This window comes from Aristolochia californica, unplaced genomic scaffold (assembly GCF_029961685.1).
Source record: "Aristolochia californica isolate CCGP_79_NKW_82.1479 unplaced genomic scaffold, dmAriCali1.0.hap1 SCAF_12, whole genome shotgun sequence".
Lineage (NCBI taxonomy): Eukaryota > Viridiplantae > Streptophyta > Magnoliopsida > Piperales > Aristolochiaceae > Aristolochia > Aristolochia californica.
The window spans coordinates 426,334-487,281 of NW_027181793.1; the positions used below are offsets into that span (position 1 = coordinate 426,334).

The window sequence follows — 60,948 nt, forward strand, 5'->3', positions numbered from 1 at the left end:
CAGGTGCGTTGGTTAGGCCAAAGGGCATAACCATGAACTCGTAAGCCCCATATCTCATTACACAAGTAGTCTTCCTCTCGTCTCCTTCAGCAATCCGAACTTGGTAGTAACCATTTCGCAAATCCAGTTTGGAGAAAACTCTAGCCTCTTTCAATTGATCAAAGAGATCAGCAATAAGGGGAATAGGGTACTTGTTCTTTATGGTTGCCTTGTTGAGCGCCCTATAATTGATGCACAGTCTCATACTTCCATCCTTCTTAGTCTGAAATAGTATAGGGGCCCCATAAGGTGCTTTGCTTGGCTTTATGAACCCAATGTCCAGCAGCTCGCTGAATTGTCTTCGCAATTCGTCCAACTCCTTGGGCGCCATTCAATATGGTGCTTGTGCTGGCTTTCTTGCTCCGGGCTCAAGCTCTATGCGATGGTCCACCCCTCTCCTAGGTGGTAACCTCATTGGGAATTGTTCATGCATGACGTCTCTATACTCATGAAAAACGGTTTGTATCTCCTTAGGGGTAGGCATGGCCTCATCCTGCTCCATAGCACAAATAGAAGCAATGTAAGTAGAACAACCCTGCTTAAGACCTTTCTTAAGGTGGAAGGCTGATAGCATTAAGTCCTTTTTTGTTACATCTTTGTTCTCAACTTCAGAAACAGTACAAGGACTTTGCTCATCCATAATCTCCACTACCCCAACATGTGGCATTACAAAAACCTTACAAACCGTGAAAAACTCCGTTCCCAAAATTACCTTGAAATCATCCATGCCAACAATGGTAAAATTCAGAAATCTTACCCACATGCCTATCACCATCGGGTCATTCCTGGCAATGCCTTGGACTTCATGAGTAGCAGAATTTATAGCTTTCATTTTGCTCCCATCTTTCTCTCCTCGTATCCTTAGGTGCCTAGCCTCCTCCTCCAAAAAGAAGTTGTGGGTGGTGGTGCCAGTGTCCACCATTGCTTTAACAATATGTCCAGCAAGTGTTAGAGAGATAAAAAGAAGTTCTCTTGAGGGTCTTACCGGAAGTGGAGCAACTTCTCCTCCTTGGAACGGACAACAACATTGAGAAGGATTAGAGAGCCCATCCTAGGCTCAATTCCTCCATTTTCCGTTTCTGTTTGAGCATCATTGAAGAGTCTCTTTTTAGGACAATTCCTCGCATATGAAACAATGGACCTTCTTCCTCTGCTTGTCCCCTCTCTTCTTCTCTTCTAGCCTAGCCTAGCCTTGGTGTCCTTTACCCATGACTTCTTCTCCCCTTTCTTCTTCAAATTTGTTTTACCATTGTTATTTTCCTTAGACATTTTGTTAGCCGAATCATTCCTTATCTCGTATTCGATTAACTTTTCAGCCGTAGATAAAGTTGAAACTAGTGTCTTTACCTCCCGTCTTCTCAATTCTTGCTCAGCCCACGGACGTAAGCCAACAAGAAAGGAAAAGAGACGATCCTCATCCATCATGTTGGAGATACAAAGCATAAGGGAAGTGAAGGATTGCACATACTCTCTAATAGTAGCTTTCTGCGTCAATGCACGAAGTTCCTTCCTTGATTGTTACTCGACATCTTCCGGAAAGAACTGCCTCTGCAACTCCCTCTTGAAATCTTCCCACGTGTGAACGGGGTCCTCTCCCTCTTGCTCATCTCTTATGCGTCTTCTCCACCAGAGAATAACATCATCAGATAAGAACATGACAGCCGTACTAACCTTAACTTGCTCGTTGGTGAGCTTGCTAGCATGGAAGTATTGCTCCACTTGCCATAGAAAATTATCTATGACCTTCACGTCTCTCTTTCCATTGAAAGACTTTGGCTCATGCACCTTTATCTTTGCTTGTGTGTGAACAACCCCTCCATTTGCCAAGGCTTGTTCGCATAAAGAGAGTCTTGCACGCAGCTCTCCAGAGAGGTCTTTGACGTCCTTCCCCAATTGTTCCATCTCCACACTCATGACGGCCATGGCTGAATGGACGTCCTCCTCAAATCCTCTCAGCCAATTCAGAGTTGGCTGATGCTCCTCAATCGTCCTTTGAACGAACTCCTCCCAGTTCGTATAAAGGTTTTCAACATTGTCCAAACGATGCTCAAGAGTTGAAAAACGAAAGTTAACATTATTTACTTGTTCTTTGCCTCTTGAAACATCTTCTCCACTTGTAAAAGCCATTGATTGCAACGTACGCTCTGATACCAGTTGTCACGCAGTTAGATTTAGGCTAAGTCCGTCCAGCCAAGCGGAATATCTACCCCGTGTGGCCTAGTCCTTCCCATTAACTAGTCAGCCTCCTTGAGCCTCAGATCTTCCAACCAATACTTCACACTAGAAGTTGCAAGCCAAAAAGGACAACGAAAAGACCAAAAATATATAAGAGAAAAGCCAACTTTGTATTGAGAAGATAATGTTGCAAAGGGTGGCCAAACACTCTTGAAGGCCAAAGGCTAAAAACTCTCTCTATACACTCGAAGAGCAAAGAATGCTAAGGATTTTTCGACCTCTTTACAATGGGAGAGGCCCCTCTATTTATAACCTCCCCCTTGGTCTTTAGAAATCTCTAAAAACGCCCAGAAATCCACCAGATCCTAAAAATTCGAATTCTGGCATCAGAGGCGTCCTGGTCGCGTGGGGACTTGGAGTCCTGGTTGCATGGATGCCTTTGAAACCCCATTTCGCGCGCCTCAGGATGCGCCTGGGCGCAACCCCGCTTCGTGTGCGCGCTTGCGGATGCGCCTGGAGTCTTGGTCGCGCCCGCGCTTGGAGTCCTTGCTGCGCGCAACCCCATTTCGATCCATCCTTACTGCGTGCAACCCCATTTTGATCCACTTGGAGTCCTAGTCGCGCACAACCCCATTTCGATCCGCCTGCGTGCCTGCTTGCTGCAACCCCATTTTGACTCGCCTCCTTGTGTCTGTTGGCGTGCTACCTTGTGTCTGGGCTGGCTACTGGGGTTGTTGCGCGCCTTGTTGCTTGGCCATCCGTTTGGCAAGTTCAAGTGTGTCTTCTTCCACTACAGCTGATGCCGGGCCAACCATATGTGTGCGCCCATTTGGACCATGCCATTGCACTTGGCCTTGGCCGTTGCTGCTATTGTTGTGCACTGGACTTGCACAGTCTTCGGCCTTGGTATCTGGCCACACCATGACTTCATCCTCCGTCTCACAAGGTCTAAAATACCATTCACTTAGTTCTGTAACAAGTCCTCATTTAATTCAAAGTAGATGATTCTTGTAATTCAATTACTCTCAATAGAATTAGATCCATCCAAACACTTCAATACTTTCCACTAATTTTGAAAGTAAGGGACAAACCATTAATCACAATACACAATATTAACTTCACAAAATCAATTCTTCAAGAGGCAATGAACACTTTATCAATGCAAAGCATGGTTTTACATCAATATATTACTCTTGTAATAAGAGTGAAGAATTTTTCAACAATCAAAATTCAATTCCTTCGGAGTCTAGACTATCAAAAGACTCACTCGGGAGAGTGAAGTTGCTCGTTACAGAGAACCTCAAAAGAACAAAATCTAAGAGATGGAAGGGAGGGAGGGCATATCCCCATGGCCGAGGAGGTAGCTATTACCTTCCCAACGAGCTCCGTGGAGAGACATCAAAATGCGCTGTAGGTGGGCGGAGAGCAGCCCATACAAGGACTGAAGAAGAAAAAGAACGTTTTTCTGCTCGACCGGAGTCAAGTGGAAGCCAGACGGCAATGGCCGGCTTAATTCTGCGAAGAAATCTTTGGAAAAGATTTAGCGAGCAATCCTTAGTTGTATCTGCTTCGTTTTCTTCTGAGACCGATGCTTTTCAAAGCTCTCGACTCAAGATCTTCGATAGAGATCTCAAACGAACACAGGCATAACTCTTTCTCCTCTCTCTCTCTCTTCTCGAATAAGTGGTGGAAGGATTTGAAAAGGATGGTAGGAAGGTATCACGGTCCGAGAGAGACTTTTTATTTTTATTTTTTTTGGTCTTTTGCTCTGGAGTGCTAATCGCATACCCTATTTAAACTCCGCAACTTGTTTCGGGGAACACCCCGAACAGTAGGGTACTATCTTTTAAATGCATAGAACAACTATGAGAACAGAAATAATCAAAGCCTGACTCATGGATTACATACACCCAAAGGTTGCAAAGAAAGAGATACCTGGATACCTGTTTTAGAAGAAGCAGGAAATGCAGGGAGGTCTGTCGATTGAGAAATGGCCTGGTGCTCTGTTTTAAACTGTTAGGAGTCTCTTGGTGGAGAATTCCTGATTAAGCTTGTTATATGCTTCATTAAAGTATTTCATTTTCTGTGTGTGTAATCCTTTTCTCACTCTGCAGCGTGATCGCGCGGCATGGCTATGCCATGGAAAAGATACTTTCGTAGATTCTGTTGCCGAGAACCTCTTAGATCGTTTGGAGGTACAGAAGCTTTCTTCTTTCCATTGCTTTTACTTTGGTCAATATTAGTTTCATCTCTTCTCCTCTCTCTATCTACTTGTGGTTTTCTGTGATGCGGGGTTCAGAATATGTGCAAATAAGACGGCTGCATGTAAGCACTCAAGTGCTTCGTGCATAACTGCGTGTCTCACATAAGGAGAGCATAAATATCGGAGTGCAAGTTGTGCTACTGGTGGCACCTGAAGCGCCAAGCGCCACCAGCTGTATATCAAGTTTTGTAAATGGTTGCACTTGAAGTGCTGCCAGCAGCACTTAAAAAAGAATGCTGCCAGCGGCACTAGTTGCCTACATTGGTACTTGAAACACTGCCAGTGGTGAAGTGCCACCAGCAGCACTAGAAATGCTGCCAATGGCAATTGAAATGCCTTCAGCAGCACATAATTTCATGCAAACGGAGTTTTGCACTCTTTCCGTGGTTTTTCACTCACCGTCACCAGCAATATGAACTGCCACTATCATATTGGTGGCTCAGAATTTTTTTGGTCTGTCCATCTCTGGAATCCCTCCCTCTATTGCTTTATTTGTATTTTTCTATTTCTAAATGTCTAAGTAAATGCACTTGTTTTGCACTAAATGTAAATTCTAAAGTTCACTGCTCTTTGCTGAATTTTGCATTTATTATAAAAAAGTGGGGACGAAGCAACTTGCAGAATTTAGTTGGTAGTTCTGGCATTGGAGTAGGGAATTTGGTCTCCTTTGGGTGAGAAAGTATGACTAGAAAGTGTGACAGGAAATGTGTTAGTATGCATTGAAACAGTTGATCTAGTGCACTTAATTCAGGGTTTCACTTCATTCCTCTCAAGAAAGTGAAGTGAGATGAATAATATATTGTCAGGTACAGCCTTAGGATTTATTTGAAAGATCAGTCTACACTCTTAACTTTACTACCACTAATATAAAAGTATTTGATCTCATGGAATAAACCAGTTGCCCTTGAATCACATTCATTTTTCCTTTCCTAGGTGATTCAGTCTCTCCATTTACTTAGGTACCTTTAAGTTTTCTTTATGGACTTGATTGAAGTTTGGAAATTGGCTCTGTTCAGTTACTTCAGGTGGCAAGAGTTGGCTACTGATTCAATGTTGAAAAGTCAAATGATGATATTTCATTTCTCCTGTAATCGATGTCCCACTCATTGAATTCACCCTTCAATTCCTTGTTAGAAAATTATGAAAAGAATAAATTTCTCTTATTAAATAATCCAGTAACTTATTCCACCAGCTTCATGTTTAGTTTTTGCTGGTCCCTTGAAGGGCACGACAAATCCTTGGTTGCATAAACGTCTCTTGTTTTCAGTTTGTTTCTTCATGAAATGCTATTATTCTGCTACAAATAATTCAAGTGATAAAGCTCCATGATTTTTTAGTGTGAGATCTTAGTTTCAAGTCTTACTGGTGTATGAAATCCTTGGATGTTTGCATGTGTAATCAACATTGGAAAATGTGAAGCATTCCATGCAAGCAGTACCCTCTCTGTCTCCAATGGATCTCTTGATTCACAGGATCACCCTTTGTTTTTTCTCTGTTCTTTCTCTAATTTTAGCACCTCCATGAATCCACAAGAGGAAGTCCATTCTCCAAGAACGAGTTAAGCTTTTTCTGTTTTGAGCTTATTGCTATAATTTTCAAAGACTGTAATGACTTTGTTTTACAATGAGATAGTTGAAGAATTTGCCTTTATGACCTAGGCAATTGCATACCATCCGTGTGCTTTCAGTTGCTTCTCATTTTTCTTTCAAATTATTACCTCTAACCATGTTTTATTTTGAAAATGTCCACAAGTTTTCTGTATTTCAGTGCTGGCCTTGTGTCTCATGTACTTTCAAAGAAGGGGTCCCCGTGCAGTTGTTCTAAAGGGCTGGTGACATAAGACATGGCAACAGAAAATGAACATTTTCATTTGACAACAGATCAATTTCTTTTCAAAATAATGAAATGTTGTCACAGTACTTGACTTTCATGAGGGAGGGAAAAAGGTCAAGGAGGCAATGATATTTTATCAATTTTACAAAAGATCAAGAATAAAGATGATCTCATCCATATGGAAAAACAAATGAAAAGGTGAATGTAGCTTTTAGACAAAGAAATGATGAAATAGTGAATGTTGTTTTTAACCTCGGATGACCAAAATGCTATGATGAGACAAGGTGGTCATTTCATGCCACTCTTTTACCTCACATTTTCATAAAATGAAGAATTAAAACTTCTTTTTCAATTCACTTTTTGAGCACAACTACAATGGTTACAATATATACAACATAGGAGAATGAATCTGGACATATTTCAACATACAATGAATCTGGACCAATATACAATGAATCTAGACATTTATCAAAAAGATAATGAATCCGGACATAGTTCAAAACTCTCCCTCATGCTTGTTTATATTGAGCATTCCTAGCTTGCCGATTACAAAAGTCAAATTGATGTGGTTGAAGACTCTTCTTGAAGATATCTGCCATATGTTGTTTGATCGGAATAAACAGAATACACAATACTCCATCTAACTTCTCTTTGATAAAATGTCGATCAATCTCAATGTGCTTTGTTCTGTTGTGTTGTACTGGATTATGGAAAATACTAATAACTGCCTTGTTATTTGAGTGTAACTTCATAGGTCGGTTGAAGACAATTTGCAACTCACTTAGAAGTCGTTTTATCCACATAAGCTCACATATCCTTGTGCAATAACTCAAAACTCAGCTTCAGCACTGCTTCTAGCCACCACATTTTACTTTTTGCTTCTCCTAGTCATTAGATTTCCTCTTATAAAGTTGCAAATATCCAGTTGTAGACCCCCTATCATTTTTACTTCCTGCCTAGTTAGCATTAGTGAATGCTTCAACAAATACATTATCACTCTTCTTGAATGATAATCCCTTTCTTGGAGTCCGTTTAAGATCTCTGAGAATCCTATAAATTGCATTTAAGTACTCTTCACGAGGGGAGTGCTTGAATTTATTTATTCATAACACTCACTGTAAATGCAATGTCAAGTCGAGTATGGGATAAGTAAATCAATTTCCTAACTAATACCTCAACATCGAAATTTGCACTCAGCTTGTAATTTGCATCCATGGGTGTTTCAACTAGCTTGCACCCTAACATACCGATTTCATTAAGAAGACCTAAGATATATTTTTTGTGAGATTCTGAGATTCCTTACTTAGTTCTTGCCACTTCTATGCACGAGAAATACCTCAAAGATTCAAGATCTTTGATTTCAAATTCTTTGACCTAAAAGGTCTTTAGCTTTTTCTATTCAACAAAATCATCACCTGGTAGGATAATATCATCCATATAAACAATAATTATAGCAATCTTCTTGCTATTAGTGTGTTTAAAAAACAGAGTGTGATATGCTTGGCTCTGAAATTACCCAAAGTTTTTTATGGCTTTAGTGAATCAATCAAACCATGCTATAGGAGATTGTTTAAGACCATAGAGTGACCTCTTGATTTTACATACATTATTTCCAAGTCTGATTCTTCTCTAACACCTTCATATCCTCAAGAACAATCTCTTTCCACTGGGGAACAAAAAGAGCTTCCTGTATAGACCGGGGAGTTTCTATTTTGACTAGTTAGAAACATAGGCTCGAAAGCTTGAGGACAATCTATGATAGGGCACAGAGTGAGATATAGGATGATTTGTGGACGACCATATGCCTTTTTTATGAGCATTGAAGACATTAAGGTCTTGAAAATCACAAGATTCTGGACACAAGGAAGAATCTGAATTACTTGATGTGCTTGAAATTAAATCTTGATAGTCTATTTGTGGTTGTTGCTTCACACCTTTTTGGTTGTGGCTCCTCGTATAGACATGCAACTCTATGTTTTTTTCAGGTAGTATTTCTCCCCTTGCAATAGATTTTTTCAGTTTCTAGCACAATATAATTTTTGGACAAGAGGTAATGGAAGAGAAAGGCAAAAGGACTACTGTTTTCCAAAAAAAAATTTTCATCCAAATAATTCTCCCCTTAAAGAGAAGTTTGGGAGAAGAAAGATTAATCTTTAAAGAAAGTGACATCCATACTCACATATACCTGGTTGGTGGTAGGATCAAAACACTTATATCCCTTTTGAGTAGGTGATTATCCAAGAAAGACACATTTACGGGCTCTTGGGTCAAGTTTACTATGGGTATGATTGTGAATATGCACAAACACAACACAATTAAACATCTTGGGAGATAGATTATTGAAGAATTGTGCATGAAGGTAGGTCTCCAACAGAATGTTGAGATGTCTTTGAAACTAACATACCTAGGACGATATTCGATTGATGAGGTAATATGCAGTAAGAAGACTTCTTTTTAGAAGTGTTTAGAAACCCTAGTGGTAAACATAATTGCCCAAGTTACTTTTAAAAGGTGTTTGTTCTTGGGTTCAACAACACCATTTTGTTGAGGTGTGTCGATGCAAGTTGTTTGGTGTACAACACTCTTTTCCATGAGAAATTGGCTAAGAATGGAACTGAAGTACTCTTTGCCATTATCCATTCTTAGGATTTGAATTTTGGTATGGAATTAGGTTTCAATCATAGTATGAAGTTTTGAAACACCTTGGCAGCCTCAGATTTTTTTTTCAAATTATACACCCAACAAACCCGAGTATGATTATCTATGAATGTAATCAACTACCTTATCCCTATTATATTTTTCACTCTCGATAACCTCCAAATGTCACTATGTATGAGAGAAAAAGGTTGGGATTGTTTGTAAAGCGGATAATGAAAGGTGGTGCAGTGATGTTTGACAAGTTGACAAATTGCACATTGGAAAAGAGAAATATTTTTATTTTTAAAAAGTGAAGGAAACAACTTACTCAAATATAAGAAATTTGGATGCCCTAGTACATAGTGCCATAACATTATTTCATCTTTAATAGAAAAAGAAAATAAACTGCCTGAAATTTGAGCTTGTCTAACCATGGATGCACTTCTGCAAAGTTGTAGAGTTGATCAACTTCTCTAGCACTTCATCTTCCTTGAATACATATGCTGAAATTCACATTGAGATTGAGTGAACTTAGCAACACAATTGGAATATTTAGTGAATTTGCTGATGGACAAAAGATTACAAGACAAGTTAGGAACATGTAAGATAGATTGCAGTAGAGAACCTTTCCCTGCAATTGGAGGTAAAGATCCATCTGTACTACGCACTTTAAGATTACTAGGACAAGGAGTATTGGACGTGAACAAATGAGAAAGACTGGTCATATGATCACTAGCACTTGAATCAACTATCCATAGTGTGTGATCAGAAGAAGAGTTAAGGGCAACTGGAGAACTACCTTTTTGACCAAGTGAACTAGTAATTGAGGTATTGGGATTAGATTTGGATTGATTCAATAGTCCATACAGATGATCTAACTGTTCTTTATTGAATGAAGCTGTCCCGGAATTACTGGTATTGACAAATATGTCGAACTTGGTAATTGTATTGAACCGAATGAAAAACGAATTACAATGATTTATATGTACAACGAACTATCACTATATTAGGTAACTACCTAATCCTGGAAATACAAATTAGAATCAAATCAAAATCTAATCTAATCCCTACAAATCAGGAATTACAATCACTAGAGAAAGTCAAATATTCATAGTTGCATACGAATTGTATTTTTCCACATACTGCACATGCTGTATTCACAGCTGTACATGAACTATATTTTCTCACATACTATACATGCTGTATTTACAGCAGTACACGGACTGTATTTTCCCACATCTACCATATTTGTTCTTCTAGTTGGGAGGTTTGCCATGTAACTACCAGTATGATTCCATAGTTTGTCTGAGCTTATTGCAATAGTCACATTACCTTTTATCTTTCTGACTTTTCTACCCCTCAAACAAGAGTAAAAGTTTTAGTAAGATCAAGAAAGGGTTCTTTACCAAGAATACGGTCACATACCTAGCGAATTCAGGATTGAGTCCCAACAATAACTGGAACACTCTCTCTCTCTCTCTCTCCAATGTCTTTTATTTTTTTCGCCTTTGCAGCGGATTCCATTTTCACATGCTGATACATATCCGTCAATATAAAGAACCTTCACAATTTATTACTATAGTCTGTAACACTTGAGGACCTGAAACTTTCAGACATAGTTGTAGAGAAGCTTGATAGGAAAGAGAAACCTTTCGCTGCACCTTTCCACATTGATAACTCCGACGATGAAGGCTGATGAAAGCATTTTGGCAAATAGAGGTTGGTAAAGGGGTGAGAAAAATTTTCCTGTAATGAAGACCGGAAACAATGGTTATTGACGACAATGAAGGCTGGTGAAAACAAATTTAGAGCCTAGGCTTTGATACCATGAAGCTAAAAATTTCTTTTGCAATTCATTTTTTATCACATCTACAATGGCTACAATATATACAACATAGGAGAATGAATTTGGACAATAAGGGAATGAATCTGATATATTTCAACAAACAATGAATCTGGGCAATAAGAGAATGAATATAGACATATTTCAACACAAATTCAAACCCTTAGTTAAAAAACATTTCTTTTCTAGTAAGCTGTATGATAGAAGGAAATGAGAAACACAAATAGTGCTCCTTTTTTTCTCTTTGGTAAATAAGAAAATAATGTAAAAAAATGGGGAACATGAGAACTGTTTGTTTCTCAATATTGTTCCTAAAAAAGTAAACAATAGAGAGTATGCAAGTCAGGAGATCTTTTAATGTTTTAGTATCTTTTATTTCACTTTTTAAAAAAAGATTTAAAAAAGCATTTTTTTATTTTATCTCACCTAAAACAAACAGAAGAGTTTGTAATAGTTAGTTTCTGCTCTTTCTCTTACATGACCATGCACAACTCTAGGCTCCTAGATGGCACATTCCTGGGACAACTCAACACTTCAGATTAGTTTTATGTGAGTATATGTGCATTTGTATCTCATTTTGTGTCTTCTTTGGCATTGTCTCATTGACAAATTTGGTAGGTCAACTTTAACTGTGTAAATGTATTTGAGAGATTAAGTTTTGGGACTTGAGAAGTTGTTGTTTGAGAATCTGAAATAATATGTCATGCTCTTCTCTCCAAATTTTTTCTCTTGTCTCATGTTTTCTTTGTTCCAAATATTTTTTTGTTTTAATTTCTGCATCCAAAGTAAGCACTGAAAAAATTTAGTCCAAGAAGAAACAGATTAAATTCATGTGTTTGGTTTTATTCAGGACTGCAAAAAGACATTTCCTACAGCTTTATTTTTAGGAGGTTCTATGGAGGCACTTAGACGATTACTACGTGGACGTGGTAAGAAAGATGCATATATTTTTTTTACTTCACCCCTGGCTGTCAGCTTTGCCTGCCACTTTGATGTGAAAACAGTAAAAATGAGGTGGGCCATAAATATTTGTTGGACATTCTACTTAGTGAAGTTCAAATCTTTTCGTATGCAGTGGAACATTGAACAAATTGAATTATGATGTACATTGGAGCTGGTAAACAATTTTGTTGATGTTTAGTAGCTGTAAATGTTTCCTATTTTGGACCAGTTTGATGCATCTGAATACTTTTTTAAGCGTTAAATATTTTTAAGACCAACATTGTTTTCCCAGTGGATTGCTAGCAGATAAATTATCATTCATTTTTTAAGTATAGAAGTCTCTGTTAAGTAAGTGGGTTTTCGCTCTGACCTATGACTATCAAGTAATGAGGTTAAAATAATAAGGAAAAGAGAAGAGAAGAGGAGAAGGAAAAAGCCTTGATATCTAGGCTTTGAGAGAGCGATGAGAGGGAGTGTGGAAGGGAGAGCGAGAGGGAGATTGGAGGAAGATCGCATGGGAGATTGACAAAGAACTTGAGAGGAAGAGTGAATGGATTAGGAGAGATGACTGAGGGAGAATCAAGAGAGAGGGACCATGAGCCTGAACAAAGAAGCAAGAAAATCTTGCCTGACGGTCATGACAAACAAATCGAGAATGGCAGAGAATCAGAGTGACCTTGCTCAACAACCTTTAAACGACGAACCAGTATCACTAGGAATGAGAGGCTCCGACCTAGCTAGTTGGAAACCACCAGAGCAGTAGCGAAAGATGATGATTGGCAACTTATTCAAAGCAAAATGGAGAAAAGACGCCATTGCAGTGGTCTGCCGGAATGCCAGCACAAGGACCTCTCCTTCAACTATGGAGACACCACCCTATCCATTGGAAAACTTACGGACCACTTCCGATAGGTGACTCAAGTGACTACAATGATGGTGATAAAAAGATCTTTTATCACCATTCCTGACGTCGCCTGCACTTCCTTAAGCAATTTGATCAAGCCACATGGAATGGACAATCCAGAAATAGAACCAAGGAGCTCTGGACCGGTCACCTCGTCTTCCCAGTATAGACAAGCCTGAGAATGCAAGATCACCCAAAATGTCAAGGTGTCATAATGCTAAGGATCTACATCCCTGAATCAACATCCTTAGGCTTTGGATGGAGCACCTTTTGGGATTGCTTCAAAGCCTTTCTCCTCCTGATACCTCTGAAACACATCCCAACCATGAAACTTGTCGGCCTTCCTCTCTCTGGAACCCAACACCAAATCTGTTGCAACTCTTCAACCAAATCCACCCCCCTACACTCCCCAACCACTTCCAAAATCAATGACCAAGCATACCGAAGTGCTTATTAACTACCTCACCATCACCCTATCCACCCAATCCCTTACTAATGGCTGAGAACGGCTAGCTTCCTCCCTGAATGTACTACCACTAGCAAAATGGTCGATGACTCATTCATTGCTAGCTGGTTTGCTGCACAACTTCAACTTTAGTATTCCCCCATGCATTCTTACTTAGGACGCCAAGATTGGCTGGTCCGTTTCACTTCAATGGCTGATATGTTAGCAGCTGTGGCCCACACACTCAGCTTTGAATCAAATATTTGCAAAACTAGGGAGTGGACTCCAAGCTCTGCAGACCCCTCATTTGGCCAATGGATCTGCATGTGGGGGCTTCTGATTGAACTCTAGCATGACATACAATCGTCATCATTGCAAATGTCTTTGACAAAGTGATAAAGCAAGACGACGCCACGGTTCATTTCGCCAGGCTTGATTATGTAAGAGTCTTCATTGCTCCAAATCAGCACTAGCTCAGGCATAGGCTTCTCAAGATTGTCGCGGGCAATATCTTCTTCTGGATCAAAGTCACGATTGAGGACTTCAGCCTTGGATGGAGTTTGCTGAGGCTTTTGACTCCTTGTGATGAAGAGATTGAGTTCAGCCGACCAACATGGCACTGCTGAACAGGTACCAAATCAACTCGAACTCACATACCAGCCATGACTAGCGACTTGTCGACTCTCTTCCCTCTTTCAAATTCAAATCTACACTAGCTCCTTTCAAACCTTTTCCTTATCACCACCTACCCACCTGATCACACTGACAAACACCTGCCCAAGCTGCTAGCAAAAACCACCCCCTCCACCCTTCGCAAGCTGCCACTTCGCCTACAAAGCCCCCACCCAGTTTCCAGCGGTGGTGCTGACCATTCCAGCCCTGAGCTTGATGCTGCATTAGATCGTAATGACACTCTTATCTCCTCTGCAAGTCAACTCGACAAAAGTTGGCGTATACCGGTCCCAATTACCAACTCTTTGCCCCCAACCAATCGCCACCTTGCACGCCAACCAAGGGTCGCATGTTGTGACACTCACCCATCAACACTTCAGGCTCTCCCGCCACCCTAGGAGGTGTATCAATGAACACTTGGGAACTTCGTTGTACCTCTGTAGAAACTGCAACGCCTCGTACTTACCCTTTTTAACCCAGACACCACTCAAACCCCCTGCAACAGTCCCCTTTTCTTCTGCCGATTTCTGAATGGAAGACTTCCCACCTTCACCTCCTCACCTCGGTCATCCACCCAAACCTCACTCTAATTCAGAATCCGCCACTCCCACCAAAAGCCAAGCGATCACTCAAATGACAATAGCTGCCACCTACTTGAACTACCCAGAAGATGCTTCCCCCCCTCCTTGCAACATACCAATGGAAAGAAAAAGGAATGCAAAGAAGGCTTCTTCATGGAGAATGCAATAACCCTAATCAGTACCTAGTTGACGCTACAACAGGCTGAATTCTCTTCACACCGCTTGAAGCAAGATCTAACAAGCTCGTTGCTGAGTTCTAATTCGAAAGACATAGAGATGACGATGAAACTTGGCATCAAATGATGGAGTTGGCCGAGATTATGGGGGTGGTTTACAATGGCAAACTACCTATAGTCCCAGAAGACAAGGAGTCACAAAGCCTAAGCATAAATAGAAATGATTATCACATTCTGGAATGTTCATGGAGTAGGCTCTCAAAGAAAGCGGGCCACCATACGAAGTCTCTTGGCTTCCAACAAGTCCTCCATAGTTATTCTCCAAGAGACTAAAGCTCAGTCCATGGATGATGAGACTGCCCATGATCTGTGGAATTGCGACTCTCTTAATTGGATTGTTGTGGATGCAGTTGGTCACTTTGAGAGCATTTGTATTCGTTGGGATTCCAGCCTGGTCGATGTCATGGACAGGAAGCATGGATCCTTTGTCATTGCTGCCATTGCTCTCAATCTTTGTGATAGTTACTTGGGGAACGTTTGGTGTTCAACGGGAGTCTACGACCCTACGAGATACCAAGACTGGCAATCATTTTGGGACGAGCTTCTTCTCTTCACTCAGCAATGCAACCACCTTAGGCTGTTTGCGTGTGAATTCAATGCTATCCGCTTTCACAACGAGAATTCCCCTTGCCATCCGTATTACCTTCTCAATGAGGGGCTTTGCTGACTTCATTGGTAGTTGTGAGCATGATGAAATCAACACCTCTAGCAAGTCATTGACTTGGTCTAGTAGTCAGACTCAACCTATTCTTTCCAAACTTGGTTGTTTTTTAGCAAATGGCAATTGGTTAAGATTATACGAGAATGCCATTGGCCGAGTTCTTAATCGTGCCAGTTCTGATCATTGGTCAATCCTGCTCATTATTGAAGGTGACTCCGAAGTGTTGATCACTTGGTGCTCCTCCTTCTCCGAGCTACCTTGGAGCCATTGGGGAGCCCGTCATGATCTCAATGAATATTTCCTCTTTGTTTACTTTTTTTTGGACTCTTGTATTCGAGATCAGCTAATTCTTTAGCTAATTCTTTTGCTAAGCAAGATGCTTCCCTCCAATTGCTTGTTATAAAGGGAATGCACCTTTTATTGTTTGTTTGTTCTTTTTTGCTTAATAAAGCTCATTACTTGTCATAGATTGGTGTGCAAAGTCAATCCTACTTCCTTGGCGGCATTGGGATATATATTTTGATATTTGTAATTTAATTTCTTTTATAAACTGTAATTGGAAGCACATTCCTAGGTTTGCCAATCATTTGGCAGATATTCAGGCTAAGTTGGGTATTTCGCTCAAACACCTTGTCGTTTAGGATGGCCCGCCTAGCTAGGTTTGTTTTTACTCTTCTTCCTTTTTTAATAGTTTATACATCCTTATTTCAAAAATAAAAGCTCATTACTTTCCAAGATGAATAAAAGTTCCTTATATATATATATATATATATATATATATATATATTTGAGAATGATGTTGCTTTATTAATAAGCTGAAAAACGATAGTGTTACAACATGTAAACGTACAACATAGGATACAAATACTCGGAGAACTATTGCTCAAGCGAAGAACCATAGGCTAAACTGGTTTGAGAGCCCCATTCTTCACAAGGTGGTCTGCATCCAGGTTTGCTGCCCATGGTATTTTACACCAGGCAATGTGCCAATCTACTATGATATCCTTAATTTCATCAAATAGGCTTCTTATCTTCCATGGGGCAGATGCTGATTTACTTGCCCAACCTTGGACAAGGGCTGAATCACCTTCTATAGTTAGTGGTCTGTTGTAACGCTGCTTGTACAGGTGTATGCCGGTGAGGATTGCTCTTGATTCAGCCTCGTTGGAACTGCATACACTCACTGGCCTGTAGTATGCAAAGAGGATTGCCCCATTGGAGTCCCAAATGAGCCCTCTGATTCCAGCTGGCTCAAGGTTCCCCAATGAAGATTCATCAAAATTTAGTTTTAGCCACTGTCTGTGTGTGTGTGTGTAGGGGTGGGTGTACCATGGAACCATTGGGGGAGGTGGCTTTGATCTGCTGAACAACATGACTTTTTGCCAATGCTTTCTAATGAGGGAGCTTGGGAAGTGGGCATGCCCTGTATGTTACTGGCCCACTGTAGCGTGTTGTGGATGATTTTCTTTATGACTCCCCCAATGGATTTTGATTTCCTTTTAAAGGTTTGTTTGTTTCTTTCAAGCCACAGGTGCCATTGCACTGCTTAAATTGCTGCATGCCACATGGGCTTTCCATACAATCGAAGGGGCCAGAAATATGTTTGATGTATGAAGTCTGTGTATGTCTTAGGCATGCAAAATAGGATGTTAAATTTGGAGAATGTGGTTCACACACCTTGCTACTAAAGTCAGAGTATTAAAAGGTGATTGTGGATTTCTTCTTCCCTTCCACAGAGCTTGCATAAGCTATTGACAATAGGCTGTCCCCTCTTGGAGAGTTCTTTGCATGTGATAATTTTTCCATGGTTTACAGTCCATAGGAATTGGAGAACCCTTCCTGTGCTATCAAACTCCATATTCTGCTGGCCGCAGGAGCCGAGGCTAGAGGAAGATGCTGCTTCTCTAGCTTGTAGAGGTGACTGAATAGGTGCTAGATGGGAAGGGCCTCAACACCGGTTCATCCTGTTTTTCCTCTGAAAGGTATTGTGTCTCTAGTAGAGAGATCATGCTGGTGAGTTCAGACACCTCTTCTTCTGTTAGATTTCTGTAAAGAAAGAGATTTGAGAGAGAAGAAAAGATTGAGAGAAGAGAGGGGGAAGAAGCAGCCTTGGCTGTGTTGGAGTTCGTGCCATAAAAAGCACGGGTGTTCCTCTCTTATTAAACCCTTAAGTGATAATTACAAGAAAGGTAAAAAATGCCCTTAATTACAAAAACCTCTACAACTCATACAATTCAACTTTGATTTGAATTAAACTTGAAACATATGAGTTTAATGAAATTATCTATCTACTAGGAATGTGCTAAGATAAATCAATATATGAAAAATAACCAAAATATCCTTAGGCTTGTATTTTAACACTCCTCCTCAAGTTGGAGAGTAGATATCAAACAATCCTAGTTTGTCATAGAAAACCCAGTGTTCACGTCTTCCCAAAGGTTTTGTAAACACGTCTCCAAGTTGGTCTGATGATTTCACAGATGAAGTAGTCACCTTTCCTTACATAATTGCATATTTGATAAAATGACAATCAACCTCTATATGTTTAGTTCTCTCGTGGAATACAAACTTGCTTGCAATGAAGATAACAACCCGATTATCACACTTCATAACCATGGGTTCTGGAATATGAAAACCTAACTCAAGTAGAACAGATTTAACCCACATAAGCTCACTAACAGTGTGAGCCATTGCTCTATATTCGGCCTCTGCACTCTACTTGGCCACAACTGTCTGTTTATTACTTTCCAACTTATTAAGTTACCCCTAACAAAGCAAAAGTAGCATGAAGTAGGTTGTCTATCCTTTTTACATCCAACATAATTTGCATTAAGATATCTAACTACATCTATTTTGTCATTCTGACTATACAACAAACCTTTTCCAGGGGTACCTTTCAAATACTTGAAAATCTTCTGGGGAGTTTCTAAATGCACTTTATAAGGGTTTTCCATGAACTGGAGGAAAGAAAGTGTGTATAGGGGGTTGGGATGTGATATAGTAGTGTTTAGCTGAAAACAAATTGGGAGAGAAGTTTGGGAGGTTGGGAGACAAAATAAGGGGGAGGAGTTTGTTTCTCCTAAAATGTAGGGATCTAGATTTTTTTTTTTTTTTTTTTGTGGATGGGTGTATACCTAAAGAGACTCTAGAATGAGGTGAAATTAAGCTGGAATATATTTCATTCAAGTATAGTATTTGTGAAATAGATAATATGATAAATCGTTGGATCTGTAGTCTAGCTGAACTGATCTTTATATGGTTTACGGTTGAGATGATTATGGTCCCAAAGAAGGATTGCTTCGATACCAATTGATAAGAACCCACGTGTGAAAAGTCCTTATTTTTTCATGAAATTGCAAGGAAGAGTTTAAAGAATGAGGTTAACAGGAGAGGTGCTAGGGCATAAATTTGAGAGTAAGAGGAGAGCAAGAGAGATTTGAAAAGTAGACTGATTTTTCCTTCAGCCAACACCCTATTTATAGCATTATTTGAGAAACTCCTTAATCAACTAGGATTAGATAACTCAAGGAGGAATTCTAGGAAATTGAAAAAATTAAATCAATCTAAGAGAGATTCTAGGAGTTGAAAGATTACATCAATTAAAGATAAATTTAATCTAGTAGGATCTTATCTTTATCAAGAAGAGGGGGCATTTTCCCCCTTTTGCCCTAATGCCCTAATGCCCCATGCCCCTTGTTTCTTGGAGGTTGCACTTTCTATTCTATGGTGGCTTCTCTTTCTATTTTCCTTCTTCTTCTCTTCTTCTTTGCTACTTTTCTGCTTCTCTTGTTTCTTTGGAGGTAAGTGTGGGTTTTGATTATTACCCTTAAAGAAACAGGAGAAGAAGAAAAGTAGAAGAACAGAAGGGAAGAAGAAGAAAAATAGAAAGAGAAGCCACTACAAAATAGAAAGTGCCATCTCTTAGAAAATTGGGGCATGGGGCTTGAGGGCAAAAAGGGGAAATGTCCAAGGAGTGTGGGGAATGAGGGAAAACAGGGGAAAATGCTCCCTCTTCTAGATAAGAGAAGACCCTATTAGATTAAATTTATCTTTAATTGATGTAATCTTTCAATTTTTAGAATCTCTCTTATATTGATGTAATCCTTTTAATTTTCTAGAATCTTTCCTTGAGTTATGTAATCCTAGTTGATTAAAGAGTTTCCCAAATAATGCTATAAATGTGGGTGTTGGCCGAAGGAAGACATCAATTAAGCCTATTTCAAAATCTCTCTTGCCTCTCTTTACCCTCTCAAATTTGTGCCATAACACCTCTCCTCATTTTCTCCTCTTCTCTTCTCTTTGTTCCTTCTAGCTCTCACTCTATCTCCCTCTCTTTGGTGGGGGGGGGGGGGGGGGGGGGGTAGTTTACAAACTTAAAATTTGAACTTCATCTTCATCTCCTGCTTCAAATTCATTTCATTCATCTACATGAAATTCAACTTCACACTTGGTGTTAGTGTGGACGAGTTCATGTGCACTGGAAAACAGTTTCCAGTGTTAGTGCCCCAAAATGAGAAAAATATAAAAAACAAGAGAATGAGTAACTTGTAATAGTATACTTAATTAAAACATAATACTTAAACCCCAAATTAGGTAAAACAAACATGATTACGACACGAATAAGTAATTTAATGTATAAATAAAATATATTAATATACTAATTAATTAAATTAAATATTATATTATTTAATGATTGCAGTTTATTGTACATTAATACAGTAATTACTTGAGCCAATTAACTATACACATGATTAATTATAATAAATAAATAAATAAATAGGAAAAATTTATCAAATGCTAACTTTAACACACTATACTTTTACATATTATTGCATCGTCCGGAGGAAAAGCAGTGGCTGAGAATAGGATTTGCAAGTTTTTTTTTTTTTTTTTTAAATCGCATGTGTGAATTGCACGTGCGAATTCGCACGCTGTATGGGATGGGGCGTCAAGGGGGGAAAATAACCCTCAACTTAGGTATCCGGGGGGGTTCTGTGCGGCGCTGGTGAGAGCGGTGGCCGGCTGATCTAACGGCGGCAAGTGGTGGTAGGGGGGTGACGACGACGGGAGAAGGTTTGGAGCAGCTGCTCTGGCTGGGGTACGATGAGGCGAGGGTGAGGCTACAGGAGTCGACGGTGACAGGCGGCAAAGAAGGCGATGCGTGGGGGGAAGGATTAGGTGCGGCGGCGACGAGAGGGAGAAGGGAGATGGAGGCTGAGAGGGAGGAAAAATTTTTCGGAGGAAGTAGAGATGAGAGAAGAAAGAGACCGAGAGAGGGAAGAGTGCGGGAGAGAGATTGAAAAAAATAATTTCGACAAGGGTTCGATGCATCTTGCCCGCTTCATCCGGATGATTCGCAATATACTGCAAAATCCGGATTCCCGAAATAAAACCGTGGAGATGATTTTTGGATTCATCTGATTCATCAACATAAATCAAGCGCTGGTGCTCCATTAATGACATCAGGCGATGAACTGAGTAATGCGGCTGAAGTTCATCTCCTGCGTCAAGTTGATGAACCCCCCCTTTCTTAACTTTACTTCTCTCTTCTTCCCTTCTCTCTTATTCTAACCCTCTTAACTGCTCTTTCAACTCTTCCTTGCAATTTAAAAAAAGATAAGGATCTTCCACAATTGAGGATCTTATCACCTTCATGCCACTTACATTCTCATTCTTGCTCTCCGCTCAACATCTCGTCCTTCCCAGAAATTTTCACTAGAGGTCCCTTAATTAATAGTTAGTTACAAGTGTACCCTTGAAATATTGCTAATACTTGTGTGCTCTTAGGTTTTAAAGTAATACCTACTTGTCTATGGGAAGTTGTAGAAATGAGGCTGATACCTTTGTGAGCTGCTTCTATCAGTTAACTCTCACTATTGTGTAAAAGAAGGGAAAAATATTGTCATAGAAATGATATTGTGATTGCCCTTTAATGTGGGGCTATGAACAACTCATTCGTTGTGGGTATGTGTACCTAATGTATGGTTGACATGATGATTACTGATTGAATGGCCCCCTCCATTCTAATGTAGGATTATTAGATAGGTCCATTAATTCTGCAAGTCCACATAAAAGGAGTGGACCCATAGGCCCCATCATAAAAGAGTTGGATATTCTTTATCTTATTATGTCATGTTTAGATTTAATTGATGAGAGTGGATGGCTGATTTATGAGCATTATTTTGGTGATATCCAAGTAATATACAGATATACTTTGAAATAGATGTAGGTGGTAATGGGTTATTCCTGGGTTATATTGGAATGAATCTCTAAGAAAACAGAAATTTGAACACACTTTTAGATTATGTGCATGCCAAAAATGGAGGCTAATTTTTGTTAATTTTGAAAAATATAAATTTTAATAGTTTGCTTTGTCTAAAAGCCAAGTAAGTTAGATCAGTTATGATTATTAAGAAATTGTTTTTGATTTTTTCTGAAAACAAATTTATTTTTATGTTAAAATGTCTTAAAATTCGAAACTGATTTTTTCAGTGGTTTGTTGGGAGTCTTAAATTATTAATATGTAATAATAACTATAGTTCTTAATTAATAGACATCTTTAATAAATCAGTAGAGTGATATTTGTTTCTATTTATTTGTTGTGGTTCATTATTTGCAAACTCTTGGAGCATGCAACCCACTTGGTAATGCTATATGTTGGTTATTCCTAATCAAACTGCAGTAGACGGGCCAGCAACCACCTCCGATGATTTTCTGTCATTGTCATTTGAGTTCGCTGATTCCTGTTTTGGTGAAACACTAAAGAAATTCTTATTCCCTTTATCTTTCTACTTTTTTCCTTTGTTATTCGTGGCCTCACATTTCACTCTTCTCTTTATTTTCTTTTTTCTTTTCTTTTTTATTTGCTTTCAAACACCTTACTTGGAGCTTTGAAAATTTTCTAGCATTGGTTTGTCATAAATGATTAGAAAAAATTGTTCTTCATTTTATGATGATTCATCAAGTTAATGTAATGTTGCTAATGACCTACTTGATCTTGGATGTTACCACTAGTGTAATGGATTTGATTATCTCTGAACTGAAGTTGAATATTTCTCTTCTTAGCAAATGAGAAGCATTTTCTCTTGTATCAGGTGGTGTGGAGAAGCTGACGATGATGGATATGTCATATGACATGGTTAAAAGGTGTAGAACTGCAGAGGCAGAAATGGCTGATAATCACATTGAAACTTCTTTTGTGGTGGGTGATGAGGAATTCTTGCCTATTAGGGAGAGGTATGGTTATTTTGGCTTCTTATTGGAGCTTTACGGTAGAAACTGAGGTACCTATTGTCATATCTATCTCAAATGTTCTCATAGAAATTAAATATCCAGTGCCTTCTTTATCTCAAATGCCATCAAAGATGCATTAGTTGCTGACTTGTATGGACCTTCCTTCAGGCTGTTGCTACTTATATGCAGCTCTAGGTTTTCTAAATAAGACAAAAGAAAAAGAAAAAAGAAATTGATCACGTGAATCTACAAACTTCACCTCTCATCCTTTACGCACGTATATTTTTCTGTCTACAGTTTTAAGAAATAGATATGCTTAAAACACTTCGTTAGAATACTGGTATAGGGGTTATTTGGTCATTTCACTCTCATATGGGTCTCATATGGTTACAGCAAGCTAGACTACTTATCAGGGCTTTATATTTCAAGTTTCATTTAGTAAGGGGTAGAATTGTCCTTTTATGTAAAATTCAGTTAAGTGTGTGAAATTGTGTCCAAGGCCCATCCCAAAATGATTAGCCAACTTAGGAAGCCTCTTTCCCAACTAATAAACTCAAGATCTTTGTACTCACTAATCCATGTAGGACTATTCCTTAATACTCCCCCTCACGTGTAGGCCCTCTTTTTATAGCTTTGATACCATGTGAAGTTAAGTCCAAGGCCCATCCCAAAATGACTAACCAACTTAGGAAACCTTTTTCGCAACTAATAAACTCAAGATCTTTGTACTCACTAATCCATGTGGGTCTATTCCTTAACAAAGTGAATGGGATAAGAGGAGGGCTCGATTTTTTTCAGCCCAACTCAATGCAGCTCTTCAGCGCTACTTCTCCATCTCCTTATTCTTTCTATTTTCTTCCTTTCTTCCTCCTTAATCTTTTCAATCTTACAATTCTACACAGTATCAAAACGATAGAAGATATTATGTGTGTTAAGTTGTGGAGCCTAATTAACACGTCACGCTGGTTCGTGGATTGACCTTTGTGGTAAGGTTGCCGTGGGGGTTGGAAGGAGGGTAGGGAGCCACCGACCGGTCCACGATATATTGACTGCTGTTTCATTGAGGGCAGTTTGGGAATTTCACTCTTGTAAAGCGGTTGCCCTAGTTTTCTCTTTATAATCGTCCTCCACCCTCCACCCCCCCCCCCCCCCCCCCCCCCCCCCCCCCCCCCCATTAGGGTTTGATCCATCCGAGGAGCATCTTGAGTTGCAGCTCGAGAGACGTTAGAGAAAACTCCTGTAAGTGTGTGTGATTTCTCTTGTAAACTATTTCATCTTTATAATGGATTACTGCAGCGGTGGAAGACAACGTAATCTCACCTTGAGGTGAACCTGTATAAATCTTGTGTGTTCTTCGTGCTTGCTTTTTCCTTCTTCTGCGTTTATTATTATTGTTCTCGTTAGTTTGGAATTAGGGCGTCTAATTCCTAACAGTGTGGTTTGTGTTCTCTTCCTCGTTTGTTCATCCTTTCGAAAGGTTTGTCAAACAATTTCTCTACTAGTAGGGTAAAAGTCATACTTTTTTCTTACCATAACCTTTTGGTTAATGGCTTCTGCTGCTAATTGAGCAGTTTTATGCCTCACTACCCTTACAAAGGTTTCCCAATTGAAGCTTTTGTTTTATCCTTACATGCTTAACCTTCACTGTGCTTGCATCATCTCTTCTTTGCTTGCATCATCATGGTTGTTGCTGTTTAGACTGCATGTTATAGTGATTAATGACTGAATTGGGGTTGTGCGTGTTATTGCTCTGCGTTTCCATGTGTGGGCCACTTGACTGCATTGGGTAGATTTTATGTTTGTTGATTCTTTGGATTGAGAGCATCTTCTTGCATCAATTTTTGGTGTATTTGAAGGACTAAATGGCAGATTCCAGTAGACACGTAGCAGTACTGAAGCCCTTTGAGAGTTTAGACAGTAAATACTCTCATTCCATCCAGATTACTTCAATAAGTAGTGTTAGAAAATCCATTGAAGGGCTATTTTGTCATTTTACATTGTCTTTAAAGTCCAACAACTGCACTACTTTATTTTTTTATATAATTTGTACAAGTATGTAGGTAGATATATGGGATTAAGTGATTTTAAGTGACCAGGGGTATTTCTTAATTTGTATCTTAGACCATTATTAATAGCATTGGGGGTCAAGCCCCCCCCCCCCCCCCAGAAAGTTATTTCAGACTTTGATTTTCTCCATCTCTTTCAGCAATGTACACTTTTGCCTGCATCTTCTTTTGGATTGCCTGCATCAGCCCTAATTTGTGCTTTGTTGACTGAATTTGTGTGGTTAAGCACTTAATCCTGGAATACCTTAAAAGAGATTTTTTTGCTTGAGTTCTCTTTTTCCTTGCCAAGGTGCCTGTTATTGGGCTGGATTCCCTACATCATAACAGGGTCAGGTTGGATTTCCTACGTCATCACAGGGTCAGGTGATGTCAACCCTAAAAGGGTGAAATTTGTGATTTTTCCCTGAGGGTTACCTATAACAACAAGAATTGTGGGTTAGGGTGAGTTGGGTCTTCCAATTTTCTAAAACCCTAATTTTTCCCTACAAGGTAGGTCCCACAGCACCTACGCATCTCTGTATGTGCTTTTTTGAGATTATTTAAGTACATGATGGCTGATTTAGGTGAAGTTTTTACTCCTTCAAGGGGATCTGTAACTTCGGAAGGAAGAAATACTATTATGATAACTGCTAAGAAATTGAATGGCCAGAGCTATTTAAGTTGGTCACAATCAGTCATTCTATATTCTATACGTGAACATCTGGTGTTTTCTAACATGCTGGGACTGTTTGATATTTACTCTCCAGTTTGAGGGAGAATGTTAGAATATTGGTATAGGCGTATTTAGATCATTTCATACTCTCATATGGGTCTCATATGGTTACTGCAAGCTAGACTACTTATGAGGACTTTGTATTTCAAGTTTCATTTAATTCTGATATGTATTTCTGGAGTTATAAGTATTTTAATAATAAGGGGCAGAATTGTCCTTCCAAGTAAAACTCATTTAAGTGAATGGGATAAGAGGGGGACTTGATCTTTTTTAGCCCAATTCAATGCAAGTCTTCAGCATTGCTTCTCCATCTCCTTCTCTCTGTTTTCCTCCTTTTTTCCTTTTTTCCTCTTTAATCCTCTCAATCTCTCAATTCTACACACTTTCTTTTATAATCCTGATGGACTGCATGTGTGTTCGTCACACTGGTTGTTAGCTAGATGTTGCACATACATGCTTAGTTCTTGCTCTCATAAGCTGAGAATAGCAATAAAAGATTTTCCCAATTTTAGCCAGCTACTAGGGCTGGCTTTTGTAAGCTATTTCTATATAGTTTTCATCATCATCATTTCAACTGCTGTCCCTATTTTCTCTGTTGGTTACATGAATAATTTTTCTGCCCTAGTCTATTGGCTTCTAAAGTGGCCTACTCCTCGACAATCTGCTGCCCCATTTGGAGATTTTCATTTCTTTACCAAGATGGATGTTGGGCTTGCATGTCAGTGGCCATAACTTGTTTTATTTTATTTGCATTCCATTGTAAAACATAAGTGAAGGGAGAACTACAAACTTTGACATGCTATATCTTTCTATTGTGCAGCTCTCTTGATTTGGTCATCAGTTGTTTGGGACTTCATTGGACGAATGATCTTCCAGGGGCCATGATACAAGTATGTAATTCAATTCTCTAGCTCTTCAGAAAATCCACTTTTAAATATTTTTCCTCCAACTTGGCTTTGCAGTTCTGTATTTTAATCTCTATGAAATGTTATTTATGACAGTGTAGAATGGCACTGAAGCCTGATGGTCTGTTTATAGCAGCTATTCTTGGTGGAGAGACTTTAAAGTTTGTTGACAGCTTTTGTTTCTAAGGTTGTAGTCCTTGACAAGTTTTGTAATTTTCTTGTTGTTTTTATTTATTCTGTAATGAAACTGGTGATAGGGAACTACGAATAGCATGTACAATTGCAAATATGGAGCGAGAAGGTGGAATCAGTCCGCGAGTTTCTCCCTTGGCACAAGTTTGTGGCTTACTAAACATTGATATTAATTTTTAATGGTTTTGGAAGACTTGGATATTTTTGAAAATCTTAAGAATGTTTGCATGTGTAAATTTATGGTTTGGTTTCTTTTTAAGGTCAGGGATGCTGGCAATCTATTGACAAGGGCAGGCTTTACGCTTCCTGGTGTTGATGTGGATGAGTATACTGTTCGATATGACAGTGGTGAGAACTTCTGCTACTTAAATAGTATTCAACTTGGAGGTTTACGTGAGATTTGCATCATTGGCATGCCAAGCTTCGGTGCTTGAGGCAACCCTATAAACTTGTTATCCTTTCATCATAGCTACCTATCCATAGGTGTCTGCTCGTGAATGACAAGTTTTTTGATCTGTTTCATGCTAGAGGAAATTTTGTCAAATAAGCAATCTGTCTAGTTAGACTGATTTTTGGGCCTAGGAATAGTTCTGTTGAATGGTATACCAAATTCTCATCATTGTAATGATCTTCTCGAAACTTTGTTGGGTGAGCTACATAAATCATCTTTGCAGAACATGTTCGAACCATCTCAAACACCTCAGCACTGCTGCATTATTAGCTTTTGCTGGATGCCACAACAGGAACCATGCCAGTCGCATAAAGCAGATGATCTGCTTAGCTATTTACTTATTAATGGGGATTTCATGTTCAAATGACTGATTAAAAATTCGTTTTAGCTATTGTGCAAAACCTCTAATCAGGCTTGAGACCTGTAACTAATACTAATTAACAGTGTTAGAGAGTATACAAAATGTACTCAAAGAGTAGGTCTCAGGAGATTGGTCAGGTTCCATGATGCCTTTGTATTGCTGTTTCTCTGAAATATATTTTTTTGAAGCCCTGGATCTTATTGAACATCTGCGGGCAATGGGAGAGACCAATGCACTCGTACAAAGGAATAATGTGAGTGTCTGCTAAAACTCAAGAGAACTTTTGTTGATTGTTGTTCTTTACTTCTTTTCTTGATTTTGATATTAATTATAAACTCAATTAGTAGGAAAATTTACTTTGAAATTTACCTGTTAATGTCCTAATATACAGATTTTAAAGAAAGAAACAGCTTTGGCCACTGCTGCGATTTATCAGTCCATGTTTGCAGCAGAAGATGGAACTGTCCCTGCGACTTTTCAGGTGAAAGTTACCAAGTAGACTAAAATCTTTATATGTAGTCTGTCACCTCTTTGGTCTTTCGGTACTGAGCAATAATTACATACAGTATTTTGAACTTCCGATAACAGGTAGTATTGCCTCTCCATTGTAGAATGAATTATATGATTTATATTTTGAGGAACATCTTTCCTTTGCATTATCCGTTACCAACGGATGTCTATGATCATCGTAACTCAGATGCATGTCCATCCAATAATGTGCAACACGAAGCCGAAGTGGCCGTAATTAACATTTTTAGTCCATATTTTCTTGTGATTTTTCACTGTTGCCTTATAATATTTATTTTTGCTGGTTCGTTATAGTTATTATTGAGTTGTTTACCATTTGACAAAAAAAACGTTGTAGTTGGTTTAGTTGTTGTGAGACAGGCGACTACTGGGGTTTCAGGACCATCTTTTTGTAATGAAAATAATCAGTGTGCAATGTCAGTGTTCCTTCTATTTTGATATTTTGGTGTTTTGCCTTTTGTAGGTTATTTACATGACAGGGTGGAGAGAACACCCATCTCAACAGAAGGCCAAAAGGAGAGGCTCTGCAACCATATCATTCGAGGACATCCAGAAACAGTTTGACAACAAGTAATTGGCTAATGAACGCTGGCGCACAGAAAGGAACTAGGTTGTCTCATTGGCTAAATTCCCATCTCCATTAATCTACTCTCACTTTCTTCTATGGTTCTATTGATGGTTCAACATCTTTCTTTTTGTGAACTGTATGAAGTACTCCTGTTTTATTATGCAGAACCACAGTGTAAGATTGCAGGATATGATGCATCTGCTGCCTCCAAAGCGAAGCTGGTTGAATTTTCCAATTGGGTCTGACTTGCACCACCGTATCAAGCGTCAAAAGATTGGGTTGAAAAGCTGGTTTTATTATTATAGTTATTAACTGTTCGTTTTAAACTATTCAGAACCTAGTTAGGGGTTTACTTGAACTGCTTCTACTAGCTGGTATGGTTCTCAAGTCTAATTATATTGTTCAAAACATTTGAAAAACATGGGATAAACAGTTATATAATGTTTCTGTATTCAACTGAGAAGAATGTTTATTGTGAACGAACTAATCATTCTTCCGATAGATGTTGGATCAGGTTTGGGAAGCTTTCATGGGCAAACTCTTCTACACATGAAGGGTCTGAAACTACACCTGTCCCTATTTGTACCTTTCCAAGAACCGGAGAAATCTATTATCACTCTTATAAGGGTATTACTATCCTTTTAATATTGTGGTTAGATTTAATTAAATAAAATTTAATGATAAGAATAGTTTAAAACTCGAGGACATGAAAGTATTTAGATTACAGCATCTAGGCTGTGTTGTTTCCTATATTAGCTTAAGATCATAAACTCCATCTCCAGGAAGAATTGCTGAGACAGACCCAGAAACCAACCTTTCTCCTCTCCTTCTCGTAGAAAATAAGAAATAAGAACAGAAGACATGATGACGCACAAGGACGCACAAGGAGCTGAGCCTGGAAGTTTTCTAGATTGTCCTTATTCTACGGTTGATCAGATTCAGTGTTGGTATGCATGAGTGTCTTGAATAAACGAGCTTGAGTCGATTTCATTTCGTGAGAAGTACATCGACTCAGAAAACAATAATAATAAACGCAGAAGAAGGAAAAACAAACACGGAAATATAACACAAGATTTATGCAGGTTAGCCTAAAGGTGAAACTACATCCTGTCTTAGGTTGTTACAGTAATCCACTATAAAGCTAAAATAGTTTACAAGAGAAATTATACATACTTATAGGTGTTTTTCTCTAACTTCTTGTTGGATTCCCTAACCATAGATCGAGTCACCCGATGATCTCCTCTAGCTGCCAGGTTGAATGATGACGAAGGGAGTGATTTTGGGTGCTAAGAACGCCGAATGGTCGATGACGAACTCAGGAAGGAAGAAGGTGAGGGATCGTTGTGAGATTTGAGCTTTCAAAGGAGCCCCACCCTTAGGCCTCGTGAGAGAGAGAACCCGATCTCATTTACCTATTAAACAATGCTTGTCTTCTTTCATTCAACCACATCCCGATTAAAGATTAGGAACGACACTTACAAAAGCCATTACAAAGCGAACGGCAAGGCCTGGGTTTGAAATGAATTATATCAATGCCACTTGAGAATTCTGAAAATTACATAAGTTACCCTCTACGTCTACCAGCAACTCTAGATGCTATGAAATCCATAACATCACCCCCCTCTTGAAGAAAGAACTTTTCCTCAAGCTCGAATGTGGGGTAAAGGGCTTAGAACTCCTCGAGAGGTTCCCAAGAAGCTTCAAGCATATCCTCGTCAGCCCACTGGACTAAAAGCTCCCATGACTCCTGAACGCGGTGAGCCTGCAAGATCAGTGCTAGGGAAGGCAGAGCACGACCCTCATGGACTGGAGGCAAGGGCGTGGGCAGCTTGGTGAGTCACCTCGAAATGGCTTCAAGAGAGAGACATGGAAGACGTCGTGAAGACTGGCGTCTGGTGGGAGTCGCAGACGATAGGTAACACTGCCAATGCGAGCCAATACCTAGAAAGGGCCATAATATCGGGGCGAAAGTTTGTGCCTTCTTGCTGCTGAAAGTGAACGCTGACGGTAAGGCTGAAGTCTCAGCCAAACATAATCGCTCGGAGCAAAAGAAAGGTCTCGGTGACACTTGTCATAGTAATGCTTCATAGTGGCTTGAGCTTTCTGCAAGTTAGCCTTGACCTGTGTCAGCATAGTATCCCGGTCGGCCAAAGCCTGGTTGATCATCGGTACTTGAGACAAACCAGGTTCATAAGAGAGGATACGAGGAGGTTCACGCCCATAGACCACTCTGAATGGTGTGGTGACCAGTGTTGTATGGTAAGAGGTGTTATAGCAGTACTCTACCCATGCTAGCCAGCATACCCAACGCTTGGGTGTATCCCCTACAAAACACCTCAAATAGATCTCAAGAGTGTGGTTCATTACTTTGGTTTGGCCATTGGATTGAGGGTGGTAGGCTGAGGAGAAGGCCAATTTGGTACCATGTAATTTGAAGAGTTCTTTCCATATGGTACTTGTGAATACCTCATCTCTGCTACTTGTGATGGACTCGGGTAAGCCATGTAGGCGTACAATTTGATCCATAAAAAGTTGAGCTACATGTGTGGCTGTATACGGATGCGCCAAGGGAAGGAAGTGGTTGTATTTGGAGAACCGATCGACCACTACTAGAATAATAGATTTGCCCGAAAAATTGGGAAGGCCCTCTATAAAATCCATGGAGATATTGGCCCATGCGTGGGATGGTAGGTGAAGAGACTACAACAGGCCAGTTGGGTGGAGGGATTCTACGTTGGCAAACTTGGCACGCTGATACATAGTCAACGATCATGCGCTTCATGCCCCTCCAATAGAAGTCCCTGCTAAGATGAAAATAAGTTTTCTGTTGGCCCTCATGAGTACTGTCATGCAAGGAAGAGACAATGCTGCTGAGTAGAGGGGACGTGTGATGGAGAAAAATGCGTTGTTTATACAGGATGAGGCGGCAATGAGTCGCCCAATTGTTGTCCATATATCCTTGCTGTTAAGCACCTAGCCAATACTACCCAAAAGACCGGCCTATTAGGAGTAAAAGGCACATGTACTTAACCACCAAGGACCATAACAGTACACCCCGCCCTCCCGAGCCGATGACCACGACAACAATAACACAACAACGTTCGCCGGTGGAGGGATCCCATAATCCTTGCTGGCATCACGCCAGGGGCGTGCGGTCCACATGCGTCGTGTAATCGCGGGGATTCGAAGTCAGGACGTAGCGCCTACTCTGATACCAAATGTTAAGCACCTAGCCAATACTACCCAAAAGACCGACCTGTTAGGAGCGGAAGACATAGGTACTTAACCACCAAGGACCATAACACTTGCTGAATTTTTTGGTACAATTCCGTGAGCTCAGGATGATTCTGAATTTCAATTCTGACAAAGTCGATTAGAAGTACCCGTGGTTGGCTGATGGCTTATAGGTGAGGTTCCAACAAATATTTGTGTGAGAGGGCATCTGCGCCCTTGTTAAGGTGCCCGGGTTGGTACTCCACCTTGAAATCAAAGCCCATCAGTTTACTCAACCAATGTTGTTGGGGGGAAGTAGTGATACGTTGCTTCAGCAAGTATTTCAAACTGCAATGGTCTGTCCGGATCACAAAGTGTCTACCCCAAAGATAGGGTCACCAATGCTAAATGGCTTTGGCTAAGCCAATGAGTTCCTTTTCATATGCAGCTAATTTGTGGAGGTGTGGGGCCATGTGGCGGCTGAAGTATGCTATGGGGTGGTCGTGCTGCTGTAATATGGTGCCAATGCCCCCACCAGATGCATCACATTCAATAATGAACGGGTCTTCAAAATTTGGGAGTTGGAGAACTGATGCAGAAGCTAAAGACTGTTTCAGCTATTGAAAGGATGAATCTGCTACCTTCGTCCATGTGAAGGCATTCCACTTGAGTAAGTTGTTAAGCGGCGTTGCTATCTGGCCATAGTCACGAATAAACTTTCTGTAATAGCCGGCCAAACCTAGAAATCCTCAAAGGGACGCGATCGACTGAGGAGTAGGCCAATCAGAAACTGTCTTGATTTTGTTCATATCCACTTTAACCCTGGAGGCGGAGATGACATAACCCAAGTAAGCGACCTTTGAGGTACCCATCTGACATTTGGATTTATTGAGGAATAAATGATGGGAGAGCAGCATGTGGAAAACCTGACGCAATTGTTGGATGTGGTTGTCCCAAGTTTGGCTATAGATTAAGATATCATAAAAAAAAAAACAAGAACATATTTGCGTAAGAAGGGACGAAAATACCTCGTTCATGATTGCTTGGAAGGTGGACGAGGCGTTGGAAAGACCAAAGGGCATCACCAAGAATTCAAAGTGACTGTGGTGTGTACGGAATGCCGTTTTCTAGACATCGTTAGGGTGGACCCGAATTTGATGATAGCCTGATTTCTAGTCCAGCATTGTAAATATTGCTGCCCCATGTAGTTCGTCCAACAGTTCTTCTACCACCAGTATGGGAAATTTATCCTTTACCGTATGAGCATTGAGCTCCCTGTAGTCCACACAGAATCTCCAAGAATTGTCATGTTTTCTGACCAACAGCACTAGCGAAGAGAAGGGAGAATGACCGGGCCGAATAGTGCCTTGAGTTAACATGAGCTGACACTGGCGTTCTATCTCGTCTTTCTGCAAATGTGGGTATCTGTATGGGCGCACAACTATTGGCTCAGTGCCCAACTTTAACTGAATACGATGATCACAAGCCCGTATCGGAGGAAGGGTAGAAGGTTGCTGAAATAAGTCAGTGAATTCATCCATGAGCTTGGTGAGCTGTCTGCCTTCAGAATCTAAAATTTGGAGAGTACACGGTGATGGGGCATGAGTACCATGTACTGTGAGTTGTTGTTGACCTTGTATGAAACTCATAGTAAGGGATTTGAAGTCCCACAAAATCGGACCCAAGTGCTGCAGCCATTTAATGTCGAGTACCAAATCAAACCCCGCAAGCGGAATGACCAAAAAAAATTCCTGGAAGGTGTAGCCTTCAATAAAAAATGTGACTGTTGAACATAACCCCACACTGGTAAGTTTTTCCCCATTAGCTACAGAGACAGAGATACCCGAATTGTGCTAAAGTGGCAAGCCCAACCAGTGTGTTGATGGTTGGCTAAGGAAATTGTGGGTGCTACCCGAGTCGACCAGTGCTAGTAACATAAGATTCTAAATGCCAGCGTGGACCTGCATTGTATTGATGTTGTATAACCCTGTCATGGCGTGGAGGAAAATGACTGGTTCTTCCTCTTCCGTGCCTAGGGGTGGCATTTAGCCGAGCCGAACCCGAACCTGCCGATGTTCGAGCCAAGCTTCGAACCGAACCTCGTCTCGAGCCTAAAATTGTTATCGAGTTTGAGCCGAAAAATTTTAACCGAATTCGAGCCGAGCTTCGAGCCAAGCTCGAGCTTCTACATATATTTAAAACTTTTCAAAAAATATATATAAAATTATGCATATATTTTACATAAAATTGGGCATAACCTATATATATATATATATAATACATGTATAAGATTGGGCATGACCTCTACTTAAAATTAAGCATAATCTAGGTATATAATACTTATTTAAAATTCGGCATGACCTCTACTTAAAATTGGGCATAATCTATATACATAATACTTGCATAAACACTCCATAAAATTGTCTATACATTCCATAAACACTCCATACACTCCATAAAATAGTTTAAACACTCCATACACTACATAACATTATGAATAAACTCCATACAATAATCAAACACAACAAAATTAAATGAAATATCACTATCAATTTACAATCACCCAAATAAAAACTATAAATCCTTTAAATAAAATCCTATTACTATTAGAGACTTACTAGAAAATTAAAAGAAATATTTTAAATTTTTCTTAGGAAAGTTAAATGGACCTCTTATTACCTTTTCTAAGGAAATAAATAAAAATTAATAATTAATCTAATATATTATTATATTTATCGATAAATTTTTAATCAAATAAAATGTCAAATAAAAAATTGGTATGAAAATTGCCTCATGCTAAAAGGATTATATCATCAACTGTCAAATACTTATTCAAAATTTTTCTATGCGGTTTTCTAGCCCATCTTGGCAAGAAAATCTTATTTAGAAAATTATATGATTTTTTAACAAGAATTTATAATTAGACAAATATTTTCAAAAAACATGAGGCACTAATTGTCCCTATATTTCTACTAAAAATGTCTTGTCAATATTTATTGAAAAAAACCACTAATAGTCTCTAGAACGTATTTCTACTAAAATATCTTTTCAATTTCTTCAAGAGCCATGAGGAAGGGACAACGAGTTTTTTTTTCCTTGTTTATGATCTCACACGTAGGGGTGGCTTCGAATAAATTATATATAAAATTATGTATATATTTTAAAAAAAAAAAGATAGGGGAGGTTCAGGATTGAATTTCAATAATGGATTAAAATACACCAATATTAATCTTTTTTACTCCAATTGTTGTCTAGTTTGTAATCTGGCCATAACTTTACTATGACCTCCTTAGTGCCCCTAGATGAAAATTTATATTCTAGGAAAAACTAGAAATATTTTTCCTATGATACATATTCCCAAAAAAACCTTTAAATAAAATCCTATTATTATTAGTGACTTATTAGAAAATTACAAGAAATATTTTAATTTTTTCTTAAGAAAATTAAATGGACCTTTTATTGCCTCTTCTAGGGAAATAAATAAAAATTAATAATCAATCTAATATATTATTATACTTATCGATAAATTTTTAATCAAATAAAATATAAAAAAAAAAATTTCAATGAAAATTGCTTCATACTAAAAATATTACAGCATCAACTGTTAAATACTTATTCAGAAATTTTCTATACAGTTTTCTACTCCATCTTTGTAGGAAAATCTTACTTAGAAAATTATATGATTTTTAATAAGATTTTATTAATTAGAAAAATGTTTTAAAGAAAACATGACACACTAATAGTTCATAGAAACTTATTTCTATAAAATGAATTTTTAATTTTTTTCAAGAGCTATGAGGAATGTGAGTGTAAGGAAAAAGTTTTTTTTTTTTTTACTTTTCGATCTCGCACGTGCGAAATAGCACGTGTGAGATCATCTTCGCGTGGGGGAGGGGGGAGATTATTTCTCCCCTGAACTTACTGGTTCAGGTTTTCCGCTGAGAGCCGAGACGACGCGAAGGGAAGGGGGTTATGACACCGGGGATGACGGCTGTGACGGTGACGACGGAAACAGAGGCGACAGCAAGGAGAGGAAGAAATCGAACGGACGGCCACAGAGGCGGCCGACGAGCAGTTGTCGACGGCGGAAGAGGCGGCGGCAACAACCGACGGGATGGCTCAACGTTGACGTGTGGAGGAACAAATTTTCCCCCCTCACTCTCGCTCACGCTCCCGCTCCACCGCTCCCGACCCGATACTGATCCCGACTCACTTCGAGCCGGCTCGCAAACCGACGAACCAAACCTGGCTTCGGTTGAGCTTGGCTCGTTAAGGTAAACGAGCCGATTTCAGAGCTTGAGCTCGGCTCGGGCTCAATTGATAACGAATTGAACCGAGCCGAAACCGAGCTGAACTCGAGTGCTGTCTTCGGGGTCCTCTACCTCTAACTAAAACAACCTTTTGCATAAGTGGCCTTGGAAGTACTTTTCATCGCAATTACAACAGAGACCCTATGCCTTTCCCTGATCCATTTTTTGATTTAGAAAGATGTTTAATATACTAAGAGGGGGGGGGGGGGGGGACCTGGTAGTCTCGGATGAATGGGAGGTGGGTGGCCCTTGGCGCAGAGGGGAGCTGTGATTTGAGGTGGCACCAGATGTCACTCGACTCTGCCATGGTGGTCGACGCACCAAGGAATCTCTGAAAATTCGGTGTTTAGCATCCAGTGTCCTTGCCAAATTCATAGCATGGGCTAAGGATGGGGGGCTATGAAATTCCACTTCGAGGCATAGAAGCTCCACCAGACCAACAGTAAACAAATGAACATATTGGCTCAGATGCACAAATGGACTGGAGCGTGCAAGGCGTTCCTGAAACTGTTTCTAATACGTCTCGATTGACCCGGTTTGTTTGAGATTAACTAAATCCCCAAGAGGATTGCTACGTGCGGGTGACCCAAACCTCAACATACAGTAGTATTTAAATATGTCCCAATCATGCACGTGATGCTCCGAGTCAAATTGGGTATACCACAACTGCACTTCGTCGAGCAGGTGGAAGGCAGCTAAAGAGACCAGCTCCTTGGGTTGGGTTCTTTAGTGCAAAAAAAAAATGGTCACACTGGTGCAACCAGATTAACGGGTCAGTAGACCCATCATAGGTTGGAAAATTTAATTTGGTGTACCTGGGCACGTTGGAAGGGCTGGTGTCGTGAGAGCCCCCTGGAGTGGGATGAGCCAGACATAGAGGAGGCACTGATGTGGGGGGGGGGGGGGGGGGGGGGGGGCATATCGGGGTGCTTTGCAAGGCGTGTGGAACTGCCCAGAAGGGGAGCCTCTCAGGGCCCATGGAGTTGGAGAAGTTGGAGCAAAGTCTCCCTAATTTCATGCATCTTTGTGCGCATAGTAGCGTGGTCAGTCTGAATCTCGTCAACGGAGGTGCATAAATCCGTCGGAGAGGAGGAATCGTCCAAGGTGGTCCTGTCCGATACTATGATGTTGGGTTCCCTAGCCATGGATCGAATCACCCGACGATCTCCTCTAGCTGCCAGGTTGAATGACGACAAATGGAGTGATTTTGGGTGCTTAGAACGCCCAATGGTGGATGACGAACTCAGGAATGAAGAAGGTGAGGGATCGTTGTGAAATTTGAGCTTTAAAAGGAGCTCCACCCTTAGGCCTCGTGAGAGAGAGAACCCGATCTCATTTACCTATTGAACAATGCTTGTCTTCTTCATTCAACTACGTCCCTATAAAGATTAGGAACGACAGTTACTAAAGCCATTACAAAAGCCAACAACAAGGTTTGGGTTTGAAATGAATTACATCAATGCCACTTACTTGAGAATTCTGAAAATTACATAAGTTACCCTCTACATCTACCAGCTACTTTAGATGCTATAGAGTCCATAACACTTCTCTTGGGTTACAACTCAAGATCCTTCTCTGATCGTGGAACTCCAGGTGATATAACCCTAACAACGGCGCCCCCCCAAAGAAAAAGAAAAAATTAGGGCAACCGAATTACAAGTGTGAAATCCCCAAACTACCCTTAATGAAACAACAATCAATATATCGTAGACCCCTTGAACCCCTGAGAGGGGAGCTCCCCACCCCCTTCCAACCCTACGACAACCTTATCACAAGAGTCGATCCATGTACCAACTCAACGTAAAATATTGATTAAGCTCCACAACTCAACAGGTGAACGAGAAGCCAAAATCGTTTTACGAAACCTGTTTTGTGTTATATGGATTGATTTTGGTTATTTGAAACGAAGCAGCACTGGATGATCAGTGACACTTGAGAATTTCATTATATGTATTCATATAAACATATATGCTTTTGTATTAGTTACTATTCACTGCAAATAATCTGTCTCATCGTCCAAATAAGGAAGAGGGATGTACTTCAAGTGCTAATGATTTAGAAGTAAACCTCGTCCTCTGCTTGAATTATCTACCTATATACTGCAATCTAAATACTTTCAAGTCTTTCAAACTATACCTCTTATCATTAAATTTTGTTTAATTAAATCTAACCACAATATTAAAAGGATAGTAATACCCTTATAAGGTGATGATAGATTTCTCCATTTCTAGGAAAGGTACTAATAGGGACAGGTGTAGTTTCAGACCCTTCATGTGTAGAAGAGTTTGCCCATGAAAACTTCCCAAAAGACCTGATCCAACATCTATCGGAATAATGATTAGTTCGTTCACAATAAACATTCTTGTCAGTTTGAACACAAAAACATTATATAACTGTTTATCCCATATTTTTCAAATGTTTTGAACAATATAATTAGACTTGAGAACCATACCAGCTAGTAGAAGCAGTTCAAGTAAACCCCTAACTAGGTTCTGAATAGTTTAAAACGAACAATTAATAACTATAATAATAAAACCAGCTTTTCAACCCAATCTTTTGACGCTTGATACGGTGGTGCAAGTCAGACCCAATTGGAAAATTCAACCAGCTTCGCTTTGGAGGCTGCAGATGCATCATATCCTGCAATCTTATACAGTGGTTCTGCATAATAAAACAGGAGTACTTCATACAGTTCACAAAAAGAAAGATGTTGAACCATCAATAGAACCATAGAAGAAAGTGAGAGTAAATTAATGTAGATGGGGCATTTAGCCAATGAGACAACCTAGTTCCTTAGCCAATTACTTGTTGTCAAACTGTTTCTGGATGTCCTCGAATGATATGGTTGCAGATCCTCTCCTTTGGGCCTTCTGTTGAGATGGGTGTTCTCTCCACCCTGTCATGTAAATAACCTACAAAAGGCAAAACACCTAAATATCAAAATAGAAGGAACACTGACATTGCACACTGATTATTTTCATTACAAAAAGATGGTCCTGAAACCCCAGTAGTCGCCTGTCTCACAAAAAACTAAACCAACTACGACGTTTTTTTTGTCAAATGGTAAACAACTCAATAATAACTATAACGAACCAGCAAAAATAAATATTATAAGGCAACAGTGAAAAATCACAAGAAAATATGGACTAAAAATGTTAATTACGGCCACTTCAGCTTCGTGTTGCACATTATTTGATGGACATGCATCTGAGTTACGATGATCATAGATATCCGTTGGTAATGGATGATGCAAAGGAAAGATGTTTCTCAAAATATAAATTCATTCTACAATGGAGAGGCAATACTACCTGTTATCGGAAGTTCAAAATACTGTACGTAATTATTGCTCAGTACCGAAAGACCAAAGAGGTGACAGACTACATATAAAGATTTTAGTCTACTTGGTAACTTTCACCTGAAAAGTCGCAGGGACAGTTCCATCTTCTGCTGCAAACATGGACTGATAAATCGCAGCAGTGGCCAAAGCTGTTTCTTTCTTTAAAATCTGTATATTAGGACATTAACAGGTGTAGTTCAAAGTAAATTCTCCTACTAATTGAGTTTATAATTAATATCAAAATCAAGAAAAGAAGTAAAGAATAACAATCAACAAAAATTTTCTTGAGTTTTAGCAAACACTCACATTATTCCTTTGTATGAGTGCATTGGTCTCTCCCATTGCCCGCAGATGTTCAATAAGATCCAGGGCTTCAAAAAAATATATTTCAGAGAAATATATTTCACTGTAAAAAACTTTTTTTCCCTATATTGAATACCCTTTCATTTTACAAATTCTTATCTTTACACAAAGTCGATTACATTGATTACAAGATTTCGTCCTATAATCTCTTGAAGGATAAATCAGAGGATTTCCTCTGATTTCTCAAAATATAGCTCATGCCAACAACAACAAGTCAATGTAGTCCACCTTTTGTCAAATATCACTCTTTATAGAAGTCTCATAGGCAAACTTGAATACCTTTCTTCAACTTGACCTGATATCTCTTGTGTGATTAACCTTGTTGCTCAGTTTATGCAAAACCCAAATGAGTTCCTTATTCATTGATCAAATGCGAATATTAAAAGGTACTCATGGTATGCTTAAAAACAGCCAACACTCCCTTGTTTAACTACAAAAGCTAAATACCGGGCCAACTATATATGATGAACTTATTTCTCCCAATCCTTACTCAATATTTTAAATGTTTATTCTTCTCCTCCTCCATTGCTATTTTGTGATAATCTTAGTGTTACATATCTTGTTGTTAATCTAGTCTTCCTTAATCTCAAAATAAACATATTGAAATGGACCAACACTTTGTTAGGGAAAAAGTTGTGGCTAAAGCTCTTGAAGTGCACCATCTTCCCTCTACATCTCAGCTTGTTTATCTAGGCCTCTTCGACAAACTGACTCCCTTGTTGCTGCAGAAAAGGGCATGGCCCCTCTTCCCCCTTCTTTCCATAAATGGGGAGAGGTATAGAAACAGCAGGAGGCCCTTCGTCCCCTTCTCAAGCCATGTTCATGAAAAAAAAAAAAAAAAAGGGACATAGTGCCCTATTTGTAGGATTTGATGGAAATAATCTGGAGATCTAACGAACATAAAATCAACATTGAATTGCCATATAAGATTTGGGAAATCAGATTTGTTCAACATAGAATTGAAATATCTGAAAAATTGCATCTCTACATTTAAGTTTTTAAGTCTAAGTGCTCAATAAAAAAATTTGAATCTTGGTTTTGATTCATCAGAAATCATTGGAAGCCTTACAGAGGCACCAAATTGCCGATTTCGGATGGATCAAAACAAGAAAATCTTAAAGCTAGTTAATTCAAAACTGTCAACAAGGAACAGAAAATTTTTCTGCCAAAAAAATAAAATAAAAAACTTGCTCTAACATAGAACAAGCAGTGGAGAGCCTAAGAGAAAAACTTGTAAGTTTTTGCATCCAGTATAATCTGCCTCAATCCTCCAATGGGTGAGAGAATCATCAGCAAAGAACCGATGATGATTGAAAGCTGAAATCAAAGAAGACAGATATAGTTAAGAGGATTCTGAAAGGAGCTCTGAATTACTTTTAGGAAAAGCTTAGAGATTTTTCAGACATACCCAGCTCATGGTCCAGTGGAAACTCAATACTTTTGGTTTGTAGGCAATGAGCCACATAACACAAGGAATCTACACAAACAAGGTATTTAGTGGTAAAGGAAGAAGCCAAAGAAAATTTTTAAAAAAAAAAAATCCAAATCAAACAGTGTTGAACTGGTGAGAACTTACAAAATATGAAGTAGGTGCAAACACTAATCCACCGAAAAACCCTAGTAGTCCCCCGAAGAAAGGGATGCAGATTGCAATTAAAGCTGTCAATACTGTCACAGTAATGTTTCAAAAACTGTTATGCTCTGAACCAAGAAAGATATTAACTGATATAGAGGTTCTAGTGTCTTACAAACATAAGATGAGCGAGCAGAAAGGCGAAGGGGGTGGCCTGGCGAGAATTTTAGCTTCTTAACGAGAAAATACTCGATCATATCGAAAATGGGCATGGCAAAAACCTGGAATTTTTGTTTTTTTAAGAAAAGTAAGTATAACAATGGGTTAGGTTTCAAGTAAGCTTGCCAAGTTTTTTTCATACCTGATAGCTTCCAATGACATGAATAAAGACCATCAAGTTGCCTATTGCAATGAGCCATGGAGGTCTTTCTAGTGAAACAAGAATGTCGTCTTGAACAATGTCGCCAAAAGCCCAAAATCCGGCAATTGAGACGCCGAAGTAGCAGAGGGCTACGACAACATATGCAACCATGACGCCACGCCACATTGGTTTCTTGGAACTTTTCTCCTCAGTGGAAGGTATGGTGGCTTGAATCTCTAAGGCCACACTGTGGCCTGCATAGGCGAAACCTACTGTTCCTATTGCATTGAGGACATCAAAGGTGATGCCAGCCGGAGTGGATGACCGGACACCGTGGCTAATGCCAGGATGCTGGCCCTTCATCAGAGAGGCAATAAAAGCTACTGCAGAATAGCTGAGCAAGACCAACCAAATAATTAAGACTTCTCCCTTTGATCAAACGAATACTAGTGCAGCAGCTGAAGTAGTGGGTGATTCAACAAGAGAAGCAGTATCTTACCAGACTGACATGGAAGCAGCAACGAGAGAAATCGATCTAATGGAATTGAAATTTGGACACTGAGAGATCACAAGGTGTATTGCTGCAAAGATCATGATGAAGTAGGTCTTCCTTATAGCACCGAAGGTCGGAGCAACAATGTCAAAGAACTTCTTCAGTGACTTCCCACCAGTGACCATGTAAACTATGTTGGTAGCCATTTGGACACCAACCTGCTGCGGCACTACAATCCACAACCCTAGTTTTTCGCCAAAAACATGTTGCCCTAGTTCGTGGTAGCGGTCAAAACGCCTGCCAGGAACCATCTCATGCATCACGACAAGTTGCCAGAAGCTGTAGAGTGTGATAATCCATGAAATGGCGAGTGCAGTAATGCCTCCAGCCCTGGAACCAAAATTGCAGAATTAGGCGATTCAGCCCTAAATGAGTAATTATAAAGCAGTGCCAGTGAATATATATATATATATATATATATATATATATATATATATATATATATATATCCATATCCATAATAATTTGAAGTAAGAAAGAAAATGAGAGTAGCACCATCCTAGTTGAGAAAATGCAAATGGGAGGCCAAGGACTCCTGCTCCAACCACTGCTGTAACATTGTGGAATGTGGAGTACCACCATTTGGCCTTCCGCGATGCCGTTACCGGCAACCAGTTGTCCAAATCTTTCTCTGTAGTTTTTCTTTCTGCATTTTTCTTTTCCTTTTCCTGTTCCCACAACCAAAATATAATCAGCCGAATGAATGATATAGAATTTAGGAATTAAGAATAATATTTGCCGCAATTTTCATTGACGAGGCTATCAGTTTTCAACTGAATCTTTATATAATACAGAAGCTTCTCCAAGAGAAGCTATTTTCGTGAAATAGACTCAAAAAATATTTGAATCTGATGCTTCGATCTGCTCAAATGGAAGCTATTTTTCTTTTTTCTTTTTTCTATCTCACATGAAAGATAATCTCAAGTTGTACCTAAAATAACCAGAGATCTAAAGCCTCCTGGTGTGTACATGAAGTCGATAATTTATGCATGATATTCCTTTTATTTTTAGAAATAAAAAATCACAGATCATCTCATTGAACATTGATCAGGCTTCTTCTGCTCATATAAATAGGATTGAGAAACAAGATCCAATATTTAAAAAAAACAAAAAATTATCTCCTTTCCCACAAAAAATAAATAAATTTTCTGTACCTCAATGGTCGTCATCTCCGTAATTGCTTGTTGCTTCCCTTCACTGAGTTCTTCTTGTGATCTGCTTCAAGTTTACCATGGCGGAAACAGGCAGAGAACAAGCACGGCAACCGAAAACAGCAAATAATTAATTGCGACGAATTTGAAAAAATAAGGAGCTCTTACTGTTTCCATAGACTTCTTATTCTAAAGATCTATTATATCAGTCCATGGCGTTGAATCAAGACAAAAAAAAAATCTCTTTTTTTTTTTACGAGAGAGAGTGTGCATGGCGTCGAATCATGAGAAGAAATTAAATTCTTCGAAAAATCTCTCTTTTTTTTTTACGTGTGAGAGAGTGCATGGCGTCGAATCATGAGAAGGAATTAAATTCTTCGAATCGTTCTTCGTCAACAGTTTTTTTTCTCTCCAGAAGAAAGAAAAACGCAAAAGAAACGAAAGTTTTTTACCTGATCGGAGAGAGAAGAGCGTATCTGCAATCTGAGGCTTCGTCTTCGATCCTGACGCGTTCTGTGACCGGTGAGTTTCTATCACCGTGATAATAACAAACTCTGAATCGATAACTGAAAACGAGAAGATTATATAGCAGATATATAGAAATCTATATATAGATCACTATGAACAGGATACTATCCCATTTAAACAAATCCTGTTTTTTTAAAACTCTATAAGATAATTATAAGATTTGGAAAAAAAAGCCCACTAAACCCTGAGCACTTGCTTCCCTCCCTGTCGCACCTCGCCCAACCTCCCTGAGCACTTAGCCCCCTCCCTTTGTTAGTTTCTACTAGGATAAACATTGGAAGGAGGGTAAATAGGATTATCAAATTTTAATAGCTAGCAAGTGATTTACAGTGGTCAAGAACAAAAAATTAAGTTGTTATATCTACTCCGAAGGGATTTTTACCTTAGAGTTGATTCCACTAATCAAAATGTAATGACATCTATAATAGTAGACCTCAGGGGTTTTAATTACAACAACTACCCTTCAGTTGGGACCTGTAGTCAATACAACTAGGTACAAAACACGTAAACCTAATTGGAGATTTCTAGCAACAACTACTGACCGACTTATCCAAGTCTTGATTACTTTACAAAACAAATCGTGCAAATGATTGATTATTACAATAAACACAAGAGATTTATAGTGGTCAAGAACCAAAAATTAAGTTGTTATATCTACTCCGAAGGGATTTTTACCTTAGAGTTGATTCCACTAATCAAAATGTAATGACATCTATAATAGTAGACCTCAGGGGTTTTAATTACAACAACTACCCTTCAGTTGGGACCTGTAGTCAATACAACTAGGTACAAAACACGTAAACCTAATTGGAGATTTCTAGCAACAACTACTGACCGACTTATCCAAGTCTTGATTACTTTACAATACAAATCGTGCAAATGATTGATTATTACAATAAACACAAGAGATTTATAGTGGTCAAGAACCAAAAATTAAGTTGTTATATCTACTCCGAAGGGATTTGTACCTTAGAGTTGAATCCACTAATCAAAATGTAATGACATATGTAACAGTAGACCTAAGGGGTTTAAATTACAACAACTACCCTTCAGTTGGGACCTGTAGTCAACACCTAAACCTAATTGGAGATTTTTAGCAACAACTACCGACCGACTTATCCAAGTACAATACAATAACGTTTACTTGCTTTTAAGTTAAGCTCTAAGACTCTTCAATCAGGCAAATGTTATAATAACAAAGCACAAAAAGATACAACGAAATCGTAGATGATTCTACTATAACAATTAGCAATTCAACTTAATATTAAATAAACGATTCAAAGTAATGATAGTGTCATTTTGCAAAATTTGGCCAAAGCAATTGAAAATCTTTACATAAAATAACATAAATTCGCAACTTGAGCTATTAAGCACAATATTATATCACTTACAAATTATGATAACCTATGTTGGTCAAATCAAATATGAGAAGCACGTCATACACTTTATCTTTAAGCCAACAGTTCAATTGACTAGGTCCGATTGATCCATCTTTATAACTTGCTTCTTCCTCATTTCTTGAATGCTTTAGATTAGTCGGCCAAACAGACAGTTACAATGCTTTTTTTTCTTTCATGCCATTCAACTTTATGTCTTCCTATGCTTTGCATGTTTGGTTATCCAATCAACATTTGTGACCTTTTCTCTCTCCTATCCTTTGGTTGAGTAATTGGTGGATGGTCGACCTACAAGTCTGCTACCAATGTTTGTTCCAAGTCCTTTATGCTCAAATTGCTCTTTTAAACTTTAGAGCGAGTTCCAAAGTGTTTGTTATCATAAAAATTAACTAGACGGATATCATAACACTAACACCTGTTCCTCCCCTTTGCGAAAAAGTTTTTGATTTTCCTATCAGAACATTTGTCGATGATTTTTTTTTGCTATATAAGATAAAATATTTTTATAAAAAAATAATATTGGAAAAAACAATGCTAAAAATATTTTTTTAAAATTGAAATATTTTCAACTTTGGGATGAAAATCCCCTAATTACATATAATAAGATAGTTATAAGCTAAAAATAGGGGCATTTGTGTTCTAAAGAATATATAACATCTTTAATATATGAATTGTAGATTTAATATTATTGAATATAAAATTTATAAATTTTCATTATCATTACACCTGTATATGTCATCCTCCCCATGTCGATGGTTTTGGCCTTTGGCATATTCCAGTAAATATACTGCGAGAAATCCTTGCCTCCGTCGTTAGCTCCATGCTGTCTCTTTTTTCCCAGAGGAGCTCTCTTAGTTACGTCACAGGAAACTGCCGTTAACCAATGCCTTCCCGCCATTTTGCCTGTCTAAATTGCTGATAGGACGGTCCCAACAGTTCAGTTTTCCCCCATGTGCACTCTCTGCCCTCCGTTTACTCGACGTTTATGAGTTTATCTGTTTTTTTCATTATTTTTACTACGTTGGTCAACATGAGGAGAAATTGAAATTTCTGTCCGAGTCAGACAGATTTCTCTCTGGTCCCGATTAATGTGGCTGGTACGTATTTATATCCGATAAAGGGTACCTTAGCTTCTGTTTTCTGTTTTCTCTGGGTTTAATCACCTGTTGCCTGACATTCGAAACCCACAACTTCTGGATTAAATTCGTCAGAATCTGTGTTCGGATTGAGAAAATTGCTGTCACACCCGTTTCAGAACAGCCATGGATCTCTGCTCTCTCAATCTCAACGGCACCAATCTAGTGCTCTTCACTGCGAAAATAGGCCCATTTCGTCACAGACATGCGTCGTCTGAGAGAACCTTTTTGGGGACTTATTCCAAGTGGGGTGTTCTCAGAGGGGAAGGTGGATGGGTTTTGGAAGCCCGGATGTCGAGATCAAGGGGGTTCTTGTATAGATCCATGGTGGTAAATGCTATGGGGAAGAAGAATCACGATAATTCCTCGTCTTCAGGTGATTATAGATGTGCCACTGCCGCATGTAGAAATTTGGTCATTTTTTTTTTCTTTCAGGCGGGTTTCGGTTGGTTCTATTGTTTCTCGTGATAGAATCGGGTGATTTGGTCTTTTGCTTTCTTCTGTTGATCAACCCGAAATCGTTTAATTACTGTTGGCTGTATTTGTCTTGTGCGCATGCCCAAACCCTTGCAGAGAGAATTGATGAGATTTTTCGGCATGTCCAATGGGGGCCTGCTTCTGTGATCATGCTGGTCTTCTCCTCCCGATTTGTGGCTGTAAATTGATTTTCAATCTTAGCCGTTTACCACTTTTTCTTTCCTTTTTAATATACAGTATCGTTTGGACATGCTCAAAAAAATTCACTACGAAGAGTCCTTTGACATTTTGCTGTGTTACCATCTTGAAGTTTTTAGTTCTTCCCAAATTGACTAGCTAAAGTTGAGGGCCTTTTTCCCCACTAATGAGCTCACAATTTTTGACGTCCAATCAGATGTGGGACTGTTCCTCACAATGACAACTCTTGGGTCCAGGTACTTGTCTGAGACATGGATTGTAGTCTATGACCCCTCACTTAAAAATATTCTTGTGGCACCTGTGAGATTCTCATTCTTTTGTCTAGATATACATCTGTTTGATTTAAACAGAAAATTGAGTAGCATGCAACATTAATCTGAAACTTATTGTGCAGAAAAAGCTAAGTTTTTTTTGTTTTTTTGTGAAATCAAAACACTATTTTGATATTGTTTTTTCATTTTCTGAAATCTGATCATTCAGTTCTTTATGGTAGCTTGTTTCCCACACATCATGTTCAAAGCTTCAGGATCTATAGTGTTTTAAATGTTCAGTTTAAAATTTAGGCCCAATGCCCATCCCAAAAATAGCTAAGTTAGGAAACCTTTTTCCCAACTATTTCCAACTATAAACTCAAGATCTTACTACTCATTTATCTTGCAATTATTTTTTAGTAAAAATTGACTGGAAAATCAAATGAGAGGAAAATGAGAAAACACATTAAATAAAAAGTCCACCAAAAATCAAAAGAAGAAGAAACAAAATGTGTAGGGCCTCAATTAGCTAGCTAGCTAGCATTTTGAGTGAGATTTTGACACCCAGGTACATGATACAGATGTTCAATAGCAATTTGCAAGTATGCCATCTGACCACCTTGAACAATCCTTCATCGGAGCCCCATTGATTTTACATTCTTTAGGTCGCCTTGCATGATAACAACCATTGAAAGGATTAAGATAGTATGACACTTTTTCCAAAGAACAACTACTTGTCTGTTATCAACCTGACCAGGAAGGGAATGAAAAAAAGGCACCTATATTTTTTTTATTTTACATTATGCACAGATTGCTGTCTTTTAACCTTGTAACTGCAATTGTAGAACCATGATTTATTTGAAGCATCTCCGTGTAACAGCTTGTCAATGTTACTGAGTACTGGAGCAGTAATATGAAGACAGTGATTGTTCTTTTCTCACAGGGCAGCTCTCTGAAATTAATCAAAAACTATAGTTGGTAAGGGTGAGGACCTAATGTCATAGCCAGGTGAACTAGTTCAACTGGATTGAACAAGGTTACCGTGGTTAACTTTTTTTCGTTAATTGTTATCATTGTGAGAAAAAAACCACAATAAGCTTGGATCAATTTTGCAATGCTAAGACCAATATAGGCACCGCCAGTATGTCTTTTCCACTTTAACCTGGTAAAATCATCCATGTTGATCCAGGTTTACAGCTTGTGATATTTAGAAGAAGAAACTTTTATACTACTAGTTTAAGACTATACTGCTCTACTACAACAAAACAAGGCGCTTGCTCTGAAAACTGTTGAATGCCAGTAGCAACTAAGTAAAAACCTCTTAAAAGAATTTCATGTGTATCGCTTCCATTTGATGTTGAAACTCCTTGTGATGTTGATATATCTTAATTTGAAGATGGATTTATTGTAAACTTTGAAAGTATGAGCATCTTTCACATTGTGATATTCCTTCTTCTCCTCTTATGCATCTGCTTGTATGCATGCTAGAGCTGTCATTTTCTTTGATCTTTGTTTCAAGGGAAAAAAAATTGATGGAGCTTCGACGTGAAAGATCAATAGGAGCTTGAACATGAGTATGCAAAAGAAAAACTAACTTTTCAGGAATAACACAGAAATGACTCATATGACCGATATAAGCACATTAACATATTTGATTGTTTGGCATGGATTTTGTTGTAGGGAGAAATGATCGACCAGATCCTGAGGGAGATGAACTAGAAGGAAGCCAAAGTGACAGAAACAGATCTGAGGATCTCATAAGTCCTAAACCCCATCATATTATCTCAGACTGGCGAACCTTTCGAGCAAATCTTGTGGCTCACGAGCAGGTAAATTAAAAAACTGCAAGTTTTTTAGGTTTAATATTTACTTGTCTTTTTTGGTTAAGTTCTGTTCATTTTTATATTTTCTTTTCTTCTTTTCTGGGGTTGTTATTCCAGTTGCAGTGCTAGAAAAGTTCTTCGGAGGGGGGGAGGGAAATAAGCATAGGTTGCTAAACATAGCTTATTTAGTCAAATGAATACTTATTTACCTTAAAAAATGTAAAATATTTATATATTATAAACCAGATGTATGCTGTAAGCTAGAAATTTTACTTAAAATATGCTCGATGTTCTTTTATATCTTTGAAGTCATCTCTGATTAACTTCAAAAATGGCATTTCAAATATTTTTGACCTTTGTGTGTACCAAATTTTTTTCATCTGCTGCACTTTGTCGTCATAAAAGAAAGGCTGTATTACAAAGAATTAACAGAAATTTTGGGTATATACATAGGAAGCTGTAAGTATGATTTGAAGTTCTAAAGACTTTATTACAAAGAATAAACAAAAAAACTATATTATATCCATAGGAAGCTAAAAAGTATGATTTGAAGTTCTAAAGTATTTGTTTTTCAAAACTGTGAAACCAGAAAGTAACAGATGAAGTTGAAATCCCTTTCTAGGAGCAGCTGTTGGATGTTGGTGATACTACTCATGATTCAGTGTCAAGCGAGCCATCTAAACCACTTGGACTGAAATGGGCACATCCAATTCCTGTACCAGAGATGGGATGCGTTCTTGTGGCCACCGAGAAACTTGATGGAGTCCGCACCTTTGAAAGAACCGTTGTTCTTCTTCTTAGATCGGGTACCAAAGACCCAAAAGAGGGCCCATTTGGAGTTGTCATAAATCGCCCACTCCATAAGAAAATCAGACACATGAAGCCTTCAAATACCCATCTTGCTACCATTTTTTCTGACTGTTCTCTCCATTTCGGGGGCCCCCTTGATGCCAGCATGTTCTTGCTACAAACAGGAGAGCAGTCACTCCAAAGTCCAGCCTTTGAGCAGGTTATCCCAGGACTAAGCTTTGGTGCCAGAAACAGTTTAACTGAAGCAGCTAATTTGGTGAAAACGGGAGTCCTAAAATCTGAAGACTTCAGATTCTTTGTTGGATATACGGGTTGGCAGCTTGATCAACTACGAGAGGAGATTGAAGCAGACTACTGGTATGTTGCAGCTTGTAGTGCAAATCTGATTACTGGTGAGTCACCAGCCTCTTCTTCAGGTTTGTGGGAGGAGATTTTGGAGCTTATGGGTGGACCCTATTCAGAATTGAGCAGGAAGCCTAAGCAAGAAGGGTGATGTTTGAGGTTATCTGAATTTTCCCTGACCACAAAAATTGAACTGAACTGTACAGAATCCTCTGAAGACTTCCATTAAAACTGGCTTAGCTGAATTATAGAAATTTTCTTCAGTGTCTTGTATGTAAAAAATCTTTCATATTGCACTCCAAGTGGGGAAAGTGTTAGTGCCCCTTCATTTATCAGAGGGAAAAAGGCCATTACTCAACTATTGCTGCACTCATTGTGGCATTTCAATTCAGGTTTGGTTTGAGAAGCAGAAGAAATAAGAAAAAACCAGAAAAAAGATGAAGACAACAGAATTGAAAAGAAATGAACTAATTGATGCTCAATGTAATTGCATTGATTACAGTTAGCTTGTTATGCACTAAAATGGGTGCATTTCTTTGAAAGACTCTTAAAAAATAACATCTTTAATAATTAATAAATATAATAACATTAAATATGTAATAATAATACTAATATCAAACATCAATATTTTCAATAATAAAATATTAAAAATAATTAAGTTTAATAAATAGTTAACTATGATAATTAACCCTAAATTAATGAATAATGAAGAGCAAATTAAGTCTATGCTCATTATATTTGTCAGTTATGAACAATAATAAATAAAAAGAAAATAGTAATGAACAAATTTTAGCAATAATCATTGAAGCTAATCACTAATAAATATAATAACATTAAATATGTAATAAAATGATAATAACAAGCATTAATATTTTAATTATTAATAATATAAATATTTTAAAATTATTTTTTTAAAGAAATAATTAAAACAATATGAATAGAAAATAAAGTCTATGGATATTATATTTATCAATTCTGAACATATTTTTAATATATTTTCGAAATATTTACAATAACATAATGTCAGTTTATAACATGTTTTAGTTACACATATACAATCAATCAGACTCAGTTTCTATATAATATAAAATGATAATAAACAGGAAATAGTAATCAATAAAATTAGAAATAATAAATATTATTAATAAATAATAAATATAATAGATTAAAATTCTAATAATAATGTTAATATAAAGCATTAATATTTTAACTATTAATAATAATATTTTTTTAAATAATTAATAATAATAATAATTAATTCTAAATTAATGAATAATGAAGAGAAAACTATGTCCATGCTTATTATTTTTGTCAATTATGAACATATAATTAATATATTTTTAAATATTTTTAATAACATACTGTCAATTTAATTAATTCATATACGCGCAAAAGGCTCCTAAGTTTCTATATAATATATAATAATTAAAAATAAAAAATAAAAAATAAAAAGATTTTTTTCAATAATAATTTATAATAATAGATATTAAATATAATAATAATAATAATAATAATAATAATAATATGTAATACCAATTCTAAGATCAAGGATTAATAATTAAATTATTAATAATATTAAGGTTTTAAAATAATTAATTTTAAGCAATGATTAATAACATATTGTAACTTTTTATATACTAAATACCAATTATAAATGTTTTTTAGTTATTAATAATGTTAAATTTAAAAACAATAAATAACATTAGGTATCATGTTAAATATTCAATGTAATTGTATGTGAATATGTGGATGTGATGTGAATTTGATTCCACCCATTTAAGATATTGTTTTATGTATAATTTCACCCTGTGCAACATTAGGTCACTTTAGTCGAATTATATCGTGTTTTAATTGCATATGGTTTTATTATAAAATAATGGTATTTTAAATTGTATTTGTTTAATGTTGGTAGTTATAAATTTAAAACACTTGTCAAAAATTTTGTGCGTCTCCTGTGACATGTCTCCAATAATTAGGTTGATTAATTTATGCATTAATCTCTCGAATATGGGAGAAATTGCACAATAATTAGGGTAAGATATCTCTATCATATTGGGTGAAATCATGGATCATTTTTAACATCTCAGTTCATTATTTATGAATAGATTAATACTTATTCTTATTAATTTTTTAATAAATAAAATTATTAAAAATTATAACCATGCTAAAGTATAAACTCATGTAAAAATTAGATTAGTTTATATAATAAATTATTCTAACTGAAAATTGTGAAATATAAAATCTATTAATTATTATTGATTTTTTTATAAATTAATTTTTATTTATTTATTTTCCTTACCCTCCTATTTTTAATTTTAATTTTAATTTTATTAAAATGGGTAATATTTTTAGATTTTTCATTTATTTCCTCTTTCTATTTCCTTCTCCTTCTATTTTTCTTTTTTCCCCTTTTTTCCTTTGTGCATTGGACCAAGTATGACCTAAAAACAAATTTCTGATGTGTTAGCTAAATTTATTGGAGATGATCACGCAAGAGAGGCAATCATTGCAGAGAAGTAAGCTACCACCAAAGATGAGACCTCAAGCCAAATTGCCTCATGTGATCTACCTTCAAAACCAAAAAAAAATTAGAAATTTGGTTTGGAGGTAGAGTGTTACATAGTCGCCTCCTTCAATTTGAAATTTCTAAATTTAAAGAATCATTTTTGGAAGTATGAGTGTTGCATTGCCACCTTCTTTTCTTCGAAGTATGATTGTTACTATTTTGTGTTCTTCTAGAATTTCTTTCATTTACTATATTTTATTTTCATTACTTCAAAACAATACTATAGACCCTCTACATGCAAAGTAAACGATTGCACCCAAACAAGTCTTCTTATACACTCAGGTGGTGATTGTCTCTAAGTTACCTTTAAATTTTGAGTAGTCTCTCTTTTCGTGACCTAAAGCCTAAAGCCTAAACCTTTTTTTTTTTTTTCATACTTTGACCTTTTTTATGATTGGTGTATGGATTTTTTCCTAATGGCTATGAAGTGATTTGTCTTCTCTTGAACATGATAGAGTGATCCCCAACATAAGGAAGAGAAGTAGAAAAAAAGTATGAATAAAGAGGTATTTTATACCACACAGTGTGGTAAAATTTTATGTGGACATGATATCAAATGGGAGAACATAAATGAAAGATTTACATCAATGAAGATTTTATTTAGTAAAAAAGATTGTAGACGAAATATCTTTTTCTTTGCAAGTTGAAGTTATAAACTCCAGCTTTAGGGAGAGTATTGAAAGAATAATTATGAAAGAGTCTTACATGATTTTCATAGAAAGAAGTCTCAAAGGAGAATTAGTATGGTGGGGTAGTCTAATAGGAGTGTCTCAATTCAAAGGTTTTGTAGTTATTTAAGCTCTCTTTAATTGTTGTTTACTTCGATTATAATTTAGGAGTTTTATTCAGGGCACACCTAGAACATGGATAGTTTAATTATACTCTGATTCTAGTTGTTTTCTCTATTATAAAATATAGAACCAATGGACTCAATTTGCACCTACTCAATGAAATATTTTCTTCTCTAGAAAGTCAAAAAAAATAAAGCATCTCAAAGATTTTTGGCTAGAGAATGTGGCAAAGAAAGGTTATGCAAATTAACTTCAAAGGACCCGTAAAAGGGGTCTCATGCTAACTAGAATTGTTGCGAATGCAGGCCAATATGAAAGAAATACTACTAACCATTGTGCCAAAAGATCGACCTCTTAGCGAAGGTGTAACTTACATATTAAAGACAAGCCCATTCCAACACTCCCCCGCATGGGGAACACCCGTGTACAAATGCAAATGCACAATCCCACCTATACGGGGACGGCTAAAGACAAAGTCCCACCTATGCGGGGGCGGAACAAACGGGGGGAGCGGGACTCGAACTCAAGACCAACCTGCTCTGATACCATGTTACTAACCATTGCGTCAAAAGATCGACCTCTTAGCGAAGGTGCAACTTGCATATTAAAGACAAACTCATTCCAACAAGAAATGTGTCTCAAAAGCCATGGGAAAGGAAGAAGGTGGCTTCTAGACAACAGTTGTTTGAGGCATGTGATTGGAGACAAGAGCCTATTTATTCAACTAGAGCCCAAGGTAAGGTCCTCCACTCTACTATATATTATGTACTTTATGTAAAAAGCTTCAACTACAATCTCTTAAACAAACTCAATTTTGTGACAAGGGACTCGATGTTGAGTTAGGGCTGAATTAATCTAAAATATATCATGATTCAAAACATGTCTTTATTTGCAAAAGAGAAGGACACATGTATGAACTGAAAATGGATGCCTTTATAAAACCAAAGATCACATGTTTTGTGGTAAAAAAAAATGATAGCTCATCACTATGGCACAAAAGACTAGAACAAGTTGATATGAAAGTATGCGAATCTTACAGTTCCCTAACCCCACCTGACCCATTTGCAGCCCTATTTAGCACTGTTTGGGCAATATTATTGCTGATTAATTTCATTCTATGAGAAGTATTTTAATATAGTCAAAATAGGGCATTTTAGGTGTGTACATTCACAACCTCTTTAGCTAATGTTGAAGTTTGAAGTCATCTTTAATGGTTTCAAAGCTAAAAAGTTCAGTGCAATCTGACCCCTCTGAAACAGAAGTCAGTGTGGATCATCCCCACTACTTTTCATTTACTAAACTGAACGTGTTTACAAATCCATTTTGGTTTGCTTTTGGAGGGTACTAAAACTACATAATGAAGCAATTCTCAGCCGTAGCTTCCAACCAAGTAAGCCAAGGGTCCAACTAGTGCAGCATTGATGTACGTGGCTGGCTCCGATTGGCTGTAATCGGTGCGCTCATCAGAATACTGGTCGTTCTGATCGGGGCCCCCGACTACTGCACCGATTAAGATGTTAGGGTTAGGGTTAGAAGAGTAGAAGAATGGTTGGAATCCTCCATCACAGCCAATTGTTTGTGGATGGTCTGATTTAGATGGGAGGGAAGAGCCTCTGTGGTGAATCCTCAGTGGGAAATGCACCCCATACCCTACCATGTAGGACATCTTCATGGGGTTCTCTCCTAGTATATAGTCCACCTGTGATGAAGTCAAGAAATTTGTGGATATCAGTGTCTATCTAGTAATCACTTAAAACAGATTTTTTTTTTTTAATGTAAATAGGACTTACTTGTCTCTTGCCTAGGGCCCTTAGCATGACTGGAGTGACCTTAAGGCTTCCACAGTTGAAGGTTTGTTTGGTTGACATCAAGTACTTTGCATAGGTTGAGAGGAGGAAAGTTATGGATGTTACATACTGGAGATTGCTCTGACCCATCTTGTATATCAGACCTCCTGCACACCAAACTTAGTTAATTTCATGTTTTAGAAGTAAGGTAACATTAATGGTGGTGAGAGGACTTGACTATAACACGAGAAGGAACGATTTTCTCCTCACCAGGGGTGTAATGTGTTTTTGAAGAGGGGGAGTTGGGTAGGATGTTGCACATGAAGTTCTCTGCCTGAGACCTGAACTGATCAAGGGACTTATCGTGGTTGAGCAAAGCTCTCTGCACAGAACACAGTGAAGGAGAATAGTTACCAAAACTCCTCATGGCTGTGGTTGTCGATCTCAATCCTTTATCCAGTGACTGTGATTACTTACCCTTGAGAGTAGAACATGAGCTCCGGCATATTTGTTATCCCAGCTGAAGATATCGGTATCGTCACCGGCTCCGAGAGACTTCAGGACATTGAGATAGTAGATGTCTTTGGTTGCTGTTAAGAGCCATGCGGCTCCCCAGAGCAGTTCGTCCTGTGGAACGGAGCATCTGTATCTTCAGCTTTGAAATTTAGGGGAATGGAACCCTCGACTAAAAGTATATTGGGTCGTCGTACACCTGACATTAACATACCTGATAGCCTGAATAAGAGCAGTAGAATGGGCAAACAGAGGAGCTCAGTGAGTCACTGTAAGCTCCTCTGTACTTCAAAGCAAAGGCCATGACACTCTTTGCCGTCCTCAGCAGCAGTTTTGAGTATGCCGGATCGGTCTTCCGGAACACCAGCGACGCGGCCGCTAAGGCAGCGGCCGTTTCCCCTGCCACATCCGAACCAGGATTGGAAGCAGAGACGGAATAGACAGTTCTTGGGGTGTCCATATCCTCCGGTCGCTCCCAACAGTGGTGGTCTCCGTTGGGGTCACCGACGCCAACGTAGAGCTTGCCGGGTGTGGCAGTAGCGCACTTGAGCAGATAGTTAGTTGCCCACCTTATGGCAGTATGTGCATTATTCAGTTGAGCCCCCATGCGTTTGCCGTACTCGAGTGTGCTCCATGATAGCATAGTGGTGGTGAATGCCATCGGAAAGTTGAACTTAACATTGTCGCCGGCGTCGTGATAGCCACCGGTCAGGTCCACCTGTGCCAGAGGAAACAAGTCTCACTTTTAGGAAATGCAGTACAGTGGATACTCAAAGCAGAAAAATGCACAGAGTTAATGTTCTAAGAATGGCCAAAAACGAAACCGTACTCGAGCACTGGATCCATCCTTCATTCCAGAGTCAGCCCTCCACTTCATCAACTGGTCTGGAGGAAGCTTGCCGGACCTCTGCCCCTGGAAAAACAATATCGATTTGGCGAGCGCCTCGCCGTAGTTGGGGTGGCCATGGACACGCACCACAAGGAAGAAGAAGAGGAGGAAAGAAAAAGTACTGCAATAGGACATGGCCACCCAAAGGAATAAAGCAGAACCCGACCACAACAATATGATTCAGTCGCTTAGGATTTATAGTGCGGTAGAGAGAGATAACGAGTTCCCAGCAACCCATAACGCAAATCAAGGCTTTATTCCATGCTTGACTTAAGCCTCTAAGAGACGCATTAATGTGTTATAATTACGGTGTGTAGGGGTCGTCCCCGACCATTGCTTCATAACAGGAGAAGATGGCTGCTGTGGACTGCTTTTGGGTGGTCAAAAACTCAAAAGTGGGGGAAGGAGCAGAAATGGTGAAGGGAAACTTTTATTGGCTTGCTTCTTTTGCAGAGTGAGGCGAAGATGGCGGCCTTTGGGCCTGGAATTGTGCCAAGGAAACGGCGCCAAACTTCTGATTGATTGAATGGAGAGATTCCTTCCGTTTTTGGGTCTTTCTTTTGGATAAGATATTCGATCAAGCCGAAATCCTTTTTCTTTCTATCTTCATGGGACTGCTCATGCTTGTGTTTTTTTTCTTTGACTCAAAAAATTTGAAGATGGCTCCATTTACATGGGTCCTCAGCATCAGATTGTATTATGGCCGATGTCCATTCTTGGGGGTTGAGATTTCTCGAGCTGCATCATTGTCGTGGGTTTTCTGAACATATTATGTGAGATAACCGTTAGATCAGATGGTTGGTTGAGATAGCTGTTGATCATGATCGAATGACTGAGATAACCATTTTGTACCAAATGACTGGATCAGTCTTTGTATTATTATTTATTTACTGGATTACCCGTTCCTTGGATAAATGGTTCAGCTGATTCTCTCTGATCCTTATCCAACTAGCTACAACACTTTGGGGAATCTCCCTCCATCAATCACGGGACTGTGGCCTCCATTCAAAGATTAAAGAGATTAGTAGCTTAGCATCTGCTTAAAAATCTCAAGTTGATAAAAAATACTAATAAAATCATTTCATACAAACCCTTTGGAGATCTTTGGAGTATGCCTGAACTGTTCATTGAACTTTGTGATTGAGCGAATATCCCTTCTTTTCATGCACCCAGATTGCAACTATTCTTTTATTTCTTTGCAATTACTGCTTGACTTGATTTCTACTCTCTAGTCAACTGATTGTGAAGATAGGGAAGGCAAAAATCGGGATCATACACAGTACTTTCAAAAGCCAAAAATGTAGCTTTACCTATCTCCCACACCCAACCTGTGAGTAAATGTTCTTGATTCGGCTAGCGAGCATGCTTGTTTAGTAATATTTTCACATGGGATGTAGTTACTTTACTTCGAGCTGGTACTTCCACTTTAGCTTTGCACTTTTCCTTCTTCCATGGAAAAGACGTACTCTGATCTCTTCCCAATGATCGACAGAGAGAGGCTGGGAGAAAAGCTTACCTGCAACAGATAATAAACAAACGCTGCACCGAGAAAGGATCGCAAAATTCTGAATGGCAGACCCAGCATGACATCCATATATTAGGCCACTAACAAGAAGATACAGTATTACCAAAAGTCAAGACAAGAACATTTGCCCTCCTTGAAGTGGTGGAACCTACTGCCATCCCTCACAACAATTTCCCTGCCAAACACTTTGGAAATCATCTTACTCACTTGGTGGCAATCTCTGCAGATTCGCAAATTTTTTATGATCCTAATCACGGAACCTCGCTTTGTCACCAGCAGACCAAATGCTATAGCTAGTCTTTCACTGTGTTCCCTGACCATCTGCTCCTTGTCCTCCTTCCCTATATCATGGAGCACAGCTGAAACGTCCGGTGCATAACCAGCGTTGTCCAACCGTTTTCCGATCTCTTCAAGCATTTTGTAAATCTCTTTTGATCTTTCATGCACTCTGTCACCAGCCACGAATCGGTGGATCCTTCCCTGAGCTTCAATCAAGCTCCAACCAGCAACTTTTTGAGCTACTTGGTCTACCATCAATTTCCTAATCTTAATCACATCATCCCATTTATTCTTTTTAGCATAAATGTTAGCTAGTAATACATAATACCCATCCTGAGCAGGGTCTAATTCAAGAACTTCCTTTCCAATCTTTTCACCCAAGTCTAGTAAACCATGTGTCTTACATGATCCTAACAGTATTCCCCAGAGAACAGGATCAGGTTGGACTTTGATGCTTTCAATCAAAGCCACTGCCTCATTTAAAAACCCAGCACGTCCCAGTATATCAACCATGCAGCCATAGTGCTCCATCTCTGGTTGAATACCGTAGTTCCCTGTCATTGACTTGAAATATTTTCGACCTTCATCAACTAGACCTGCACGGCTACAGGCGCTTAAGACCCCAATAAAGGTCACATTTACTGGACGTAGACCCCTAGCTATAAATGCCTGAAAGAGGTCCATTGCCTCGACTGCAAGACCATGGGTTGCTAACCCACATATCATGGCATTCCAGGTACAGACATCTTTCTTGGGCATTTCATCAAACACTTGCTCAGAGAGCTCAATACACCCACATTTGGCATACATGTCCACAAGTGCTGTTCCAATCACTGAACTCCAAGAGAAATTTAGTTGTTTGATGATAGAGTGAACCAACTGGCCTCGCTCAAGCAAACCCAGTTGACCTATGGCAGAGAGGACCGTCACCAAGACGGCTTCGTTTGGCATTATTCTCTTCCATCTCATCTGACTAAACAATTGTAATCCCTTCTCTAACTCCCCGCTTCGAACATAACCCATAATCATGGTACTCCAAGAAATCACATCTCTGTAGGGCATTTCCTCAAATAGGCGCTCAGACACATTCATATGCCCATCTCTTGCGTATCCTGCCAATATTGCATTCCATGTCACAGTATCACGTTGCCTAGGGTTCTCATCGAAAACCCTCCTTGACTCGCTCAGTTCATGATGTGCTCCATAAAAGTGGATTAACGCGTTACGTATGTATACATCTTTCGCAAATCCCAATTTGACGACATGGGCATGCACTTGTGTCCCAGTAGATATAAGTGAAATCTTACCACATGCTTGCAGGAGAAACGGAAAGGTATAATTATTTGGCCGCTCTTTTTTCCGGCACATGGTCGCATACAACAGCAACGACTCCTTAGGTGCGTCACCCTTCGCATAGCACCGAATTATGTTGTTCCTGGCGAGCACGTTGGGATACTTGATAAGATCGAAGATACCGCGAGGATAATCGCGAGGTGGGGATGGGAGAACGGAGATTGCAGCGAGGAGTGGACCTAGGAATTCGCCGTCGCCGGAGAGGCCGAGAGCGATGACACGGGCATGGGCCTGCTTGATGTGGTGAAGAGAAGGGCATGGTGGAATTTGAAGGAGAGAAGGGGGAAGGATAATTGTTGAATATAGAGAAGGTGTATTCAAATTTAGGAGGGAGAGGAAACCACTGCGTAGAGGAAGATTTTTTCTGTCCTTGTAGAGGGAGGAGAATGTAGAAGGTAGCATAGAAGAGCGAAAGAAACCATTTGCAGACTTACAGTTGGTAGTAGAGGAAGATTTCGACCCAGCCACTGAACCAACAAAGTAATCGGGTCTTGTTGAGTCATTCCGGTTTAACTGCCAATCAACCTTAGATGAGTTATATAAGCGTGGTAATCAGTATTTAAATGGAGAAAGTGGCTTTGATCAACTAGGTTTTGATCCATTTTGAATTGAAAGAGGAATTGGGTTAGGTTGAGCCCATTTTACCTTAGATAGAACAGTTCATGTAAAAATGTCGAGCAATCTGTCATGTAGTTAATGAAGGAATGCTATTTGATTGTCGCTAAATTGAATTATAGAGAGAGAGAGAGAGAGAGAAGTCTTGGATTGAAGAAAACTAAGCACTACAAAAAAATGACTAACCAAACAAACCCCAACTATATGACCAATGCAAACATGATAGAAAGGAAGAAGTAATGAGAAAGAAGTCCAACTGATTGGACAAGCTTGGAGCAATGAGATAAAAAAAAAAAACGTTTCAATTAGCACTCCTTTGACCCATCGACTGAAGACCTTGAAGAAAAGAGATAGATGCAACTTATGAAGGTCAACAAAATGAAGGACAGTCTAGGTGAGACTGAAGTGAAGTGAATGAGAAGATAAACTTAATCAATTAACATGACGTGGCGCATAAAGACGAGAGATAGTGAGTTCAAGACATAAATAGGCATTTTAAGTACTAGAGTACCCAAGAAAGACACAAGGAGAGGAACGTGGAGTGAGTTTGTGGGAGGAGT

The 60,948-nt window shown here is 38.7% G+C and overlaps 5 protein-coding genes across 6 annotated transcripts; 2 read left to right on the forward strand and 3 right to left on the reverse strand.

The window, feature by feature from the left end:
• The first annotated feature begins 3,515 nt into the window (after positions 1 to 3,515).
• On the forward strand, positions 3,516 to 28,693 carry LOC137946292 (putative methyltransferase At1g22800, mitochondrial). Its single transcript, XM_068792527.1, has 12 exons — positions 3,516 to 3,858; positions 4,329 to 4,409; positions 11,641 to 11,719; positions 22,326 to 22,467; positions 26,063 to 26,132; positions 26,244 to 26,308; positions 26,405 to 26,483; positions 26,600 to 26,687; positions 27,340 to 27,404; positions 27,543 to 27,632; positions 28,143 to 28,289; positions 28,413 to 28,693. The coding sequence occupies exons 1-11, from the start codon at positions 3,715 to 3,717 to the stop codon at positions 28,251 to 28,253; spliced, it is 1,014 nt and encodes a 337-aa protein (XP_068648628.1). The 5' UTR covers positions 3,516 to 3,714; the 3' UTR covers positions 28,254 to 28,289; positions 28,413 to 28,693.
• Positions 28,694 to 40,688: 11,995 nt separating this feature from the next.
• LOC137945564 (lysine histidine transporter 2-like) lies at positions 40,689 to 43,126 on the reverse strand. Its single transcript, XM_068791500.1, has 8 exons — positions 43,112 to 43,126; positions 42,453 to 42,625; positions 41,904 to 42,287; positions 41,405 to 41,798; positions 41,219 to 41,324; positions 41,047 to 41,138; positions 40,879 to 40,947; positions 40,689 to 40,787 (listed from the first exon to the last, which is right to left on the reverse strand). The coding sequence occupies exons 1-8, from the start codon at positions 43,124 to 43,126 to the stop codon at positions 40,689 to 40,691; spliced, it is 1,332 nt and encodes a 443-aa protein (XP_068647601.1).
• Positions 43,127 to 46,117: 2,991 nt separating this feature from the next.
• Positions 46,118 to 50,428, forward strand: LOC137945974 (uncharacterized). Of its 2 annotated transcripts, none has more exons than XM_068792098.1 (3): positions 46,118 to 46,545; positions 48,776 to 48,924; positions 49,541 to 50,428. In XM_068792098.1, the coding sequence occupies exons 1-3, from the start codon at positions 46,296 to 46,298 to the stop codon at positions 50,219 to 50,221; spliced, it is 1,080 nt and encodes a 359-aa protein (XP_068648199.1). In that variant the 5' UTR covers positions 46,118 to 46,295; the 3' UTR covers positions 50,222 to 50,428. The 2 variants fall into 2 exon arrangements, with proteins under 2 accessions (XP_068648199.1, XP_068648200.1); XM_068792099.1 differs by having other exon boundaries at positions 49,547 to 50,428.
• A 4,283-nt stretch (positions 50,429 to 54,711) lies between these two features.
• LOC137945530 (endoglucanase 3) lies at positions 54,712 to 56,658 on the reverse strand. Its single transcript, XM_068791466.1, has 6 exons — positions 56,557 to 56,658; positions 55,942 to 56,445; positions 55,692 to 55,841; positions 55,485 to 55,596; positions 55,218 to 55,381; positions 54,712 to 55,126 (listed from the first exon to the last, which is right to left on the reverse strand). The coding sequence occupies exons 1-6, from the start codon at positions 56,602 to 56,604 to the stop codon at positions 54,797 to 54,799; spliced, it is 1,308 nt and encodes a 435-aa protein (XP_068647567.1). The 5' UTR covers positions 56,605 to 56,658; the 3' UTR covers positions 54,712 to 54,796.
• A 962-nt stretch (positions 56,659 to 57,620) lies between these two features.
• Positions 57,621 to 60,175, reverse strand: LOC137945565 (pentatricopeptide repeat-containing protein At5g66520-like). The gene has a single exon (XM_068791501.1). The coding sequence runs from the start codon at positions 60,173 to 60,175 to the stop codon at positions 58,241 to 58,243; it is 1,935 nt and encodes a 644-aa protein (XP_068647602.1). The 3' UTR covers positions 57,621 to 58,240.
• Positions 60,176 to 60,948: the final 773 nt, after the last annotated feature.

Bases quoted from the DNA above. Each gene is read 5' to 3' on its own strand.
- LOC137946292 (XM_068792527.1), top strand. From the start codon at position 3,715: ATGGCCGGCTTAATTCTGCGAAGAAATCTTTGGAAAAGATTTAGCGAG. The intron at 22,468-26,062 runs GTATGGTTATTT...TCTATTGTGCAG, and splicing joins TTCTTGCCTATTAGGGAGAG to CTCTCTTGATTTGGTCATCA. The intron at 26,133-26,243 runs GTATGTAATTCA...TATTTATGACAG, and splicing joins TTCCAGGGGCCATGATACAA to TGTAGAATGGCACTGAAGCC.
- LOC137945564 (XM_068791500.1), bottom strand. The intron at 42,288-42,452 runs GTGCTACTCTCA...TTTTGGTTCCAG, and splicing joins GCATTTTCTCAACTAGGATG to GGCTGGAGGCATTACTGCAC. The intron at 41,799-41,903 runs GTAAGATACTGC...GGTCTTGCTCAG, and splicing joins GCTGCTTCCATGTCAGTCTG to CTATTCTGCAGTAGCTTTTA.
- LOC137945974 (XM_068792098.1), top strand. From the start codon at position 46,296: ATGGATCTCTGCTCTCTCAATCTCAACGGCACCAATCTAGTGCTCTTC. The intron at 46,546-48,775 runs GTGATTATAGAT...ATTTTGTTGTAG, and splicing joins CGATAATTCCTCGTCTTCAG to GGAGAAATGATCGACCAGAT. The intron at 48,925-49,540 runs GTAAATTAAAAA...ATCCCTTTCTAG, and splicing joins ATCTTGTGGCTCACGAGCAG to GAGCAGCTGTTGGATGTTGG.
- LOC137945530 (XM_068791466.1), bottom strand. From the start codon at position 56,604: ATGAAGTGGAGGGCTGACTCTGGAATGAAGGATGGATCCAGTGCTCGA. The intron at 55,597-55,691 runs GTAAGTAATCAC...TGTTCTGTGCAG, and splicing joins CTCATGTTCTACTCTCAAGG to AGAGCTTTGCTCAACCACGA. The intron at 55,127-55,217 runs GTAAGTCCTATT...ACTTCATCACAG, and splicing joins GGGCCCTAGGCAAGAGACAA to GTGGACTATATACTAGGAGA.
- LOC137945565 (XM_068791501.1), bottom strand. From the start codon at position 60,175: ATGCTACCTTCTACATTCTCCTCCCTCTACAAGGACAGAAAAAATCTT.